The sequence below is a fragment of the Phocoena sinus genome, chromosome 6, assembly GCF_008692025.1.
Source record: "Phocoena sinus isolate mPhoSin1 chromosome 6, mPhoSin1.pri, whole genome shotgun sequence".
Lineage (NCBI taxonomy): Eukaryota > Metazoa > Chordata > Mammalia > Artiodactyla > Phocoenidae > Phocoena > Phocoena sinus.
The window spans coordinates 58,310,108-58,382,196 of NC_045768.1; the positions used below are offsets into that span (position 1 = coordinate 58,310,108).

General features: G+C 38.3%; 1 protein-coding gene across 1 annotated transcript; it reads right to left on the reverse strand.

Annotated features, from left to right (window-relative positions):
• Positions 1–24,817: 24,817 nt before the first annotated feature.
• Positions 24,818–26,768, reverse strand: DMAC1 (distal membrane arm assembly complex 1). Its single transcript, XM_032635473.1, has 2 exons — positions 26,472–26,768; positions 24,818–25,617 (listed from the first exon to the last, which is right to left on the reverse strand). The coding sequence occupies exons 1-2, from the start codon at positions 26,743–26,745 to the stop codon at positions 25,553–25,555; spliced, it is 339 nt and encodes a 112-aa protein (XP_032491364.1). The 5' UTR covers positions 26,746–26,768; the 3' UTR covers positions 24,818–25,552.
• Between the last annotated feature and the right edge of the window lie 45,321 nt (positions 26,769–72,089).

Below are 72,089 nucleotides of genomic sequence, written 5' to 3' on the forward strand. Positions count from 1 at the left end.
TCCTTATTGTTCAAGCAATCAATAAATCTCTATTGCCATTTGCCCTACTTAAAGGAGCCCATGTGAGAAGCAACTCCAATTGGAAACCAACCCCCGTGATTGCAGCATTTGTCCCTTAGATGTTCATTTTCAACTTGGGGTTCATATTCGAACCCGTTGTCCGTGACACGTCAACATTGAAGCTCTGTCTGTACCAAGGCAGTTCTTAGTTTGGAGGATAACTATTTATTTAACATGTCCCCCAGGGCTCTTCACATTGAATTTTATAGGAGCTACATAGCTTATATTTTAGTCTAGACAATCCTAAATTTACTTTTCCAACTTGGTGAAAGTTTATCCAATTATTTTAATAGGATATAGACACCATTGGAAACTTAATTATATGTATACATGAATATATGTATGTGTATATGAATAATCAATAGATGTGCTAACTACTATAATTTAAACCATGGTTATTTAGTTTTGTTGCATCATTTTTGTGTTCATATTTATACAAACTTATTTTTCTGACATCATAAGGAAATGAGGTATTTATTATTGCCAAATAATTAATGCTCCTCTTTGATAAGAAGTGACAAAATTTTATTAAAACATTCTCAAATTATTTCTACAGTATATGTGTCTCTCACGGAATACAATGATCATATTGTAGTAAGTTGGGATGAAAACAAGGGGAGATGGTGGGGGGAGACATACCACTGGAGAAATTTTTTTTTTTTTTTTTTTGCGGTTCGCGGGCCTTTCACCGTTGTGGCCTCTCCCGCTGCGGAGCACAGGCTCCGGATGCGCAGGCTCAGCGGCCATGGCTCACGGGCCCAGCCACTCCGCGGCATGTGGGATCTTCCCGGACCGGGGCACGAACCCGTGTCCCCTGCATCGGCAGGCGGACCCTCAACCACTGCACCACCAGGGAAGCCCACCACTGGAGGAATTTTATAGAGCAGCATTATTCAAAATTGCAGTTGGGGAGTCATTTTGGTGAGTCTCTAGCAATAATGAAATAGAATGGAATAGAGTGTAATCGACAAAAAAAGGAGTATATTACATATTATATGATTAAGTACTTTCCTGTGAAGTTTTGTTTGTTAGGTGTTTGTGTGTGTGTGTGTGTGTGTGTGTGTGCGTGCACGTGCACCCTTGGATGCAATGTAAAATGCATTTCTTACTGTGAGTCACAGTCAAAGATGTTTGAAAGTCATTAATATAGAGGCCAAGCTGCACTGGGGCAGCATATGAATGTGACCACCACAGTACAGAGTGTGGTCCTCACTCTTGCAAGTAGGAGATGGAATTTTCTTTGTACATTGATCCTTAACTTAATCCTGTTTCCTGAAAAAAAAAAAAAAGTGTAAGATCAGGCTCAAGTTGAGGGTTGTATGAATCAGACCTGGTATCTCTCTGTTGGGCCAGCCACAGTGGGCTTTGAAATTGGACCACCATGGTTCAAATCCTGGCTCCACCACTTAATAGTAGCGTGACCTTGGGCAAGATGCTTAACCTCTCCAACTCTTGAATTCCTCGCCTGTAAAGTAGAGATAACAGTTTTTCTTATTCCCAAGGGTTACTGTGAGGGATATATGAGATCATTTATTAAACTTTTAACATAAAGCCTTCACATAGTAAACTATGTTAACTATTACAATAATTATTCTACTTTCCACAAACAGTTATAGTAAATATGAACATTGGTCCTTACTCTGTGTGTGTGTGTGTGTGTGTGTGTGTGTGTGTGTGTGTGTGTAGGATTAAAGGGGTGGTGATCTTACTTATGATAGAAAAAGTCATAAAATTTACCAGCAAACCACTGCCTGTGGCACTTACCATATTTTGCCGTTGTCTTTCCAACATCTGTCTTCTCCCTTCAAGCACTGTGAGCTTTAGTGGGGGAGACAGACAGCAGATGAATAGTGGAAAAAAGAAGAAAAGACAGGTTAAAAGTAGGGATTTTAATCTCTTACATCAAATACTCTGTCCATGAAATGCATGAAATCAAAGGATCAATGAAAAGTCGCCTGCATATTCTTTCTGCTTGGAATAGACCGTTTGAAGAAATAAGTACATATGCATTTTGACAGCTGTCTTAAGAGGATAGGTACATTCTTTCCCATTGCGTATTGCCACTTTGGCATCCAATGCCGTCAGGGAGATCCCTGTTAAAACTAACCTAAGCAAATAAAGTGTACTTCCTCTCACGCTGACTAAAGTTAAGATTAAGTCCAGATAATCTTCATCTTTAAAAAATTCTCTCTATTAAAATAAGGACCATTATATGCTCACTTTAAATCATTTCTCTAATCTTATTAACTTTCCCCTACTGAGCTAATTTTCAACTTCATTAAATTATGACTCGCTCCTTAATTAATACCAAAAAAATGTTAATGCAGAAGTGATTTTAGGAATCTTAAACCACCATCGTTAATAGAGAAAAAAATAAGACTCAGAGAAATGAAAAAAAATATTGCCAAGATTATACAACTGGCTGTCAGCAGAGCTTATATCACAATCCATGCTTCTTGAAAACTCAATTTGGAGTTATTCCCCCTTATCTACTTTCATTTTAGGACTGTAGTAGTTAGAAGAACTAAGGAAACATTACTTTAAACCAGTATTTTCTATGAAATACGTGCTTTCTGAAGGCACCATATTGCCTTGCTCTCCGGGCAGAGCTAGGGTGCTTTGAGTCTCCCTGGAGTTTTCCTATATGAACAGTAGTGCTCCCAGTGCCTTTTTCTGTTTGTTGTCTGTCCTGCTGATTCATTTTGATTTCAGCTTCATGTTTTGTGTAGCTCGCATGGTTCTACTCTAGCCAGCAGGTTCTGCTTTCAACATTCTGGAAATAATAAAAATGCAAGAATAATCTTAAGGGGATTGTGCTGGGGGTTAGTAAAGGGAAGGGTGAGCTGTGATGGCAGAACTAAATGCAGATGTTGAAAATACAGCTGGATGGAGAGTGTCAGGTCACAGACAGTGCACAATGGCACACACATATACGCAGGCACATAGACACATTCTCATTGCCCCGCAGGGTAGTGGTTGTCCTGTGGCAGGCATTGTGCACGCAGAGGGCAACTGAGACATGTTTATGTGTGTGGCTGGAGTAGAGTAGCAAAAGGCAGAGACTAAGAGGATGGTAGCTGGGTACACAATTTTTTTGTAATACTTAAGGCAAAGGTTTGGGAAGTGCAATGACCAAGAGGGTAGCAGAGGATGGAGAGTAGACAAGGCAGCAGGTATGCTTGAGCATGACTGCCTCTGTTCTAAGTATACATACCTACATACATATTTTTTTCTCTCTCATCTATTTATGAGTCATTTTTCTTCCTCTCCTCTTTTTTAAAATCCATAATTATTTATAAATTTAACATATGGAATGTTTGTTAATTTAAACCTTATCGAGTATTATTATTATAGGAGACACGTTACCTCTACCCCAGAACGTTGTAAAAACTACAAAAGATGTCACAGCCTCCCTATGATGTCACAGGAAAAGGAGACATTTACTGAGGGTGTATTTTCTGTAAGGTTTTAACATATGAAATTGCCAATATTCAACTTTTTTTGAACTATAATAATGACAGTATCACGTTGTCTTCCTTTTACTTGTCCAGGGTTAGTGGGAAAGAGATAACACATGAAGTTGCTGTGTGCGGAGCCATTTAAGATTGACTTTTATTGTCTGCCTTCCAGAATATGTGTGCACAGTAGGTAATATAGGGCTTTGGAATCTGACAGGCTTTATTTTCAATCCAGGTGTTTTCACTATTTTCTTTGTGATCTTGAGCTCTTTTTATAGCTTCTCTAAGCGTTAATTTTTTTCACTTATAAGATGGGGATTGCAATAGAACTAAATGTATTTGTTCTCTCTTGATGGATAACAGATTCTCCCAGAACTTAGCGAGCTAAAAAACATGACCATTTATTATCTCATAGTTGCTGTGAATCAGGAATTCCGGAGCTGCATAGCTGGATGGCTCTGGTTCAGGATCTCTCCTGAGGTTGCAGTCAAGATGTCGGCTGCAGCTTCAACCATCTACAGGCTAGGCTGGGGCTAGAGGATCTATTCACTTGCGTGATGATGAGTTGGTGTGGCTGTTAGCAGGAGGTCTCAGTTCTCCGCCATGTGGACTCCTCTGTAGGGCTTAAGTGTCCTCACAACATGGCAGCTAGCTTCCTCCAGAGTGAGTAATACGAGAGAGAGCAACATATTTTATGACAGTCTCAAAAGTCACGCATCATCTATTCCACAATATCCTATTGGTTACATAGGTTAGCCCTGTTCAGTGTGAGGGCTACAGAAGAGTGTTATTACCAGGAGTCAAGGATCACTACAGGCCATCTTGATGGCTCACTACCACACCAACTAAGCTGATGTACATAAGTATTTAGCTTGGCATGTATCAAGTACATTTGGAGCCCTAATTAAGTGTTAACAATTATTATTGTTATTAATTTGTTGAAAGTAATTTAAAAGTTAAGGCGTAATTTCTGTTCAAAATTTGGAAATTGCAAAAAAATCACAGAGAAGAAATTTTAAATAAATAGAAACACCCACTTCTCCCTTGTTTCTACCTTTCTCACCCAGAATAGTACATATAAAATAAGACATGCAATGATGTTTGTCAAAATAAAATATCAGAATCCTTGTAGCTGCTATTTGAAAAAAATTTTACTAACTGCAAACTTTCAGTATGCTACAGTATAATCTCACATGTAGTCTACATGGTTCTTTTGATATTATAAATAAGTAAGAAAGAGATTAAGTAAATTCAGTTCAGTATGGTAAATGCTCTTCAGTGTTCTAAAAGTTCAAAAATTTCTCCTGTTCTTCTGAATACAATTACTGTTTGGTTTAAAAGACATCTTTTGATTTTCAAGTGACAGAAATCAACTAAGTCTATTTTAAGAGAACAGGGAATGTTAAAGCTCACACAAATTGTTAAGTCAGAGAGCAGTATATGAGCATAGCCAGATCCAGGGGTTCAAATGATATCATCAGGTCATTCCCTATCTTGCCTGTTTTCTCCCATGTGGGGAGCAAGGTGATACCATCATCCTCACACCAACACCTTTATAGCATAGCAGTAAAATGGAAAGAAGACCTTTCCTTCCCAGCACCCATTCATCAGTCCCAAGTCACATGCTCACTATTGAGCCAATCACTGTAGTTAGGGAGATGAGCATTCTGACTGGCCAGCCTGGTTGACACACCTACCTGAGATAACAATGATGATGGTGGTGGTGAGTGCTAGTCACTGGGGTGGAGTTAGGGGGCACTATAATTTTTATTTCCACCAGCTCAGCAAACGGACCAGAAGAAAGTGGTGGGAAAGTGTGTAGAGAAAGGAAAAATTATACCTACCATAGTCTACTATGAGTAGAATTTATGATAGACACAATCTATAAAATGAATTAGAAAGAAACGTGCAGAATAACTGTGTTTCCTAATCATATACAAGGAGACCTGAGAGGTGTTGTGGGTTTGGTTCCAGAGCACCGCAGCAAAGTGAGCCATACAAATTTTTTGGTTTCCCAGTGCATATAAAAGTTATGTTTACAGTATACTGCAGTCTATTAAGTGTGCGATAGCATCATGTCTAAAAAATGGACGTACCTTAAGTAAAAAATACTTTATTGCTTAAAAATACTAACCATCATCTAAGCCTTCCTTGAGTCAAAATCTTTTTGCAATAGTAGCATCAAAGATCGCTAATCACAGATCACCATAACAAATAATAATAATAAAGATGGAAATATTGGGAGAATTACCAAAATGTGACACAGAGCCATACAAAAGTTAGTTTTTCAATAACCCATGATACGAAAGTATAAGCTCTAGAAGTATAGAAAGTTGTACAAGAACCTTGTGAAGATTGTACAGACTAATAGTTTTAAATTAGGTTAAGAGAAATTGGTTCAGGGATTATTTATTGCTGATAGACTGTGGACATGCAAAGGAAGGGAATCTTCAGCCTCCAATCTCTCAACTTTGCATATGTCTGTCTTATCTGAAGGGATCCTCCATGAGTTTTTCTTTGAAGGGAAGGTTCTGTTACTAAAAAACTAGTTTGGAAAACTGATGTCATGTAAAAGAGGATTCTAGAGTCTTAGAATCTATATATATTCATACATCCATTAGTCATTCAACAAACATTTGTTTAGTGCCCACAGTGGTGGACAAACAATAAAAAAAAAAAAAATACATTGCTCTTACCTCTTAGAGCCAAGAATTTAGTATATATTTGTTGCTGTCTTAGGGTTATTTTAAGCTCAGACCAGAAACACCCCAAATCCACTAACATTTGACAGTTATTTAGTAAGTTTCTATTACATGCAAGGTAGTAGGTAGAGCAATGTCACAGGTGGGTGCTGAGAATGCAAAGACGAATAACAGTCTCTGCTCTCAGAAAATCACAAATCAGTACTTTGCTTCTAGGTCTCAAGGATGGTGGACTTTTGACCTCCTCTTATGTTTATGCTCTCAGTGAGGGAGGAAATATGAAGTGAGTGTTATCTTCCATATTTCTCATTTCTCCTCTTCAACAACAACAAAAAAATTCCTTCTGTAAGGTTTAAGGAATCTCTGTGAAGAAAAATGACAGCAATACAATAGCTCTTGGGTGGCTAAATCACAACTCATGGACTATTTGTAGATCCCAAGAGGACTGTTCAGTATCAACATCATTCCTAATGGTGGAACAATATTTCAAATGCAAAGCCTTCTTGGAGAGAAAACCACATGTTTTTATTTATAACATCTGTACTTTAATGCACAATTCTTAGAACAGTTTCTTAAAGTGTGGATCACCTATGTTAGAATCACATAGGAAACTTGTTGAAAACACAGATTTCTGCCCCCACCTCAGACCTTCATAATGAGAATCAACAGACTCTAGAATTCAACAATTTAAACAAGGACTCTAGGTGAGTCTTAGACACAGTGAAGTTTCAGAAACAATACTTTAAAAAACTTAAGTTATTGTATAACATATCGAATGAGTAGCCAATTGTACCCTGGAATATATTCATTCATTGTGTTATGATTATACAACTTTAATAAACTCCATTAAAACAACAACAACTCACCAGTATACCATTAATTAAAGCCGTTTTGGCCTGGTAGTTATTAAGGGTTTCTCTCCACACATCAGTTTTCCATTCTAACCCAAATCAAAGTGACTGTTGGTTTGGTAACTGAGAACCCTTGTTTTCCCTTGCCACAGTGATCTAGGTATGCAATAAAGTTAACAAAAGAATAGCCCTCTGGCTGTACACCCAGCAATCCCATCCTCAGATTCCTCCCGAGGCATCTAGGAAGTCCATATGTGCTCTCACATCGTCCCTAGATGGCCTCATCTCCTTTCTTGCTCTTCAGGTTTGCAATAATATTGCTCTGACACCATCACTGGCATGTCCAATACCTCATCCAGGATGCTGTTATTCTGCTCCCAACTTTCCAAATCCAGGAGCTCACTCTGGTCCTGCTTTTATACGTCCAGTTCCAACAGGCTACCCTGCCAGTGAGGAGTACTTGCTTCATAACCCTGTATCACCCTCTGCATCCAACGCTTAAAATGGGTCTACCTTTACTCTCAGTGTCTTGCCAGAGAGTGGAGTGATGTGATTCTTAACTGGTTACTTCTTCCTGTGCACAGAAGTTGATCAGAAGTCATTTATGGTAGGGTTTAGGAGGTTGGGTAGGGAGCTGATAACATTCAAATTAATCATTTTTTCTTACAAAGGTTCTTCAACCTCCTATCAATTTTGCTGACCTTAATATTCTCCCTTGTAGGCTGAGGTTCTTTTTTTCCGTAGGACGTTTCAGTAGGATGCTTTCATTGGGTTAACAGGCCATCAAGGACACAAGGTTTTCTGTCTTCTGTAGCTTGTTGGCTTGTCCTCACACTGGTTTACCCCCTGGTCACAGGATGGCCACAGTAGTGCCAGGCATCAACTATAGACTCAGTAATCAAAAGAAGAGGGTCCATCCCTTCCTGAGGAAACCTCTCTGACAAAATTCCCAGCAAGTTATCTCTTAATCTCATGGACTAGAACTGGGTTACATACTCACCCTTAAACTAATCACAAGGGGAAACAGGTTAAACTTGTGGATTTTTTTCCTTAGAATATTCAGTATTTCCTCCCTGAAAGCTAGACACATGAATAAAGTTGGGGTGTTATTAGTTGAGAAGAAAAGAGGCGGGTTTGGGATAGGCAACCAAGAGCCTCTACTGAAAGATGATGAAAAAGCTCTGGAAGAACAATGGAATTTTTAATAACCTAACCTCCAGCATGTTGGCAACCCCTAGATTTCCACTCTGGAACCCCAGAATAGGCAGAAGCACATCTTAGACCTTGGCTTGCCATAATGGGGAGGTTTTTGATTTTTCACTAGTTATCCATGATCTAGTGTCTTGATTTCTCAGTTCGTTTCTAGCTGCCTCCTGGTTTGTTTGGTTGTTTTCTGGGTTTTTTTAAGAACTTACAGTGCTTTTCAGGTAGATATAAATATAATGTAGGTTTAATAATGAGACAAGGGAATTCCCTGGCGGTCCAGTGGTTAGAACTCAATGCTCTCACTGCCAGGGGCTTGGATTCGATCCCTGGTAAGGGAACTAGGATCCTGCAAGCAGCGTGGCATGGCCAAAATAAATAAAATAAAATAAATAAAACAAAATAAATAAATTTTTTTAAAAAATAAATTAATTAATAATTATAAAGATAATGAAACAATTGAGATTAAATAAAACACTGAAGTTTGATATCTTCCAAGGTTTACCAATCATTTTAGTTCTGTTGATCAGAACTCTCTTACTTTTCACAAACAGCCAGTCACTTCAAAAGTGTAAGTAACATGAACCACCGAGCATAGCCTCACTTCAAATGAAAACTGCCAAGGGGACACCCTCTGCCTCAGTCCTGAAGGGGAGATGTGTCCAAAAAGTTAACGGAGGGAGAGAGGGAGGAAGGAGGGAACAAATCCTCCAAATCTCTCAAAGAGCAACTGCAACTAACCATTAAAGTTAATTAGAACAAAGTGTCAGAAACAGAACTCTGAAAATTTCATTGATGTTTACTCTAAAACCCACTTTCCCCAAAGCTTCCATGTGCTTCTTTATTTGGTTTTCTTTCTAGGACCTGTGCTCAGAGCAGCAGATGTGGGAGCAAAAATGAAATCAGAAGGACTTTGGTATTCTGGAGTAAATTGCTCTCCACTGCATCAGTGTGAGAGAACAGATTGTAGCTAGGATAAGAGCAGTGTAAACAATTTTAAGTGTGCAATAGCACACAGCATCGATTTAAACGACCTGGTAACTCAGCACCATCCCAGGCAGTTATTCCCTAAGCAGGATTTATGTCGTGTGTTGTCAAAAAGCAGTCCAAACCTTGGACACTGATACACGTTTAGATATATGTTTAGAAGTTGCTCTTCTCAATTGGAAAAGACCTTTGGATTGCTTTGTTATTAAAAGCAGAAAGGCCCTTTTCTCTTTCTTCTTCCTTAAATTTAATAACCCTCAGTGGTGTTAGGGAATAGTTCATCTTTTCCCTGTCTTTTAGGTATTTTGAAGATACACATACAGATTGATTTGAAAAATATCTGAAAGGATGACAGCATTTATCATAACTTTTATTTACATATGTGTAATATATGAATAAAAGTTTTAAAAGTCTTACACTTTTATTTCAGATGATAGCCTTCATATACATCTAAAACTATTCCTGGGCTTTTGGTGAAGCTGCAGAAGAAATTAAAATATTTTAGGTCCCCCCCCCCCACAACATTTCTTTCTGGGGAAGCAGCAGCAAAACTTGGATTCACATAAAGAACCGCATGTTAATGTCATAGCCTCAGGTTGGGTAAATGCCAAGGAGCACATCATAGTAATGAACCTTCCATTGACAACTCAGTCAGCCTTTTGACTTCACATTTTATGGTTCCCCACTTGCCTGACATTACAGTTGGAATGCTGAGCACAGTGGTTTGCACATGCTAATCTCAGGTGCTCAGATGCATTGGTATGCTTTCAGTTTGGAGCAATACGCCTCATGAACCTGAGGTTTAAACTTGGCTGTAATTTTGGCAGCAGAGCTGCCAATCAAGAGCTGATCTAACCCTTTCATTTGCTGTTCTTTTCTCTCACTTATAACTTGCCAAAGCAGAACCAGATCTCTGGGACTCAGGTGGGATTCTGAGCTAATGTACAGAACCTATACATGTAGTATATATCATAGTATAAGAAATAGAAAGCTGGATTGTAAAGCTTGCGTCTGTAGCTTCTGCAACTGTTGTTGTTCAGTGTTACTTAATACCCTTGGCTTGGGTTATCCGTCTCATGAGCAAGGCTCCTTCAAACGCATCTCCATCTTATTTTGCTAATTGTGATGAGATAAACTTATTTCTCTCTCTCATTCTTCCTTCTTCATGGGAATTAGACATATTAAAATCAGGAGAGCAAAAGAAGGAATTTGGTAGTGCAGATCAAATGAGGAAAGAAACAGAAACTCTAGCTGTGCAAAGAAGAGATTATTTTGCCAGTATAAAACTGTTCTACTGTCTTACCAATCCTCCACTTGAAGCTTTCCAAGTACTGATCCCTTTGTACAGCCCCCCACACAAATAATTGTTAACTTGGGCCAGAGACTTGAGAAAAAGAGGTAGCCCCCAGGGAGAAATGCAGTAGGGTCATAGACCTTCCTTGGCCATGGCGGAAGAGGTCTGCTTTCCTAGCGACCCTGAGGGTAAAAGTTGGAGGCAATGGACAAAAAACCATTTGTACATCTTCTGTATTTTATGTGAATGCTCGACTACAAGTAAGGGTGTTTAAAAATGAACTGTACTGCCCCTCTCATCCATCTAAAGAATAGTACTGGCGTTACTCTAAATTGACTCCAAGCTTCCTCATGCTGAATGGAAGCCAAAAAAGGTTTGCCAGCATGAACATTATGAAAGAGCTCTGTCTATCTCTGTACCTTAAACATACAGATCAATTTCTGCATGAAAGTATTTCATTATTTCAGTCCATGCATTCAATAGATGAAGCTCAGATAATGAATGATTTGTCAACATCCACAGGATGTGTTGGAACAGGTCATCAGAATCAGATTGCTCATTTGATTATAATACACTGTCTGGGAAGTACCTACTAATTAGGACCTCAAACAGAACAATCTGGGGATGTCCTTGCCTATATGGCTGCTTATGTAAAGCTCTCTGGAGATAGGAAGGCTGGCCCAAGCCTCTGGACCAAAATCAGATTAGCAAAATCTGATTTTAGCAAAATCAGATTCTTTGCACCTATTGCATTAGCTATACTCATTTATGTTCCATAGACAGATAAACTCTAGGGAATGAGAAGTTTCATCAGAAGAAAATTTGAGAGACAATCCTTAAAAGCTTTGGTAGAGATGCTATGAGGTCCAGCTCATTGCCTCCCACACTGCTGTTTTCTGCCACAGTTTTTCTGTGCATAACAAATCAAGATCATAACCAAAAAATAAAGCAAGGAATCATGGGCTTTTAAAGCTAGTGGAGATCTTATAGATCATCTTATTGAAACATTTTATAGAAAAGAAGCAGGCCCCTAGCCTGCATGCTTTCATTCATTGACAATTTTTCGTTTAGCCTTTACTGAATGGCTGGCACTGGTCTAGTTACTGGGAATGTAAAGTTGTAAACAGAACACTCTAAGTTTCTGTCCTTATCGCACTTATATGCAATTGAGGAGTGACGAAGTGTGGGTATGTGTTTGAGCAAAATGTCAGAGAGTGATGGGAGCTAGGAAGAGAAACGAAGCACAGTAAAGAAACTGAGCGATAGGATTAAAAGTGGGAGCTCTTTTGGATCTGATGCAAAGCACTCTGAGGGAGTTTGAGCAGACACCTGATTGATGCAAGGGACAAGATATTTGACTATCTTAGGGGAGGATTTCCAGGCAGAGAGAACAGTAAGTACAGAGACTCTGAGCTAAGAGGATGTAATATGTATTTGAGAGACAGCAGGAAGTATGTTTGGAAGAGCAAGAGGGAGAGTTTGTGAAGTGAGATCACACAAATATCCAGGGTTAATCATGTAAGGCCTTGAAGGCCAAGCTAAGAAGCTTAGAATCTTTTCTGTGTGCGATAGCACAAGATTGGCGATGGCTGGCTTTCAGGAAAGAGGGTGACATGATCCAGTTTACATTCGAACTGGTCATGCTGGGCGCTATGTGGAGTGAAACTGTAGTGTGTACAAGACAGGAAGCAGAAAAACCAGTCAGGAGAGGATTATAGTAGTCCAGGCAACAGTGGGGGATGACTGAGGCAGAGTGCCACGTGGTCAGGTTTTAGGAATATTCTGAAGATAGAGCTAACAAGATTTGCTGAGGGGTTGGGTGCGTTAAAAAATAAACTGAGGCATATTAAAAATTTTATGAGTTTATCTGAGCAAAACTCAATTTGAACTTGGCAACACCAAACCAAAAGTGGTTAGGAGGGCTCCTGGACAGAAGCTAGGGGGAAGATTTAATGTGGAGAAAGTCCAGGAGCAAAGAAAGGAAGTTATTGGATTGGCTATAGCTTAAAGCCTAGTTGGCTGCTTGTGATTGGCTGTCCTTAGTGTTTTGATTTCATAACCTTGAGGCATTTACAGGCTTATGTTTTGGTTTGCCTACTAGGCTGCCAAGACCTTAGAGCCACCTCAGTCTAATGGCCTCCTTGTTTTATTAATTTAACAAGTATGAAGCGTAGGAGAAAGAAAAATGTCAAAGGTGATTTCTAGGTTTTTGACATGAGCCCCTGGGAGAATGGAGATGCCACTTTTAAAATGGAACAAAGAGATGAAGCAGATTTGGAACATGAGAGGAGAAATCAAGAGTTTCTTGATTTTGGTTTTGGTTGGGTTAAATTCAAGACACCCATTAGTCATCCCAACAGCAATGTCAAGAGGCAATTGAATATATGAGTCTGGAGGTCAGGAAGTTTTGGGGTCTAGAGATGTAAATTTGAAAATCATTATCATTGGCTTATTTAAGATTCCCCTTGGCAGATCTGAGACTTCAGCCTAAATTTCTGCCTCCTTCTTTGTTCCATATCTGACCGTATCTAGATGACTTATTAAAACAAAACAGACTTGGCAAAAATCAGCATGCTTTTCAAGTACTGTTTTAATTTTAAAAATGTATCTTACATGAAATATATATGTATATAACATACATTCAAGGAAATAAGACTAAATTCAGTAGGAGAAAATCCTGAATATAAAAGAGACCTTATAGTAAATTTTATTTATTTATTTATTTTTTCATCAAAACACTATTTTATTAGAGGTCATGAATCCAGAAAGAAAAATAAGCTTATAAAATTATTTGTATTGTTATCTCTTCAATGGAATAGAAATTTTCTGTAAGTTTTCAGAAAGCACCACTCTAATTTTTTTTACATCTTTATTGGAGTATAAGTGCTTTACAGTGTTGTGCTAGTTTCTGCTGTACAACAAAGTGTATCAGCTACATGTATACATATATCCCCATATCCCCTCCCTCTTGAGCCTCCTTCCCACCCTCCCTATCCCAGCCCTCTAGGTTGTCACAAAGCATTGAGTTGATCTCCCTGTGCTATGCAGCAGCTTCCCACGAACCATCCATTTTACATTTGGTAGTGTGTATATGTCATTGCTACTCTCTCACTTCGTCCTAGCTTCCCCTTCCCCTCTGTGTCCTCAAGTCTGTTCTCTACATCTGCATCTTTATTCCTGCCCTGCAACTAGGTTCATCAGTACCTTTTTTCTTAGATTCCATATATGTGTGCTAGCATACGGTATTTGTTTTTCTCTCTCTGACTTACTTCACTCTGTATGACAGACTCTAGGTCCATCCAACTCACTACAAATAACTCAATTTAGTTTCTTTTTATGGCTGAGTAATATTCCATTGTATATATGTGCTGCATCTTCTTTATCCATTCGTCTGTTGATGGACATTTAGGTTGTTTCCATCTCCTGGCTCTTGTAAATAGGGCTGCAATGAACATTGTCGTACGTGACTCTTTTTGAATTATGGTTTTCTCAGGGTATATGCCCAGTAGTGGGATTGCTGGGTCATATGGTAGTTCTATTTTTAGTTTTTTAAGGAACCTCCATACTGTTCTCCAGAATCCTTCGAATCAGAAGATAAACCAACAGAGTGTGCTCCTTCCTTTTCTCAATAGCTCACATGCTGTTCTATGATTCCTCTAACCTGTGACTTGAAATATGGCAGCTGTTTTGGGGAGGATTCTGTTCGGCATCCAGGCTGTTTAGGAGCATAGGCTCTCCTCTTCTTAACAGTTGGAGTCAAATGGAATCCCACCTGGGCTCATGGGCCACTATATATTCCAGGTGTCCCTTAGTGGCATTTTACTTACTCTACAAAGCCATATGTGAACTTGAGACCAGTTAACACTGTTATCATTTCTCAGGAACTCAACTATATCGCAGGGTTCAAGTTGGCTAAGGCACTCCAGCTGACATTCTCCTTCTCTATTTGGATGTATGTCCCTTATAGTAATTTTTAAAAATCAGCTCTCAAGAAATGTTATCAATGTTAACTGGTCTCAAGTTCACATATGGCTTTGTAGAGTAAGTAAAATGCCACTAAGGGACACCTGGAATATATAGTGGCCCATGAGCCCAGGTGGGATTCCATTTGACTCCAATTGTTAAGACGAGGAGAGCCTATGCTCCTAAACAGCCCTCCCAGAAAGAGCTGCCCTATCTCAAGTCGCAGGTCAGAGGAAAGGGGAGAGGAATCATAGAACAGCGCGTGAGCTGTTGGGAGAAGGAAGGAGCTCACCCTGATGGTTTGTCTTCTGATTCGAAGGATTCAAAGCTGAAAGTCCTATTTAACAAGATTATCTACAGGCTTACCTAGTTTTAATGCACTTCAGATACTGTGTTTTTACAAATTGCATGTTTGTGGCAACCCGGCATGGAGCAAATCTATGGGCGTTGTTTTTCCAACAGTATTTGCTCACTTCATCTCTCTGTCACATTTTGGTAATTCTGCAATATTTCAAACTTTTTCATTATTATTATATTTGTTATGGTGATCTGTGTTTAGTGATCCTTGAAGTTACTATTGCAAAAAGATGATTATTTGCAGAAGGCTCAGATAATGGTTAGAAATTTTTAGCAATAAAGTATTATTTAATCATGGTATGTACTTTTTAGACACAATGCTATTGTACATCTAATAGACTACAGTATAGTATAAACATAACTTTTATATGCAGTGGGAAACCAAAAAATTTGTGTGACTCACTTTGTTGCAGTGGTATAGAACCAAACCCGCCGTATCTCCTAGGTATGCCTGTATTAGAAAGCAAGTTCCAAGAAATCATGATATTTATTCAGGAATCAGTATCACAGTGGTGTTTTTGAAGAGCTAAACTGGTGACAGAGGAGAATGTCTAATATTGCACAGAAATGGGATAACTTGGGAGATCTTGGATTCAGGATGTGTAGCAGCACCACTAGAGGGGTAACTCCCTTTTCTGAGTTGCACTGCCTATTTTTGAAAAATTAGAAGTGGGAGGAGAGCCGTGGGTAACACTGGGAGAGTATTATGTGCAGTTTCAAAGACTTATACGTATCCACTAATTTTATTTGATCTGCATGAAAAAGTCGCAAGATGGGCGAGACAGGCGAGAACATCCCTGTTTTCCAGATGAGGAAGCGAGGCAGTCACTAAGTGGTAGAGAAAGGGTTCAGTGCGGGAGAATCATTTAGCACTCATGTCAAGGAAAAGCATGTCAGTCCTACAACTGACTTGGTAAAATAAGCGTCAAGCATGGCAGAAAGCCGAAACTGCTGTCAATTGCCCTCCTCCCCCTCAGCCATGGATATTTTTAAACCAAGTAATAAAACAAACCAGCAGCTGGCACTTTCGGAGAGCCAACCCTGGGGCCCCCTCAGAAGAAAACGTTTTCCAAATAGACTTTGTGATTTGTATTCTTTTATTTTTCATTTGCTATTTACTTTAAAGTTACATTTACTAACTAAGGGAAACATTTTTAAATAAAAAATTGGAAACGGGGCTTCCCTGGTGGCGCAGTGGTTGAGAGTCTGCCTGCCTGTGCAGGGGACACGGGTTCGTGCCCCGGTCCGGAGCGGCTGGGCCCGTGAGCCATGGCCGCTGAGCCTGTGCGTCCGGAGCCTGTGCTCCACAACGGGAGAGGCCACAACAGTGAGAGGCCCGCGTACAGCAAAAAAAAAAAAAAAAAAAGAAAAAAAATTGGAACGAACTGAGCCAAATTGCAAACACAAACCTGCCTGGAACAGTGTGCATGTTAAAAAAAAAATTTTTTTTGAAGTCTGCCTTCTTGGCATCTGCACGATGTGACCCCAAACACCCAGTCCCTCAGACACTAGTGTAGCAGCCACTTCCCCATATCCAGACCCTGAGTCCTCAGTCAGCTGACGAGAGGAGTGGTGACTCATTATTTATACTATTAAATATTTATACACTTATACTATTTAAAAACAAAATATACTAATAAAAACAATATTGGTGATCATTTCTTGACGTCCTAGTACATCACAGTCATTAACACGCGGTCAGTCCCCACAAAAGCTGGGGAGTATGACTATTCATATTTTAAAATCAGGAAGCCGAGGCTCAGAGAATGTAGATTGTCTAGGGACAAACAGCTTCCAACTGGCTGATTCTAAAGCAAACGTTTCGTCTGCATTGCCCCTGTCCCTCGGGCTTCTAAAGGCAGGGTCCCTGCACTTACATCCGAGGGAGACAAATTGAATTTCCATTGCTTTAGAAGGCACAACCTAAGTTGCTCCCTACCAGAAAGACACCTGGGTTAATATAGACATATCTCCTTGAATTCTTAGAGAACCAGTGTGGAAGGAGCATCCTGAAAAAGTTCCAAAGACCTGAGCTCACATGACCCATCTGCTTCTTACTGGTGATTTCACAACCTCTCGACTCCCCAAACCACCTCCATTACTTCCATCTGTAAAATGTGAACTCTGGGAGATGCCCTGCCCATTCTCTTTCCTTGCTGTAGACCCAAGTGTGTAAATTAATGAAAGTGCCTGTCAATTGGAAAACTCCCTACCTGTGAGGTTAGTGTGATTTTTTTTTCTCATTTAAAAAAGAATGTTGCCAAAATTTTAAGTATCCCTATATTCAGCCATGGTAAAACCTACTCGAGGAGTTTACTTACCTCCCCCCTCACTCCTAATAACTGTACAGCAAAGGAAACTGTAATGAGATTGTGTAGCAGAAGCCACAGAGAGGGGATCACGTGTTCACTAACTCATGGAGAGGGGCTGATTCTGCTGCTGCCGCCAACATGTGCCAGTGTGTCTCTCAGCTTGCTCTCTTGGTAACAAGTGTTCACAGGGTGGTGAGGGTGGAAAGCAGGCTTCCCCCCAACGTTGCCTGTCTTTTAATTGTCAAGGGTTTTGACAGGCGTTTTGCAGTTCTCTGGGTAGCCCTTCTTCTTGACATGTGTCTGCTTTATTCATCCTCCTGGTGGGTGGCACACAGGTCAAAAGTTTGTCCCATTGGTGATTGGGCTTTGCTCTGGGTAACATATCAGACTTGATTTCTGTGCCAGTTTAAGAAGATCTAAAATATCCCTTTTCCTTGCTCTCATGCATCCAGTGTGTAAACTTTCCTTATATCACAGTCACTTTTTAAAGTGTCTGTCTCTCCCAGTCGACTCTCAACTTTTTTGATCAGGGACCCTGCAATATTCCTAACACACCTAGCAGTGCCTGACATACAACAAAGGCTAATAAATACATATTGGACTGAACTTCAATACAATGCATCCAGGGTACCTGAAAATGGTAATTCCCCTGAAGGAAATGAGGCCAGATCTCTTCTAGCTATCGAAACCATTTTGGTGATAACATGACCAGAATCTAGGGCTTTCACCAATGCTGGCTCCTAGTCCCAGGCTTAATGGCTATTTCTGTAGTTGGCTATTATAGTGATGAAGTTACCTATTGGGTTTTATTGTGTCCACTCAGCTTCATATATAGGTAGACACCATTAAAAAATGCATATATATATATATATATATATATATATATAATTTTGTACCTCCAGGTACAGGACAGAATGTGCATTTTTTATTGGTCTGCTTTGCCTACTCACTGATGGCATCTTTTCCTTTGAAGTGCATCGTTATTCTAGACACAGCCTGCATAACACAACATGTTTAATTTAATTCACGTCACTAAATCAGTATTATGCAGGGTGAAACTGAAGGAGGGATTTTCCTATTTGGGTTCTTGGGACATAGAAAGGAACTACACATACACAGACATCACCACCACCACCACCACCAAGCCCAGTCCTTCCTTGACTTCCCATATTTCTTTTGACTGCCTAGGCAGTTCTGCCAGCTAGGAGAGGGCAATCACATTTCATGCTTCAGGGCATGATCTGATCACAAGAGGGTCAGGAAGGACCTCTCCCCTCCCTTGTAGAATTGTTCGGTTGGCCAGATGCACTAATTGGGGTGAGGGGTTGCTAAACTCCTGTGAAGCATCAGGCATTTGCAGCTGCGGGATTCTCGGGAGTGAGCTTGCAGGAGCAATGGTCTGATCTTCAGTGGCACCTTCACGGGATCACTGCAGGGAGTGCTATTTCACTTTTCTCTCGGTTCCCCACTACCATCTCTGTCCTTCGGAATCAGAGAATACATCTCCTTCTTTATGCAAAGAGAGAATCTTAGTGCTAAAAGGGAATTTAGAAATTACCTAGTCTGATCTCCTGAATTTATGGAGGGTAACATTTATGTTCTAAAAGGTTAAGTGACTTTCTCAAGAGCATAGTAGGAGCTGATGGCAGAACTGAGTTTAGAACCTGAGTCTTATGACCCAGATATTCTTTCCACTACTTTACAGCTGAGATCTGTTCTACACACGTCAGTCAGGTTCAGTTACACCAGTGGTTCTCAAATGTAAGCATTCATTTGAATCACCCAGAGAGCTTGTTAAAATGCAGACTGGTGGGCTCCAACTCCAGGGCTCCTGATTCAGTAGTAGGTCTGGCATGGGGTTAAGGATTTGCATTTCTAATGAGTTCTCAGGTAATGCTGATGCTGCTGGGCCAGGGATCATACCTGAGATAAGAATCACTGAAATACACTAAAGTTGTCAAATGAAACAAATATTTTTCTTTCTTTACTAATTTGTTCAGCCCTTTATTCACTTACTCATCAAATATTTATTGAACACCAACCAAGTGCCTGGCATGTTTGCTGCTGTGGCTGGGGACAGGAAACATGAAGACGAATAAAGCATGACTGTGAACTCCTGAGGAGTTCACAATTGGTGGGAAGGGAGAGATGCATAAATAATTACTAAGCAATCTTTTAAATGCAGTGATGGAGGTCTATAGAAAGTGTAATTGTTGCATAGCCCTGAAAGTAATGACATGGGGACTTCTCAGGGAAGGCTTTACCAGAGAGGTGACATTTGGGCTGGGCTCTGAAGGATAAGCAGGATTTCTCCAGGCAAAAGGAATATTATAGGCTGACCGAAGAGCACATGCAAAGGCATGGAGAATGGCATTTTTAGGAAGAGCTGGCTAAGAGTGGCAGGAACATGGAGGGGGGTGGCGTGGAACAGCAGTCAGGGAGTGGAAAAAGATACAGATGGAAAGTTATGGTGGGTGAAATAATGAAAGGCATTCCATACCCTGCCAAGTAGTCTGGAGTTCGTTTTGTGTGCTGCAGAGATACTGAAGGGTTTTAAGCTGAGACATGTTGTAAGATTACTCATGCTATAGTGTGGAGGACATAGGAGAGGGATTTCTTGGAAGCAGGGAGAAATTAAGAATCTATTATGGTAATCTACATGAGAAATGATGATAGCTGATCCAAAACAATAGCAATGGGAATGGATAGGAAAGAGCAGTAAAGGATTAAAATAACCAGGACTTGTGAACAGATCAGAAGTAAAGAATGACAATAAAGAGAGTCATAGATAATTCCACATTTTCTAGCTTTCCAGCTGACTAGATGGAAATGCTATGATTGGAGATAGGAAATAGAGGAGGTGGTGGGAGATAAGTTCATTTGGGACAAGTTGGGGTTCTGGTGTCTGTACAAAGACAGGATGCTCTGCTGTTCCTGGGAAATAGAGTCTGAGGTTCAGGAGAATGGTCCAAGATCAGTAGAGAAATTGGGGCAAAGTCAGGGAAGGGTATGAGCCTGTTTAAAGAGATGAGAAGAATTTCTTGTCCTGGATTATCATATAAATTGCTTGTCAGAGTGATAAGCGATATATCCTCAATTATAAAGAAGAGGAAACCAAGTGATTAATGATACACGTTAAACTAAGGAATAACAAGGAAAAAATGGAAAATCAGAATTTAAAATTTCTAATTTTGATAACTGAACATTTTGAGAATGGATGATAAGAAAACGACTGCAACAAAATGAATTCCCAATTCCCAGTTTTTGCTCTTAGCCAAGCTACTACTGGTTCATCACTTGAGGCTTTGGGGAAATTCTTACCTGCTCCAGGCCTCAATCTTCTCATCTGTAAAACAGGGTTGCTGAGAGGAGTAAACAATTCCTGCAAAGCATTTAGTTAGCATAATGCTTGGCACATAAAAAGGGTGCTGTAATTTTTGTTATATTTTAACAGTGGAACAGTTATACTAGAAAACGGAAAATACGAACTCTCCAAGAAAACCACTAGTAAAAGGACAAGTGAAGACCATTACTAACAATACAAAGAGAAATGCTATTCAGATGGTCCCTTCTTGCTACTTCCTGAGTACCCAGAATGGAGGTGTGTATTTGGTCTGGCGTGCCGCCTACTCTTGTTACCGAACTCAGGTTCAGCTGCTCGCTGCTCAAAAGCCAGTAACTGAGGGGCAAGTGGCAGTAGAAAGGAAAGGTGCTTTATTCAGAAGAGCTGGCAATTTGGGGAGGAGGTGGACTCATGTCTGGAGACCAACTCCAAAGATTCTGTTCAGCCATGACAATTTTCAAAGGGAAAAAGGGGAAACAACTTCAGTTAATCATCAGGGTAGGAGATCAGATTCTTCATTTTTCCATTGTGCGCAGACCTGCTGACTTCTGATCTTCCTTTGGATGCTCTCTTGCCTGCTTGGTTGGCCTGCAAATTTGCTAAGGGGGAAGCCAGGGGTAGAGAGTCAGTCATTCTTTAACTACTTAACCTTTCGTTCTTACTCCTTTTAATCCAGGAAAGGAATCAATAGGTCAAGCAGGGCATTGTGTACATTCAGTAGAGGAGAAGTCAAGAGTTAGGTTAAATGTTACCTAGTGATCTTTTTATAATTAAGGTTTATGGGGAATAGAAATAGACTACAGGAAAGGGACAAAAGAGCTGCTTACAAATCCCCACTTGTCAGACATCATTCCATTTCTATGAGGTTAGGGGTGAAGGTCCATCTTCTGTAACTTCTTCATGCTCACATAGGGTGTTGTTATTTTCAGAGTTGAAGATCTTGACATGGGTCTGCAGCATCTCTTTGCTGACAATTTTAGTTGCTTGCTTACATATATGGGCAGACCAAGCTACAATTCTTCTAATGCCCACAAAGATATATATTATTATGAGCAATAGTGTTAATCCCATTCTTTCATCAGACACTAAGTCTATGACTCTATTGTCCTAATCATTAACTGCTTGAGTGTGCTCTTTTGTGACTCTGGGAGGCCTGGGAGACTTCAGCTTTCCTACAAACAAGAGGCAGGGGACATAGAGGGGCCTTTGTACTTGGGGGGAGGGGGCCACAGGGTTCTGCTCTGTTCCGCTATGACACCTCAAAACACTTCTGATTCCTTGTATTCATTGCCTGTGCTGTGTAACGAATTACCACAAACTTGACAACTTAAAACAACTCAAATTTATTATCTCCAGTTTCACAGCACAGATACTTTGCTTAGGGTCTCACTGGGCTGAAACCAAGGTGTTGGTCGGGGCTGTGGTTCTTGGTTCTCACAGGCCCTCTTCTAAGCTCACAGGTGGTTGGCAGAATTCATTTCCTTCCAGTTGCAGAACGTTTCCCTTTGAGTTGTTGGCTGGTGATCACTCAGCACTCCAGGCTGCCTGCCATTCCTTGTCATGTGGCCCCCACAGGAAATTCTCAGTGTAGATGTTTGCTTTCTTCCAGCCTCCAAAGCACTTCCCATGCACTGACTCCCCCTCCTGCTTTGGAGGAATCTTTGGCTTCTCAAGTCTCTGGTGTCTGGACTGAGATTTAATGGGCTCATGTGATTAGCCCATGTAGATAATATCCTTATCTTAAGATCAACTGACCTGGGACCTTAATTACATCTGCAAATTTCCTTCACAGCAGCACCTAGAATGGTGTTTGAATAACTGGGAGAAGGTACATATTCACCCAGGGGTTGGGAACCTTGGGGGACCATTTTAAGAATCCTGTCTACCACACTCCTGAAGCATATGTAAGTTTAGTCACAGGACTGAGCAGTGGTTTTTAGTGGCACTGCTGCATTTAACATTTGCCCTTTTGGCTATTTCTCTACATTCCATTTACCTTTGAATGACAAGTTGCTGAATTATCTCAAAGGCTAAGAGACATGCATTTAGAAGAGTGACATATTTTTTTCTCCATGCTCTCAGGATACCTCTGAATGATGTATAATTATAGGTCTTTCACCTCTGACTCTTTGCTCGAAACACCTAAATAATCTTTGGGTCAAGGCAAGGATTTATCTGTCACACACACACACACACACAAAAAGCTTTTCAACTCGAAATTGCTTACTATTCCTCACTTCAAGATTTGAGAGATTTGAGAAGTGTCAGTTTGATCAATGTAGTCCTGGCAACAAATCAGTTGAGGTCAAGCCTGGTTTGCGGGGGTACTTGAACATGTGCTTGCCCTGAACATATATTTAATTCAGGAGCAATATATTTCACATTGTCAAATCAAGTGGCATCGTTCAAGAGGCCCCTAATTCAGACACAGCTAGGCTGAGAAACCAGTAATAAAAAGGAGCAAGGGGCAAATGCTAAGCTAAGGGTGGCGGTGAAGTACAAATCGGGGCTGAAATGCTTAACCTCTAGGGCTGCCAGCGACAGCTGTCTGCAATTGGTCCTGGTCAGGTGAAACTCCACAACTTTTTAGATTGATCTGCATTTGGCCTACACCAGTGCTGCAAGCAACAGCTGCCTAGCGATTGGCCTAGGAAAAAAAGAGACCCCTTACCTCTCCCCCAACACACAGCAAGATCCTGAAGATCAACCTATATTCAGGTCTTTTAATATGTTCAGACATATTCTTAGTTGGTCACCGGATTCCAGGTTACTCAATGTAATACACAAAGGCAACAAGAGATGGTGTAATGATTTCTTGATCATCTGGAGATATCAAAGTTTTTACTGTGTAAAGGCTGTGCTAATAGGTATCTTGGACATCATGAAAAATGTCAATATTTGAATGTATACTCACGTTTTGATCTGTGTCCCAGGGAAAACTCTAAGTTCATTTCAAATTACCTATTTTTGTACTTTTTTCTCCTTTCTTTGCTAAAGGTAATTATAAACTCTCATTTCCATGCTGTAAAGAGACTGTAAAGCCCATAAATCATAATTAAGCTGGTGTTCTTAAATTACTGAGTAATAGTCCCTTGGTTCTTGAGCCTGTTTGTCCTGCTCACCCCACTTCATCCCAAAAAAAGGGAAGATAATAGGGGCACTAAATGCACTTCCTGCATTGCAGGACTAAGGCAATGTCTCTTCTCTCTCTGAAGTCATCCCTAAAACAAACCAGGACCTCTGACTTACCACCAGCAGAAATCAAAGCAAATTTTGGAATACACCTCAAAAGAAAAACAAAGTGAAACAATTTTTAACTACAAGTTCTATTTTTTGGGGGGAGGGGAGCATTATTCCCAACTGCCTATAGACATGGTAGAACAATACTTTGCTCACACCTAGTTAAGTGACTCCAAGTTGGGAAGAACCAAACATACTTTGGCAATATATCTGATGAGTGGGCAAGTTTATTTGTTAAAAGCTCTTACTTGGTTAAAGAGTCATACTAGCATAAATTCTGGGAAAGATGTTACAATTATACTACAATATATAAGTTTTAAGAGTTATTCTATGTATCCAGTAAGTCAAGCCAAGACCAGCAAGTGATGTAATTTGGGTTTAAACTAAGAAAATGTTAGGACTACAGCTGTCCATCAATAGAATGGCTTGCCTTTTAAAGCAGGTAGTAACTTGTCTACATTAGCATTTTAGTGTCATGGGCCCTCAAGGAAGTACCCTGCTTTGGGTCCTCTCTGGTCCCTTCTAATTTAAAACTTGTATATTCACTAACATCACATGACTGAATTGTACATTTCACTTAAATACTTTGTTGTCTGCCTTACGTTGCAGTGTCTTCTCAATTGCACAGATATATAACCATCCATGCCATGAATTCTGCTGTAGACAATGCAAGAGACTTATTGTCATTTGTGAGGCTTAAAAGACTTGGACCCTTCTATACAATATTAGAAAAATAGCCCTAAAGGTACTCTACTTACTCAACCTATCATTCAAAATTTACACGTTGTGATTGGCAGTTAAATTTAAGAGTACCTTTCTGTTCTGAAAAATAGCTACATGTAACTTTATAGAGAAGCCACAGTATTTCAGAAATTAAAAAACTGGTTGGAAGCAGACTTCTCTTAAAAAGGAAGTGTCTAATATTAAGTTCTCTCAAAAGCAACTAAATTTCATCATAGAAACCTTTCCTGTGCTTGTGGAAAAAGAACCAACTCCCGCCACACTGCCCTCTCACCCCACACACAAAACACAAAAGACTTTGAATTTCTCTCAAATATTTTGGTACTTGAGGTTTTTATTTTATGCTGATTTTTATGATGATTTTTATGATTATCTAATTGTTTCATAAAGGTAATTCTTGCCTCTCTGGAACAATCCTAGTTCTGAAAGACAAGAACAACTGGACAAGAACAAGTCCTAAGTCTATCACTAAGTCTATCACTGACTTGCTGAATGACCCTGGGCAAATCACTAGGACTCTGTTTTTTAAGGTTCACTTACCACCAATGAAATAACCTCCTCAGAGTAGCTGGGAAACTCTCACAAGGTCATGGATCTGACAATGCCTTGGGAAGTATGAGTAGTACACAGATAAATGTTTTATGTACTTCTGCCTATTGCATGATGCCTATCCAGGATGAGGTGGATAGTAGGTGTTGACCCAACCATAGGAGAAGTAGATAGAACTATTTAAAATAACTTTAGCTCACTTTCTCATTTGGTTTATCATTTCCTCTGTATTTTTTAAAAATTATACCCTCCTTTCTCAAATAACACAAAGAACCTCTTCTCTGAGGGATTTATTGGTCCCTGTGGAACCTGCGAAGGCCAGAAACACTCACGGCCGATGAATGACAACCTATGTTTGTCTCTTCAGTCTTATAGTATCTGCAGGACTGAAGTCTGCCAATGTCCACGCGTCTGTCCAGAACATCCATACGCCCCATGCTTGTTCTGTGTGTCACGGGGACGCCGACAGATGACACATTCAATGGTGGTACTTCAACCAGTGCGGAAGGCCTTCCCTTTGGGGTCTGACAGGATGACTACACCCCAGCAAGCAACGCCTAGGGAAAAAACAACAGTACTTTATTCTTTATGTTGTACTTCAATTTACCAGGTGCTTTCATATATATCAACTTACTTAACCCTCACAATACTCCTTGAAGATACAATTACCATTATTTCTATCTTACAGAAAAGTGAAGCTCAGGAAAGGAAAGTTGAGAGAAAAAAAAATTGTTACTTCCCCAAAGCAAGAAAGTTACTAAAAGGGAATTGATCTGGGTAATCTAATTAAGAAGGTAAGAGATCTGAAAACTTAAAATTCTATTCACTCAGTTGGTCTGAAGAGCTAAAAAAGTCACTACATTTTACTGGACGACAGCTTGACAATCACGTAGTATTGTTACAAATAAGAACTGTGGGCCACAGTAGCCAATGGTAGACCTTAGTATGTGGGCTTTGAACCCATGTCTACAATCTACCTTCAAAGCCAAAGTTCTTAAACCAAGGTCAAGTGCTCTCACTCAGGCCTTCTCCACAATCTAGAGAAGAAGCATGGGTTTTGGTAACAGATAAGCCTGGGAATCAAAGGCTAGCTGTGTCATATCCTGGGTGTCTGACTTCGAACTCTCTGTGAAGGAAAATAGGACTACTATATTCATACCTATCTTTAATAGCTTTTGGTAGGATTAAAAAGATTGAGGCTAGTAAGAGTTCTCAAAAAAAATATTGTGATTTAAGAAAAAAGAAAGAAAGAAAAGCTTCCCAACAACTTTTTCTCCTCACCCCCATCTTAGGGGAGGGGGGTAAATGCCTGCTGCCACGTGGCCAACCCGGGCGCCCCGCCCCCGCCCACGTGGCTGCGCCCCTCTTCTCCCTCTTCCCCCAGCCCAAGGGTAGTGCCCCGAACTCTCACTGATGCCGAAGACCATCTGCGCAATCGTGCCTGGACCCGGGGGGTATCCCAGCTTCATGGGCTTCCGTGCCACCCAGTACACGTACCCGCCCGCCCCTATCAGCCCGGACCCGGAGAGCACGCGACAGCTCCAGCAGTTATTAAACAGAGGGGCTTCCGCTGGAGGGGCCGGCCCTCCGGGTGCAATGACGGGCACGGGGTTGGCGGAGGAGGCGACCTCAGGAGGCGCAACGTCCTTGACTGGCTCAAGTGGCTGGGAAACGAAAGAACCCATGATTAGGAGCTCGGTCTCAATCGTAGGAACCTTCCCACGAACTGACGTAAAAGATGTGCCCGGAAACTGAGCGCTGGCGCGCTGCACCGGAAGCAGCCCGAGGGCCGTTGGGAAATGTAGTTCTTGCTTGCCTCGGAGGAGGGAAAAGACGGAGGTGGACTACTATACGGGTGTTCTGTGGAGAAAACCTTGGCCCTGACGGAGGCCAGTTTTTTTTTTTCCCTCCCAGTCCTTTTAAGAATTTAGCCAACTCCCTAAATGTCTCAACTCGCAGTCTCCTTAGAGGAAAAGTCTGGGTTTCTAAGTGTCCTAACAGGAAAGGTGAGACCTCGGGCATGTCACTTCACCTGTTCGTGTGTTCGACTTAAAAAGGTTGGAGGTGTTTGACTTAAAAAGAGTTAAGTAGTTTGTGCCTGACTGTATGCTAGACACTTTGCTAAGCGATTATCTGCATTATGCCATTTGCTATTCCCGACCCAACACGGTATCAGTTTCCCAATACGTGACAAAACTGGTTAGGTGACATAGCCATAGTAGACCCAACGTGTGAAGATAGAATCAAATTTCTTAAACGCTACCTGTACATAATGTGAAGGGACTACACAAATATAAGACGGGTATTAAAAGTGGGTTTGAATTACCTGCATAAACACTTTTAATTTCGCTGTAGCATTTTTCATCCCACCTTTCCTTTCTTTCGGGTAGGGTTGGGTATATGTTTCTTGTTCTGGGTTGTTCTCAGAGGATTATTGGTAAGAACAAAGGCATTTAGAATTCAGAGGTGGTTTCTGTTAGAGAAGATGGGCGAAAGTAGGATTAATTTCAGGTTTGAACTTTTCTCCTTTAGAATGGCTTAAAAAATTAACAAGATAAGAAATTCACTCTTCACCTTTCTAAAACGGTGATGTGATTTTGGGTAGACTAAAAAGACAAAAATAAAGATATGGTTAAATAGGAGAAAATAAAGTAGTGAGAATACTAGATTGCCTGCTGCTTAATTACTAAGACCATCCCCTTTACTCTAAAATAAATAAATAAATCTATATCTCCGTGTGTTGTGTAGTAGAAAGACAAACTTTTGGGAAGTTTGTGATCTGTACCTAGCTCTGTCACTACGAGTCAGCCATATGACACTGGGAACGTTATTTATTCTTTCCGGCCTGTAGTTACCTCATGTTTGAAATGAGATTTGAAATAGGTGATATCTAACTTCAAAATTCTATTATGTATTAGTAATCTCTTTAGATAACATTATGCTAAGTGCTGTACCAAATGAATTCAACAGTATTTCGCTTAGAAATTCATAGTTTATGGCTGCTGCTTCTTGCTGTGCTCAGATAAAATATTCTATAGTACATTTGATTTCTTCTTATATATGTGAGAAAGAAATAATCATTTGGCAGTGGTTACCAAACATTTTGATTACACTCTATGGATAAAAAAGACTGAGCCAAAAAAAAAAAAAAAGACTGAGCCTGCAATAGAATTTATGCATGCCTATTTATTATTTATAAATTATATATTAATATACTACTTTATACAGTATTATAAGGATAAGATTAAATAATAGAAATGGAAATTTTAATATTTTCTCATATCCCAATAGATGGGATTGTGCATTATAAGGATAAGATTAAATAATAGAAATGGAAATTTTAATATTTTCTCATATCTCATAGAAAGATTAAAAAATAGAAATTATAAGGATAAGATTAAATAATAGAAATGGAAATTTTAATATTTTCTCATATCCCAATAGATGGGTATGTGAGTTTACTAATTTATATTTTATCTAAAAGCTTACCTTCTTTAGTGTGCTTGTAACAGTTAAGAATGTCAGGAGATGAGATCTTTAATTCTCCAAACAAATATTATTAGAATGGGCTACAATACTTTTGGCCAATAACAGGCAAGATTTTATTTTAACTACTGTTTTTTTAAAGTACCTTCCAAAAGATGTGTTTATTCTCTTATGATTGCCTCAAATGAATGATTTTAACCTTTTTGTGCTATTGTGATATGCCTCCAAAACTCTCAGTGGCTTCTATGGAGTCCATGTTCTAGAACTGCACATAGTGCAAATTGAAATGTACTTATATAATTTTGATTGGAAAATTATTGGAAACACTGATACCTCTTAAGATAAATGAAACAGTAGGGTCTGAGGATAAGGGTAGAGGACAGTGAAAGCAAGCAAAATTGTAATTAGAGGAAGAAGTGTGCATTTTGGGGGAAGGACATAGGAGGAAAAGGTTGAAAGCTAACTTTACCTCATTATCTCTATTATATTTATTTCTTTTACTACTTATTATCTCTACAGTTCATTTTGCACGTATGACTCACAAGGCCTATGTCGTCTCCCATAGATTTTAAAAATGCAAAAGGCGTGAAAAGGTACTTAATAAAAAGTATCCTTCACACTCTGTTCCCCAGCCGTCCAGTTCCCCTTCACCAACACAGCCAGCCATACCAGTTTCCTGTGTATCTTTTCAGAGTTATCTCTGTGCACCTGTGTGCACCTTTCCTCCAGTGATCTGGGAGATGATTTTCTAACAGTCAGTGAGTAAAGATCTTCTTCATTCTTTCGTATGGCTCCATAGGCTTCCATTGTATGGATGTACTATACTCCTATATTGATGGACATTAATAGACATTTAGAGACTGCTTCCATTCTTTTGTTATTATATATAGTGCCACAATAAATAACCTTGTGCATACATCATATCACAAACATATACATCTTAGAATATATTTCTAAAAGGGTATAGTATTTATATGCTTGATGAACAGAATCAAATTGCCCTTTATAGAAGTGGTACCAGTTTACACTCTCACCAACAAGTAAGAGAAGACCTGTTTCCCTACCCAATTCCCTAAAAGAGTGAATTATTGAACTTCAGTCTCTGCCAATCTGATAGGTGAAAATGGTTTATTTTCTTATTATAAGTGAGCTTCTTTATGTGTATTGAAGGACAATTTGTATTTCCTTTTCTGTGAACTGTCAATATTTTTGCCCATTTTTCTCATTGGATTGTCTTTTTCTCATTGATTTCTAGGAACTCTTTATAATTAGTGAGATTAACCTTTTGTTTGTGATATCAATTCACATTTTTTTCTCCCAATTTGATATTTGCCTTTTGAATTTGCATGTTGTACTTTTTACCATGCACATTTTTAAAACCTGTAATTGAGTTTATCAGTTTTTACTTTTATAGCTTTTGAGATTCATGTCATAAATAGAAAGGCCTTCCATTTTCTATGGTTTCCCCTGGGATTTTTTTTTTTAAACAGTTAAAATTTTAATATGTTTAGAATTTATCCTATTACTAGCTGTCAGGAATGGAATCAGATTTTCTTTTTCTTTTCCTTTTCTTTTCCCTGATCCATTTTTCTCAACACTGTTTATTAAATAGTCCACCTTTTCCCCACCTATTTGAAATACCACATTTTCTAAAATGCCATATATTAATGTATGTCTATTCCTGGACTTCATATTCTGTTCCATGATTTCTCTGTTTATCCATGTGCCAGTGTCACACTATTGTAATTACTGAAGTTCTGTAATGGGTTAATACTTGGAGACTGATCCCTCTCTATTACTCTTCTGTTGCAGACTTCTCTTGGCTATTTTTGCTTGTTTATTTTCCCACATGAACTTTTGACTCAACTTGATTATTCTGACAAAGTGATGCTGACATCTTTATTAGACTAGTGTGAAAATTGTAGGTTAATTTAGGAAGAATTGACACTTTTATGATGTTGAGTCATCCTGTCCAAGGACATGGAATGCTTTTTCTTTGGTTCATATCTTATTGTGTGTTCCTCTGTATCATTTTAGTCTTTTTCATAATGAGCTCACACATTTTCTCTCAGGACATTTTAAAAAATATCTTTATTGGGGTATAATTGCTTTACAATATTGTGTTAGTTTTCTGCTGTATAGCAAAGTGAATCAGCTATATGTATACATATATCCCCATATACCCTCCCTCTTGCGTCTTGCTCCCACACTCCATATCCGAAACATCTAGGTGGTCACAAAGCAAGGAGCTGATCTCCCTGTGCTATGCGGCTGCTTCCCACTAGCTATCTGTTTTACATTTGGTAGTGTATATATGTCAGTGCCACTCTCTCACTTCTTCCCATCTTACCTTTCCCCCTCCCCGTGTCCTCAAGTCCATTTTCTACATCTGCATCTGTATTCCTGTCCTGCCCCTAGGTTCTTCAGAACCATTTTTTTTTAGATTCCATATATATGTGTTAGCATACAATATTTGTTTGCTTATTCTGACTTACTTCACTCTGTATGACAGACCTCTAGGTCCATCCACCTCACTACAAATAACTCAATTTCATTTCTTTTTATGGCTGAGTAATATACCATTGTATATATGTGGCGCATCTTCTTTATCCATTCAATCTGTTGATGGACACTTAGGTTGCTTCCATGTCCTGGCTATTGTAAATAGTGCTGCAGTGAACATTGTGGTACATGACTGTTTTAAATTATGGTGTTCTCAGGGTATATGCCCAATTGTGGATTCCTGGGTTGTATGGTAGTTCTATTTTTAGTTTTTTAAGGAACCTCCATACTGTTCTCCATAGTGGCTGTATCAGTTTACATTCCCACCGACAGTGCAAGTGGTTCCCTTTTCTCCACACCCTCTCCAGCATTTACTGTTTGTAGATTTTTTGATGATGGCCATTCTGACTGGTGTGAGGTGATACCTCATTGTAGTTTTGATTTGCATTTCTCTAATGATTAGTGATGTTGAGCATCCTTTCATGTGTTTGTTGGCAACCTGTATATCTTCTTTGGAGAAATGTCTATTTAGATCTTCTGCCCATTTTTGGATTGGATTGTTTTTTTTTGATATTGAGCTGCATAAGCTGCTTGTATATTTTGCAGATTAATCCTTTGTCAGTTGCTTCATTTGCAGATATTATCTCCCATTCTTTTCGTCTTGTTTATGGTTTCTTTTGCTGTGCAAAAGCTTTTACGTTTCATTAGATCCCCTTTGTTTCTTTTTGTTTTTATTTCCATTTGTCTAGGAGGTGGGTCAAAAAGGACCTTGCTGTGATTTATGCCATAGAGTGTTCTGCCTATGTTTCCTCTAAGAGTTTTATAGTGTCTGGCCCTTGCATTTAGGTCTTTAATCCATTTTGCATTTATTTTTTGTGTAATGGTGTTAGGGAATGTTTTCCCAGCACCACTTATTGAAGTGGCTGTCTTTCCTCCATTGTATATTCTTGCCTCCTTTAGCAAAAATAAGGTGACCATAGGTGCGTGGGTTTATCTTTGGATGTTCTATCCTGTTCCATTGATCTATATTTCTGTTTTTGTGCCAGTACCATACTGTCTTGATTACTGTAGCTTTGTAGGATAGTCTGCAGTCTGGGAGCCTGATTCCTCCAGCTCCGTTTTTCTTTCTCAAGATTGCTTTGGCTATTCGGGGTCTTTTGTGTCTCCATACAAATTGTGAAATTTTTTGTTCTAGTTCTGTGAAAAATGCTGTTGGTAGTTTGATAGGGATTGCATTGAATCTGTAGATTGCTCTGGGTAGTATAGTCATTTTCACAATGTGGATTCTTCCAATCCAGGAACATGGTATATCTCTCCATCTGTTTTTATCATCATTAATTTCTTTCACCAGTATCTTATAGTTTTCTGCATACAGGTCTTTTGTGTCCTTAGATAGGTTTATTCCTAGGTATTTTATTCTTTTTGTTGCAGTGGTTAATGGGAGTGTTTCCTTAATTTCTCTTTCAGATTTTTCATCATTAGTTAGTGTATAGGCATGCAAGAGATTTCTGTGCATTAATTTTGTATCCTGCTAGTTTGCCAAATTCATTGATTAGCTCTAGTAGCTTTCTGGTATTATCTTTAGGATTCTCTATGTATAGTATCATCTCATCTCCAAACAGTGACAGTTTTACTTATTCTTTTCCACTTTGGATTCCTTTTATTTCTTTTCCTTCTCTGATTGCTGTGGCTAAAACTTCCAAAACTATGTTGAATAATAGTGGTGAGAGTCGGCAACCTTGTCTTGTTCCTGATCTTAGTGGAAGTGGTTTCAGTTTTTCATCATTGAGAACGATGTTGGCTGTGCGTATGTCATATACGGCCTTTATTATGTGGAGATAAGTTCAGTCTATGCCTACTTTCTGGAGGATTTTATCATAAATGGGTGTTAACTTTTGTTGAAAGCTTTTTCTGCATCTATTGACATGATCATATGGTTTTTCTCCTTCAATTTGTTTATGTGGTGTATCACATTGATTGATTTGCATGTATTGAAGAATCTTGGCATTCCTGGGATGAACCCCACTTGATCATGCTGTGTGATCCTTTTAATGTGCTGTTGGATTCTATTTGCTGGTGTTTTGTTGAGGATTTTTGCATCTATGTTCATCAGTGGTATTGGCCTCTAGTTTTCTTTTTTTGTGACCTCTTTGTCTGGTTTTGGTATCAGGGTGATGGTGGCCTTGTAGAATGAGTTTGGGAGTGTTCCTCCCTCTGCTATATTATGGAAGAGTTTGAGAAGGCTAGGTGTTAGCTCTTCTCTAAATGTTTGATAGAATTCACCTGTGTAGCCATCTGGTCCTGGACTTTTGTTTGTTGGAAGATTTTTAATCACAGTTTCAACTTCAGTGCTTGTGATTGGTCTCTTTATATTTTCTATTTCTTCCTGGTTGTGTCTCAGAAGGTTGTGCTTTTCTAAGAATTTGTCCATTTCTTCCAGGGTGTCCATTTTATTGGCATATACTTGCTTGTAGTCATCTCTCATGATCCTCTGTATTTCTGCAGTGTCAGTTGTTACTTTTCCTTTTTCATTTCTAATTCTGTTGATTTCAGTCTTTTCCCTTTTTTCTTGATGCGTCTGGCTAATGGTTTATGTTTTGTTTATCTTCTCAAAGAACAAGCTTTTAGTTTTATTGATCTTTGCTATCGTTTCCTTCATTTCTTTTTCATTTATTTCTGATCTGATCGTTATGATTTCTTTCCTTCTGCTAACTTTGGGGATTTTTTGTTCTTCTTTCTGTAATTGCTTTAGGTGTAAGGTTAGCTTGTTTATTGGAGATGATTCCTGTTTCCTGAGGTAGGATTGTGTTGCTATAAAATTCCCTCTTAGAACGGCTTTTGCTGCTTCCCATAGGTTTTGGGTCGTCTTGTTTTAATTGTCATTTGTTTCGAAGTATTTTTTGATTTCCTCTTTGTTGTCTTCAGTGATCTCTTGGTTATTTAGTAGTGTAATGTTTAGCCTCCATGTGTTTGTATTTTTTACATTTTTTCCCCTGTAATTGATATCTAGTCTCATAGCGTTGTGGTCAGAAAAGATACTTGATATGATTTCAATTTTCTTAAATTTACCAAGGCTTGATTTGTGACCCAAGATATGGTCTATCCTGGAAAATGTTCCCTGACCACTTGAGAACAAAGTGTATTCTGTTGTTTTGGGGTGGGTTGTCCTGTAAATATAATTAAGTCCATCTTGTTTAATGTGTCATTTAAAGCCTGTGTTTCCTTATTTATTTTCATTTTTGCTGATCTGTCCATTTGTGAAAGTGGGGTGTTAACGTCCCCTACTATTATTGTGTTACTGTCGATTTCCCCTTTTATGGCCGTTAGCCTTTGCCTTATGTATTGAGGTGCTCCTGTGTTAGGTCCATAAATATTTACAATTGTTATATCTTCTTTGTGGTTTGATCCATTGATCATTATGTTTTGTCCTCTTTGTGTCTTCTAATAGTCTTTATTTTAAAGTCTATTTTGTCTGATATGAGAATTGCTACTCCAGCTTTCTTTTGATTTCCATTTGCATGGAATATCTTTTTCCATCTCCTTACTTTCAGTCTGTACGTGTCCCTAGGTCTGAAGTGGGTCTCTTGTAGACATCATATATATGGGTCTTGATTTTGTGTCCATTCAGCCAGTCTATGTCTTTTGGTTGGAGCATGTAATCCATTTACATTTAAGGTAATTGTCAGTATGTATGTTCCTATTACCATTTTCTTAATTGTTTTGGGTTTGTTATTGTACATCTTTCCTTCTCTTGTGTTTCCTGCCTAGAGAAGTTCCCTTAGCATTTGTTTTAAAGCTGGATTGTTGGTGCTGAATTCTCTTAGCTTTTGCTTGTCTCTAAAGGTTTTAATTTCTCCATCGAATCTGAATGAGATCCTTGCAGAGTAGAGTAATCTTGGTTGTAGGTTTTCCCTTTCATCACTTTAAGTATGTCCTTCCTCTCCCTTCTGGCTTGCACAGTTTCTGCTGAAAGATCAGCTGTTAACCTTATACATTGTACCTTATACATTGTAACTTTGTACATTATTTGTTGCTTTTCCCTTGCTGCTCTCAATATTTTTTCTTTGTATTTAATTTTTGAAAGTTTGATTAATATGTGTCTTCGCGTTTTTCTCCTTGGATTTATCCTGTATGGGACTGTCTGTGCTTCCTGGACTTGATTGACTATTTTCTTTCCCATATTAGGGAAGTTTTCAACTATAATCTCTTCAAATTTTTGTCAGTCCTTGTCTTTTTCTGTTTTTCTCTTGGGACCCCTATAATTTGAACGTTGGTGTGTTTAATGTTGTCCCAGAAGTCTCTGAGACTGTCCTCAAGTCTTTTCATTCTTTTTTCTTTATTCTACTCTGTGGTACTTATTTCCACTATTTTATCTTCCAGGTCACTTATCCATCTGCTGCCTCCATTATTCTGCTATTGATTCCTTCTAGAGAATTTTTAATTTCATTTATTGTGTTGTTAATCATTGTTTGTTTGCTCTTTACTTCTTCTAGTTCCTTGTTAAATGTTTCTTATATTTTCTCCCTTCTGTATCCAAGCTTTTGGATAATTTACTATCATTACTCTGAATTCTTTTTCAGGTAAAATGCCTATTTCCTCTTCATTTGTTTGGTCTGGTGAGTGTTTACTTTGCTCCTTCATCTGCTGTATATTTCTCTGTCTTCCCATTTTGCTTAACTTGCTGTGTTTGAGGTCTCCTTTTCTCAGGTTGCAGGTTCAAATTTCCTGTTTTCTTTCGTGTCTGCCCCCAATGGGTAAGGTTGGTTAAGTGGGTTATGTAGGCTTCCTGGTGGAGGGGATTGGTGCTTGTGTTCTGGTAGATGAGGCTGGATCTTCTCTTTCTGGTGGGCAGGACCGCATCTGGTGGTGTTTCTTGGGTTGTCTGTGAACTTATTATGATTTTAGGCAGGCTCTCTGTTACTGGGTGGGGTCGTGTTCCTGTCTTGCTTGTTGATTGGCATGGTGTTTCCTGCACTGGAGCTTGCTGGTCGTTGAGTGGAGCTGGGTCTTACTGTTGAGATGGAGATCTCTGGGAGAGTTCTCACTGATTGATATTATGTGGGGCTGGGAGGTCTCTGGTGGTCCAATCTCCTGAACTCAGTTCTCCCAACTCAGAGGCTCAGGCCTTACACCTGGCTGGACCACAAAGACACTGTCAGCTACATGGCTCAGAAGAAAAGGGACAAAAAAAAGAAAGAAAAATAAAATAAAATTTTAAAAAATTATTAAAAAGTAATAAAAGAAAAGAGCTCAACCAAACCAATAAATAAATCCACCAGTGATAACAAGTGCTAAAAACTATACTAAGATAAACATAAAATTCAGAAACTAGTCAGTCATATGCAGCAAACCCCAAGTCTACAGTTGTTCCCAAAGTCCGCGGCCTTAATTTTGGGATGATTTGTTGTCTATTCAGGTATTCCACAGGTGCAGGGTACATCAAGTTGATTGTGGAGGTTTAATCCGCTGCTCCTGTGGGTGCATGGAGAAGTTTCTCTTTCTCTTCTTTGTTCGCAGCATTCAGCTTTGGATTTGGCCCCGCTTCTGTAAGTAGGTCACTCTCTGGCATCTGTTCTTCGTCCAGAGAGGAGGGTGTTAAAGGAGCGGATGATTAGGAGGCTCTGGCTCACTCAGGCCGGGGGGAGAGAGGGGTATGGAATGCCGGGCAAGCCTGCGGTGACAGAGTCCAGCATGACGTTGCACCAGCCTGAGGCGCACCATATGTTCTCCTGGGGAAGTTGTCCCTGGACCACAGGACCCTGGCAGTGGTGGGCTTCACAGGCTCCTGGGAGGGGAGTTGTGCATAGTGACCTGTGCTTGCACTCAGGATTCTTGGTGCCTGCAGCAGCAGCCTTAACGTTTCATGCCCGTCTCTGGTGTCTGCACTTATAGCTGTGGCTCACGCCCATCTCTGAAGCTCGTTTAGGTGGTGCTCTGAATCTCGTCTCCTCACGCACCCTGAAACAATGGTCTCTTGCCTCTTAGGCAGTTTCAGACTTCTTCCTGGACTCCCTCTCAGTTAGCTGTGGCACATTAGCCCCCTTCAGGCTGTGTTCATGCAGCCAACGCAGGGGAGTGTCCTATTCCTGGGACTGACCTCCAAAGCCTGAGCCTCAGCTCCCAGCCCCACCCACCCCAGTGGGTGAGCAGACAAGCCTCTCGGGCTGGTGAGTGCTGGTCTACACTGATCCTCTGTGTGGGAATCTCTCCTCTTTGCCCTCTGCACCCCTGTTGCTGTGCTCTCCTCCGTGGCTCTGAAGCTTCTTCCCCCCTCCATCTCTACCAGTGAAGGGGCTCCCTATAGTGTGGAAACTTTTTCTCCTTCACAGCTCCCTCCCAGATGGGCAGGTCCTGTCCCTATTCTTTTGTCTCTGTTTTTTCTTTTTTCTTTTGCCCTACCCAGGTACATGGGGATTTTCTTGCCTTTTGGGAAGTCTGAGGTCTCTGCCAGTGTTCAGTAGGTGTTCTGTAGGATTTGTTACAGATGTAGTTATATTTTTGATGTATTTGTGGGGAGGAAGGTGATGTCCACGTCTTACTCCTCCACCATCTTGAAGGTCCTCCTCTCAGACATTTTAATCTTTCATGTTTTTATTGAAAATAAGGGATTTTTACTTCTGTTGTGTCTTCTAACTGGCTGTTGTTTGACTCTTAGAAGGTTATTGATTTCCATGTATCCTAATCTTAACTTAGCAGTGCCTTCTGTTGAACTTTTGAAATGTGGTCGATAGTTTGTGTGTGTGTGTGTGTAATCCTTCTTGATTTTAGAGATCACTTTTATACCCACTTCATAAGAAGAATTTGGAAACATTCCTTCTTTTTATGTGCTCTCAAGAGTTAAAATACCATTGGAATTACCTGCTTTTTAAAAGTTTTGTTAGAATTTCCCTGTGAAATTGTCTAATCCAGGCACCTTATTATTTTGGTGGGGGGAAGGGAAATGGAGAGGAGGTTCTTTGACATTTTCTCTATTTGAATTTTGGAAATCTTTAAATTTTCTGCTGTAAATAATTATGTTAAATTATATATTTCTGGAGTATTAGCTACTTCATCCCAGTTTTCACATTTATTTGCATTAAGTTGAGAAGAGTAGTCCCTTACAATTCCTTTATTTATAATCTGTGTGGAGCCTATAAATGCTAACTTTTATATAAAAACAAACAAAAGAAAACTTTGCAGATGTGATTAATTAAGGTTCTTGAAATGGAGTGATTATGCTTGGATTATCTGCGCAGGTCCTAAATGCAATCACAAGTGTCCTTATAAGTAACATGCAGAAAGAAGATTACACAATAGAAGAAAAGCCCATATGACTACAGAAGTAGAGATAGGAGTGATGTGGCCACAAGTCAAGGAATGCTGGCAGCCTCTAGAAACTAACTGGAAGAGGCAAGGGCCATTTTCTCCCCTAGAGCCTCTAGAGGGAGTACAAGCCTGCTAATACCTTGTTTACAGTTCAGTGATACTGATTTCAGGCTCTTGCCTTGACATTGTGAGAGAATAAATTTCTGTTTTCTTAAGCCACTAAGTCTGTTATAGCAGCCACTGGAAACTAATAAATGCACTCAATTAAACTTTTGTTCCAGAGTCTGCACTCTGAAGAACCTAGGTTAAGGCAGCAAAGTATAACCACTTGGGATAGTACTTTCTTTTCTTAAGGATTTTTTATTACTCCACTATCTTCTGACATTGGATATTGTTGTGGAGAATTCTGAGGCCAGGCCAGTTTATTTTCTGATGTAAGTGACTAGATCTTTTGCCTAGATGCCCAAATGATTTTCTTTTTTTTCTTCCTTTCCACCTTCCTTCCTTCCTTCCTTCTTAAAGTTGTTGAAGTCCAATAACATCTTTACTAGAATATATATCTTTGTGGACTATTCTAGCTCAGTTTTCCAGGCACAAACAACTATATATATATTCTGTTGTCTTTATCCCAAGAATATTTATCTGAATTATATCTTTTTTAAAGCACACTTATTGTTTTCTCATAACCAAATACAGCCAAATAGTATTACTTCCACTCACTCATCGTTAAAGACAAGAGGATAATTCATTGGATATTTTAAAATAGTGCACTGTATAACAAAAAAAATTAAATTTACAAAAGTAGCTCAATTAATTATGTAAAATGGTAATTAAGAAAAGAACAAAACTAATTTGTTTCTTTCCTCATAAATAGACATTTAAAGCATTCTGTTAGTCTTAATGTTATCTTTATGTTAAAGTAGCTCAGAGTGTGGTACACATAGTTTCATCTAGAAATGTATGCAATTTACACACCTCATATGAATGAATAAAATTTGCATAACAAAATGAATACAGAGAACCCTAGGCTTTCATGTTAAAATTTGGTGTTGAACTATCTTTTATGACCTTATAGATTATTACATAAGACATATTTTCATACATTTATAATCTTAAGAAGAGAAAAATAATTGTTTCTTGGAAAAGATCTCCCAGTAACCATTTGGTTTATGATAGGATAAACTGAACCTCTAAGAGTTTAGTGTCTACCAAATCTGAAATCCTTAGCTTGAGTCAAAACATCAGATATGCCACATATTTCACAGTTTCCTAAGTCATGGCTCTGCCTTTTCTCCTGAAGTACTGACAGATTATGCACTTTTAGGGGGTATCCCTGGCATGGTGGTTTTCTGTGTGTTGTTATTTTTATTATTATTATTGTCTATGAACTATATTATTTCTCCTCCTTTCCTCCTCTGACATGCTCTTCTATTTTACTTAATTGTAACTCCATTCAGAGCATTCTGGAGAATATTCCTCTAAGAAAATAAATTTTAGAGATGAAAAATTAGAGAGAATAAGACTGGGTATTGGTATGTGCCTGGCTTTCCCTGTATTTGCTGCAAACTTCTGCCAGATTGATGATGTTGAAGTTTTAAATGTGATGGCAAGCTCCATACCTCTGATTTTTTTTTTTTTTTTTTTTTTAGAGAATCAGCAGCATCTACCTATGGCTCCTTTTTTTAATAGAACTTTGTGAAGATCTTTTCAGCCTTTCATTGTTTATTTTCTTTTCTTATTTTTTCATTCTTAGGCTCAAAGCATTCCACATGACTCTTTATTTCTAATTTTTTCTCCATATGCCTTTTTAGATATACAGTTTTGGTTATATGCCCATTTATAGGCATTTGATCATTTTTTGGAGCTTTGCTTCTAATGCATGGTTCTGCCGGCTTATTCTGTTGCTGAATTAAAAAGTAGATCTCATAAAAGACCTCCCACCCAAAACTTCTGTAGGTCTGTCTCTGTGACGGGCCTCCATTTCTAGAAAAGAAAAGGATCTGCATTTTTAACTTCCACAGCATAGGGTTGGAGATGCCTGAAGATGAAGAGCAACATTCTAGTCCATAATCTTCTGGACTTTCATACCTTCAAATACTTTTCTTTTTCCACGTCTTCAGAATGAGCAGTAGCTGCTTTGTGCAGTGATCCGTTTGCAATTCCAGTGATAAATGGGCCTGTTCAGACCATGTCAGCTCATAGATTGAGAAAGATATATGTCTGCCTTTCTGTGACAAGAACTAGCCTCTACTTATTTCCCTGCAGCTAACAATCTGTTATTTTATTTTGTTGGTGAGTATGTTTGAGGGAATCTTCATTGCTTTCATAGACCTTGGGATGGGCAATGGCCAGAGAGCCATGGCTGCAGCATCAGCATGTGGAGGAGAACACCAGTGCAGTGTGACATGCTGTAATCCCTCACTTGTGCCCCGGGGGCCTGGTGTGGGCTCAGCACGCCATCTTCACGCTGTACTGTTGCCAAAATGGATCTTCCCTTTAAATATTTGTTGTATTTTTTCTTTTTTCTTAAAAAAAAAATCCCAATTATGAACGCTGTTGTATCTCTTTTCATTTTCTTACAAATCCTTTTCATTTCTTTTTCTTACAAATCCTTTTCATTTGTTTTCTTATTTAGTTTAGCTTTTCTCCTTAATGTGTTTATAACAGTGTCTGTTCTCCCTCATATTCCTCTACTTTGTCCTTAAAAATTTGATGATTTTATTTTTTCTGCCACTGCTTTTCTTGAGCTCTGACAACTTACATATTTTATCTTCTCCTGCTGTCTAGTCATCTTGTCTGTGAGTTCTTTTATTTGTGCTTTGAGATCTTCCTTCATCGAGTCAGTTACTTCTTAAGTTTTTAAAATTCAGGGAGAAATATTTGGTCATAATTTTTACATGCTCCATTACAATATTTTTTCTGGATGTTATGAATCTACCATGTATTTTTTTCTCATTTCTTACATTATTGTCCATTTTCCTTGAATATCCTGATTTTGCTCCCTTGTTTAACTATTGCTGAAAAGGTGAGCTTTCTCAGCCATTAGGAGCAGGTTTACATCAGGACAGAGCCAGAACTGAATTCCAGGCCAGTTGGAATTATCCCCATGTTTCAGGGAGTCTTATGCGAGTTTCCATAGCCTGCTTTTCTCCTCAGTGAATGGAATAGGCAGTGTTGTTTTTTGTTGTTGTTTTCTTTTTTTTTTTTTAAATCACATCTTTTTCCTTCTACACTGCCACAGAGACAGTGTGCTTCCTGCATACATGGCTTCTTGGTGGGATTCCTTATTTAACTCTACCTTCTTTTCTTCAAGGAATAAAACTAGTTCTAGGGAACCTAGGGATTAAGTTTAGCAACTCAAGGTGTGCCCTTCACCTTAAAAAATTATGCTTTGCTGACTCATTCTGATATCTGCAGCTATAATGCCCTCACTCTGCTGTCTCTTCTTTCAAACACACCCCTTGTGTGATCACCACTGCTACAGTGATTGCGTGTGTACATGTTGCAGCGGAGCCTCATCAGCCTTGGTCCCTTGGTCATTATAATGAACAGAATACGCCTCTTGACCTGTTCTGTATAAGAGAAAAAGTTTATTCTTCTGTTATATTATGTCCCTGAGGTTTGAGGTTGTTTGTTACTATAGCATAACTTAGCCTATTTTGACTCATACACTTGGTTCACAACTGTGGGGTGTTACCCTAGAGGGCATTTGGAAACAGTAAGAGGCACTTTTGGTTGTCATAATGACAGTGTCCAGGGGCCAGGGATATTGAATCTCTAGTAATGCTTTTAACAGCCCTATGCAATAAAGATTGCTTTGCTGAATTGTCAATCTTTTCCCCATTGAAAAACTCAGTAAATGTCTTGACAAGTACAGACAAGGTGCCTTCCTAAAATGAGTGCCCATTACTGAAACCTTGCCCAAACTGGATATTCTTGGCATTTTGGAAGGTCTTCTATTTTAAGTAATTCAGATAATTTCAAATTTACCAATGTATACCTGTATACTTAGTATTTCCTAAATATAATACCCATGAGTGGACTGTTAGGGTTTATTAATTTTTGTTTCATTCTCATATTGTTATTAATATCTGGTAAATATCTGTGGATTTCATTAGAGTGAAATATCTTCTCAGGCCAGTGTTTGATAAAGTGCTTTCCATGTTATGAGTGCCCATTAGTAAAATGTGGGTTCCCCTTTTGTTTTCTGTAGTTTGAACTGACAAGAGGCTTGGAAAATAAACAATTGAAAAAGACATTCCCAAAAGGTAGCCATCAAGTGTAATAATACTCAAGTCAAATGGCCCGGCTGTCATAGTAAAATACAGCCTATTGACGTCCTTCTCACTAGGGTAAAGCACTGCTTGCCACTTACAACAGACAGCATGGAGAGAAAGTATCACCCTTAGAACTGCAGGAGGGAATATCCCATGTAGCTAAGAAAAAGGCACAAAACAAATCTGGTTGCATGTGTCCCTAGTAGATAACCACACATTTTTGTAAGGGGGAGGGTGGGCTACATAATTGTCTTACTTTAACCGTCAGAATAAATAGCTCCATAGTTAAAATATAACTGAGAATGACTAGCAACATTTTAAAAAAATCATTAAAAAAAATCATTAAAGACCAGCTAGGTACCAACTTCTCATGGAGACAGGTGGAGGGGACAGCTTACACAAAGATGAGCAGGATAGAGCCTACCTTCTTGGCTTTTGGAATCTTATCTGGAAGCTAAGCATATGCATAAATAAATCTAATACCTGTAGGTTGTGACAAATGTTATAACAGAGGTAGTAAGAAGATTTAGTGAGAATGTAGGAAAAAAAGATTTCTAATTGAATGGAGGCACATGAGTTAAATCTAGGAGGAAGAATATTTTAAGTTGAACCTTAAAAGAAGACTACTGTGTGGACTGCTGAATAGCATGTAAATATAACTGACTTCATTGTCTCAAGGCAGGGTTAAGAGGTGTAATAACTAACATCAGTAACATGTTTTGCAGTTAAATAATGCTATTACATACATTATTCTTATGACTGTATTAATATTAATAGATGATTTATATAATTAGAACCTGAAAAATAGAGGCTTTCAAATGATTTAAAATAGGGTATTCTAAAAATGATACAATAATTTACCACTGAGTCTGAAGCTTATGATTTTGTGTGTGTGTGTGTGTGTGTATGTGTGTATAAGATGTTCATGACTTGCAAAATGGCAGCTAATTTACACAGTAGATGCCCACATTTCTTCTGTCTACCAACATTGGGTCCTTGCAGTACCTCATTCAACCAGAACCAAAAATGAAAACATCATTCAAAATGATGTTTAAGTAAATTCTGTTCTTATAAGAGCAACCATTCTTACAGCCTAGTACTAATGTTCTTTTCTTTTGAATTTTTAAATTTTATTTATTTTTTATACAGCAGGTTCTTATTAGTTATCCATTTTATACATATTAGTGTATATATGTCAATCCCAATCTCCCAATTCATTGCACCACCACCACCACCCCCGCCCATTTCCCGCTTTGGTGTCCATAAGTTTGTTCTCTACATCTGTGTCTCTATTTCTGCTCTGCAAGCCAGTTAATCTGTACCATTTTTCTAGGTTCCACATATATGCATTAATATACAATATTTGTTTTTCTCTTTCTGACTTACTTCACTCTGTATGACAATCTCTAGATCCATCCACATCTCTACAAATGACCCAATTTCGTTCCTTTTTATGGCTGCGTAATATTCCATTGTATATACGTACCACATCTTCTTTATCCATTCATCTGTCGATGGGCATTTAGGTTGCTTCCATGACCTGGCTATTATAAATAGTGCTGCAATGAACATTGGGGTGCATGTGTCTTTTTGAATTATGGCTTTCTCTGGGTATATGCCCAGTAGTGGGATTGCTGGATCATATGGTAATTCTATTTTTAGTTTTTTAAGGAACTTCTATGCTGTTCAACATAGTGGCTCTATCAATTTACATTTCTACCAACAGTGCAAGAGGGTTCCCTTTTCTCCACACCCTGTCCAGCATTTGTTGTTTGTAGATTTTCTGATGATGACCATTCTAACTGGTGTGAGGTGATACCTCGTCGTAGTTTTGATTTGCATTTCTCTAATAATTAGTGATGTTGAGCACTTTTCATGTGCTTCTTGGCGATCTGTATGTCTTCTTTGGAGAAATGTCTATTTAGGTCTTCTGCCCATTTCTGAATTGGGTTGTTTGTTTTTTTAATATTGAGCTACATGGGCTGTTTATATATTTTGGAGATAAATCCTTTGTACGTTGATTCGTTTGCGAATATTTTCTCCCATTCTGAGGGTTGTCTTTTCGTCTTGTTTCTAGTTTCCTTTGCTTTGCAAAAGATTTTAAGCTTAATTAGGTCCCATTTGTTTATTTTTGTTTTTATTTCCATTACTGTAGGAGGAGTATCAAAAAAGATATTGCTGTGATTTATGTCAAAGAGTGTTCTTCCTATGTTTTCCTCTAAGAGTTTTATAGTGTCTGGCCTTACATTTAGGTGTCTAATCCATTTTGAGTTTATTTTTGTGTATGGTGTTAGGGAGTTTCTAATTTCATTCTTTTACATATAGCTGTCCAGTTTTCCCAGCATCATTTATTGAAAAGACTGTCTTTTCTCCATTGTATATCCTTGCCTTCTGTGTCATAGATTAGTTAACCATATGTGTGTGGATTTATCTCTGGGCTTTCTATCCTGTTTCATTGATCTATATTTCTGTTTTTGTGCCAGTACCATATTGTCTTGATTACTGTACCTTTGTAGTATAGTCTGAAGTCAGGGAGTCTATTCCTCCAGCTCTGTTTTTTTCCCTCAAGACTGCTTTGGCTATTCGGGGTCTTTTGTGTCTCCATACAAATTTTAAGATTTTTTGTTCTAGTTCTGTAAAAAATGCTATTGGTAATTTGATAGGGATTGCATTGAATCTGTAGATTGCTTTGGATAGTATAGTCATTTTCACAATGTTGATTCTTCCAGTCCAGAACGTGGTATATCTCTCCATCTGTTTGTATCATCTTTAATTTCTTTCATCAGTGTCTTATAATTTTCTGCATACAGGTCTTTTGTCTCCCAGGTAGGTTGATTCCTGGGTATTTTATTCTTTTTGTTGCAATGGTAAATGAGAGTGTTTCCTTAATGTCTCTTTCAGATTTTCCATCATTAGTATATGCAAGAGATTTCTGTGCATTAATTTTGTATCCTGCTACTTTACCAAATTCACTGACTAGCTCTAGTACTTTTCTGCTGGCATCTTTAGGATTATCTATGTATAGTATCATGTCATCTGCAAACAGTGACCGTTTTACTTCGTCTTTTCCAATTTGTATTCCTTTTATTTCTTTTCCTTTTCTGATTGCCATGGCTAGGATTTCCAAAACTATGTTGAATAGTAGTGGCGAGAGTGGACATCCTTGTCTTGTTCCTTATCTTAGAGGAAATGCTTTCAGTTTTTCACCACTGAGAATGATGTTCGCTGTGGGTTTGTCATATATGGCCTTTATTATGTTGAGCTAGGTTCCCTCTATACCCACGTTCTGGAGAGTTTTTATCATAAATGGGTATGGAATTTTGTCAGAAGCTTTTCCTGCATCTATTGAGATGATCATAGGATTTTTATTCTTCAGTTTGTTAATATGGTGTATCGCATTGATTGATTTGCGTATATTGAAGAATCCTTGCATCCCTGGGATAAATCCCACTTGACCATGGTGTATAATCCTTTTAATGAGTTGTTGGAATCTGTTTGCTAGTATTTTGTTGAGGATTTTTGTGTCTGTATTTATCTGTGATATTGGTCTGTAATTTTCTTTTTTTGTACTATCTCTGTCTGGTTTTGGTATCAGGGTGATGGTGGCCTTGTACAATGAGTTTGGGAGTGTTCCTTCCTCTGCAATTTTTTGGAAGAGTTTGAGAAGGGTGAGTGTTAGCTCTTCTCTAAATGTTTGGTAGAATTCACCTGTGAAGCCATCTGGTCCTGGACTTTTGTTTGTTGGAAGATATTTAATCACAGTTTCAATTTCACTACTTGTGATTGGTCTGTTTGTATTTTCTGTTTCTTCCTGGTTCAGTCTTGGAAGGTTATACCTTTCTAAGAATTTGTCCATATCTTCCAGGGTGTCCATTTTATTGGCATGGAGTTCCTTATAGTAGTGTCTTAGGATGCTTTGTACTTCTGTGGTTTCTGTTGTAACTTCTCCTTTTTCATTTCTAATTTTATTGATTTGAGTCCTCTCCCTCTTTTTCTTGATGAGTCTGGCTAATGGTTTATCAATTTTATTTATCTTCTCAGAGAACCAGCTTTTAGTTTTATTGATCTTTCCTATTGTTTTCTTTGTTTCTACTTCATTTATTTCTGCTCTGATCTTTATGATTTCTTTCGTTCTACTAACTTAGGGTTTTGTGTGTTCTTCTTTCTCTAGTTCCTTTATGTGTAAGGTTAGATTGTTTATTTGAGATTTTTCTTGTTTCTCGAGGTAGGCTTGTATTGCTATAAACTTCCCTCTTGAGCTGCTTTTGCTGCATCCCATAGGTTTTGGATCGTCCTGTTTTCGTTGTCATTTGTCTCTCGATATTTTTTGATTTCCTCTTTGATTTCTTCAGTGATGTCTTGGTTATTTAGTAACATATTGTTTAACCTCCATGTGTTTGTGTTTTCTACTTGTTTTACCCTGTAATTGATTTCTAATCTCATAGGTTGTGGTCAGAAAAGATGCTTGATATGATTTCAGTTTTCTTAAATTTACTGAGGCCTGATTTGTGACCCATGACGTAATCTATCCTGGAGAATGATCCATGAGCACTTGAGAAGAAAGTGTAATCTGCTGTTTTTGATTGCAGTGTCATATATATATATATCAATTAAATCTATCTGGTCCATTGTGTCATTTGAAGCTTGTGCTTCCTTATTTATTTTCATTTTGGATGATCTGTCCATTGGTGTAAGTGGGGTGTTAAAGTCCCCCAGTATTATTTTGTTACTGTCGATTTCCTCTTTTAAAACTGTTAGCAGTTGCCTTATGTATTGAGGTGCTCCTATGTTGTGTGCATATATATTTATAATTGTTATATCTTCTTCTTGGATTGATCCCTTGATCATTATGTGGTGTCCTTCCTCGTCTCTTGTAACATTATTTTAAAGTCTATTTTATCTGATATGAGTAGTGCTACTCCAGCTTTCTTTTGATTTCCATTTGCATGGAATATCTTTTTCTATCCCCTCACTTTCTGTCTGTATGCGTCCCTAGGTCTGAAGTGGGTCTCTTGTAGACAGCATATATATGGCTGTTGTTTTTGTATCCATTCAGCAAGCCTGTCTTTTGGTTGGAGCATTTAATCCATTCACATTTAAAATAATTATTGATATGTATGTTCCTATTACCATTTTCTTAATTGTTATGGGTTTGTTTTTCTATGTCCTTTTCTTCTGTTGTGTTTCCCACTTAGAGAAGTTCCTTTAGCATTTGTTGTAGAGCTGGTTTGTTGGTGCTGAATTCTCTTAGCTTTTGCTTGTCTGTAAAGCTTTTGATTTCTCCATCAAATCTGAATGAGATCCTTGCTGGGTAGAGTAATCTTGACTGTAGGTTCTTCTCTTTCATCACTTTAAATATATCATGCCACTCCCTTCTGGCTTATAGAGTTTCTGCTGAGAAATCAGCTGTTAACCTTATTGGAGTTCCCTTGTATGTTATTTGTCATTTTTCCCTTGTTGCTTTCAATAATTTTTCTTTGTCTTTAATTTTTGTCAGTTTGAGTACTATATGTCTCAGCATGTTTCTCCTTGTATTTTTCCTCCCTGGGACTCTGCATTTCCTGGACTTCGGTGGCTATTTCCTTTCCCATGTTAGGGATGTTTTCGACTATAATCTCTTCAAATATTTTCTTGGGTCCTTTGTCTCTCTCTTCTCCTCTGGAACCCTATAATGCAAATGTTTTTTGTGTTTAATTGTGTCCCCGAGGTCTCTTAGGCTGTCTTCATTTCTTTTCATTCTTTTTTCTTTATTCTGTTCCTTGGCAGTGAATTCCAGCATTCTGTCTTCCAGGTCTTTTATCTGTTCTGCCTCAGTTATTCTGCTATTGGTTCCTTCTAGTGTATTTTTCATTTCAGTTATTATATTGTTCATCTCTGTTTGTTTTTTGTTTAATTCTTCTAGGCATTTGTTCTTTAATTCTTCTAGGTCTTTGTTAAACCTTTTTTGCATCTTCTTGATCTTTGCCTCCATTTTTTTTGAGGTCCTGGGTCATGTTCACTATCATTATTCTGAATTCTTTTTCTGGAAGGCTGCCTATCTCCACTTCATTTAGTTATTTTCCTGGAGTTTTATCTTTTTCCTTCATCTGGTACATAACCCTCTGCCTTTTCATCTTGTCTGTCTTTCTGTGAATGTGGTTTTTGTTCCACAGGCTGCAGGATTGTAGTTCTTCTTGCTTCTGCTGTCTGCCCTCTGGTGGAGGAAGCTATGTAAGAGGCTTGTGCAAGTTTCTTGATGGGAGGGACTGGTGGTGGGTAGAGCTGGTTGTTGCTCTGGTGGGCAGAGCTCAGTAAAGCTTTAATCCACTTGTCTGCTGATGGATGGGGCTGGATTCCCTCTCTCTTGGGTGTTTGGCCTGAGGCGACCCAACACTGGAGCCTACCGGCTCTTTGGTGGGGCTAATGGCAGACTCTGGGAGGGTTCACACCAAAGAGTACTTCCCAGACCTTCTGCTGCCAGTGTCATTGTTCCTGTGGTGAGCCACAGCTATCCCCTGCCTCTGCAGGAGACCCTCCAACAGTAGCAGGTAGGTCTCTTTCAGTCTCCTATGGGGTCACTGGTCCTTCCCCTGGGTCCCGATGTGCACACTACTTTGTGTGTGCCCTCCAAGGGTGGAGTCTCTGTTGCCCCCTCTTGTCAAAGTCCTGCAATCAAATCCTGCTCACCTTCGAAGTCTGACTCTCTAGGAATTCCTTCTCCCATTGCCGGACTCCCAGGTTGGGAAGCCTGACGTGTTGCCCAGAACCTTCACTCCAGTGGGTGGACTTTTGTGGTATAAGTGTTCTCCGGTTTGTGAGTCACCCACCTAGCGGTTATGGGATTTGGTTTTATTGTGATTGCGCCTCTCTTCCCGTCTCTTTGTGGCTTCTCCTTTGACTTTGGATGTGGGGTATCTTTTTTGGTGAGTTCCAGTGTCCTCTTGTCGATGAGTGTTCATCAGTTAGTTGTCATTCCAGTGCTCTCACAAGAGGGAGTGAGTGCACATCCTTCTACTCCGCCATCTTGCTCCTGCTTTCAGTCTAGTACTAATGTTTACATTCATCGAATTCAAGGAGTTGTACGTGAGCTATTCAGCACATACAACTCTGGTTGTATGTATATGTATTTCCTTTTGTCTGGTACTGGCATTTATTAGATGAGGAACAAATAGTGTGGCCTGTCTTCAAGAAATGACACTTCATAATGTCTTGAATCTTCTAAACTTGGAAGTGTCTGATGTTTATACACAGCTGAGCAGGAAGTGCTGTCAAAGTACAAGTCAGTGAGCCCAGACCTTTAGAGCTGTGAGCAAAAAATGATTTAATTATTTCAATTCTTCCCATAACACTTATTCACTTCAACAGGACGCCTCTCTACTCCCTTGTTCTTTATTATTGTCATGAGAAAGGAACTCATATTCATCCCCCCGTAATCTTTTTTAGGCCTGGTGGGTGGTGCATGGTTGAACATCTGAGAATGCTGTTCTTTGCTGTCCAGTGAATCAGCAGAAGAGGAGATGGGCCTCAGGTGTCCTGCAGCCAACTGTATCTCAAGGTTTGTTGACACTAATCCACATGGAATTGTACTGTCAAGTTAGATGGCTCTGGGGCTGCTGTTGATGTGAAACATACATAGCCCAAGGGAGATAACTATTCTTGGTGATAAAATGCAGTTTTCTTGGAATTTTAATTTATTCCAGAATTTCCTTCCAGAGAGCATATCCTGGTAGTTTACTGTGGTTATTATGAAGAACAAAGTGGGAGAAGAGAAAGAGGATGAGGTGATAATATGAATTAAAATATCTGTGTTATTTTCCAAATTATACATTATCTAATTTAATACAACAGTACGGTGACAAAGTTTTATTATTATCCACATTTTACAGATAAGGAAATTGAAGTCTGGTAGGGTTAAGTAGTTTGCTCAAGGTAATTTGCTATTAGGTGAAAGAGATGAGAAAAGTACTAACTGAGCCAGACACTCTGCATACGCTCTACTGAATTATTAGATTCAATCCTCATAATAACCTATGTGGCAGAGACTAACACTGGTGCCATTTTTTAAAAAATGGATGAGAAGCCTGGTACTAGAATCATTTAGTTTTAAGGGACTAGACTTGAGTCCAGGTCTTCAGACTCCATAACCCATTGTATACTGTGGTGCAGTCCAAGTGATGTGGCATCTTCTGACTGGAACTTGAGTTTTCTAGCCACATACCACGCTAAGAAAATGTCTTTAGAGCACTTTGCACACTGCCTCACACATAAAAATATTCTGTAATTGAAAGCTACTATAAATGTGTGACTAGCAAGGCCGTATTTGCCTATTACCTTTATTATAAAGATTTCTGAAGATTTTACAACTATTGTTAGGATCATCAAATCCTGGATCCCGCTAAGCTTTTATCTGTATAAGGCATCTTTTCAGGTTGCGTCTAGAAAGACTGAAATTCAATGACAAATTGTGACTTTTCTAAATTGATAAGGTGTCAATGGCAAGTCAGGCTGACAACCCATAGCAGCAAGGGAAGTTCTCATTGTGCTTGACTACATGCTACTCTTTACTAGCCATAAGCAGTCTGGGAGCTCACAGTATCATTTCAAAAATGTTTTGCAGTTTTCCAAGTGCTTCCAAATGCGTTCTTTCACTTGTGCCTTATGACAACATTGTCCGGTGGCAATTGTTATTCCTATATTACAAATAAGAAACTGAGAGCTAGAGTCAGAGGTCAAGATGCAAGTCATACAACTAGGAAATGGAGGAACGAAAGTCCAGAGTGGATTCCCTGACTCAAAGCTCAATGCTCTTCTTACTACACACAGTTTCCTCACATTTTTATTAATATTTCTGTCTCCTTTTAATACTTAAGAGCCACCAGAATCTGAAAATACAAATGTAATAAAGTATCACAGTGGGTAGCTTTATGAAATGCATGAACAAAAAGGTAAATTTGATGGGCCTAACAGTAAAATCTTAAAAAGTACTCTCAACAAATATTCATCCAGCACCTATTTATTTAGTCTCTACTTTGTCCATGCCATCGTGTTAAATTATGTGAGGTATATAAAGAAGCAGGGGCCAGGAATGCTGGGAAAAGCCTTCAACTCAACGCATTTTTAGATGTACAAAAATTCATAGGAATCATGTTGTGGTAATTGTGTACATGTCTTATTTCACCAGTTGAACTAAAATCAAATTGATGATGGTACCTGTGTCTTATTTATCTTTAAATTTCACATAATGCCTGGCTCAATGTCTTTCCTGTTGAATGAATGAATGAATGAATGAATAGGGGTGTAGAGTTAGGGCCTCTGCTGTATAGGAGCTTATGGACTAAATGGAAAGATAAGATATGAAACTAAATTAAATACAGTAGAAGATTGGAAATTCCCTGGTGGTCCAATGGTTAGGACTCTGTGCTCTCACTACTGGGGGCCCAGTTTTGATCCTTGGTCGGGGAACTAAGATCCCACAAGCAGCGAGGCGCAGCCAAAAAATTAATTAATTTAAAAAAAATACAGTACAAGATTGATATATGACATATGGTAGAGAGATGAGAGGCATAATTTCTAGCTGAGATGATCAGGGAAAGCTTTATGGAAGAGACACTTGTTGAATGAGAGGTAAGTAATAAGGACTTCTGCTGTCCTTTTTTAGAGCAACAATGGATAAACTAGCTTAGTGAAAATAAGAAGTAGGAGTTTTAAATCTTCCAGCACCCTATAGGTGGGCATAGTGGACATTCAAAACATTTTTGTTGAATGAGTAAATGAATAATGATTAAATCTTTCCAACAAAATTTTTAACGTATTAGCTTTTTAAAATGAAATGCTATTGAGACATGTTGGTGTTACGTGGAATCAGTTAGTTAAGAAATGTCAAAACACTGTGATCAAGGATCTTGCTATACTCATTTAACTCTTCTAGAAATCACAGAAGTACCTTAGAGAGTGCCTTACTCTGTTGCAGAGATTTAATAAATCTATACAATTCAGAGAAGTATTTTGGATATATAATCAAAGAGTAAAACACATATCTTTGAGAGGTTGCATAATTTCCTTGAGAGGGAGAATACCAAGCCAAAACTCTTCAGTTATATCCTCATTCCTACTTACCCTATATAATTTTAACAGCTTTTGGCAGCCTGGCAATAAAAACTAGGATATGAGAATTCCTGCTTAACTCTGAGTCTCGTTACACTCTAGTTTCCACATTGATCATTTAGTTTTATTTCTTTTCACAGAAAATCACTTGCAATGCCTCCTGGTTACCCTCAGAGCTGGGACTTTTACACCAGCAATAAAAGGAAACATTATTTACCATAAGGCATTTTTCCATTTGATGGCAGTGACTCATGGTGCTTTCCTTTACTCAAAAGTAAAATAATAATGCTTCTACCTGAAATTGAAGGGTTTTTTATGTTTTTAAAATTTTGTCTGGGTGGTAATCATCAAAAGAATAAATAAGACCTTAAAGCATTAGTAATGGAGGTGGGACTTCAGTTTGCTTTTATTACAACAGCAAGTAATAAACACATTCAGTGGACTTTCCAAATACTGTACTTTTATTTGATTCCCTTTAAGAACATTTTGAAGAATAGTGTAAAGAAAAATGTCAACAATGTTAATATTACTAGTATAAATTATTTAATGTTTTTGGTAATAGCATTTCATGCCCCATATATATTCCCATTGAGGAGAAGCTCCGTTTGAACTAGATGACTGCATGTGTTCAGTGAAGTCCAAATAATATGAAATTTTGACTTACAAAACCATGATGAACACTTTTCAAAAAATAACTTTCTAAATTAGTTATCTAGCACTGTGAGGTGAATCATGTTCTCCTGAAAATGTATGTGGTACATTTTGGAAACTTTGTATATAGTAATGTTTGAAAATTTCTGTGTGATAAAATTTAAGCCTTTTATAAAATTACTCCAAACTTTGTAAAGTTCAGAGATTTGTATTATCCTCCATCTTCTCTTAGAACTATACGTCACAGTTCTATATATTTACAATGATTAGACTACCTTGACTTGGAATTCTAAAAAAATAAAAGAAGAGAATGATGGGAATAGTTGAACGTATATCATAAACAACAGGAAAAAAGACTTTTAAAAACATTTAGAGGAAAAAAAGATATGCTTTCATGGATGGAAGCCCAAAATTGAATATGTTTCAAAGAGGATGTAAAGTTCTTTCCCCAAGGCAGGGTTTTTCAAACCTTGGTATATAGGAGATCTCTTGGGGAGCCAGTTAAAAGTAGGGTTTCTAGTCCCCAGTCCCAAAGGATGGCCACATCTTATAAATATCTGAAACAGCAGAGGGGTACATGAGAAAGCGGTAAGATAGAGGGATTAAAAGGGCTGGAAAAAACTTTTAATGATGATGGTTATGTTCCTTATCATAAATGTGCTGATGACTCTTCAGGTGTGTATATAAGTCAAAACATCAAATTGTACATTTTAATTAGGTACTGCTTATTTTGTTAGTTATATGTCAATAAAGCTTCAAAATTAAATAAAGTAGGCCATGGGAAAAGGGAAAGAGGATTTCTCTGCTCTCTGAGGCACTTAGTTTTAGAGGTTCTTGTGTCTGATATTGAAGCCCCTTCTGACTCAACCACATTGTGTGGGGTGTGTGTGTGTGTGTGTGTGTGTGTGTGTGTGTAGTGCAAAAGAGTTTGTTAACAGGGAACAGTACAGAAGGGCTCAGGCAGTTTTCATTTGTGTGTACTTGCAAGACCCAGAGAGAAGAGTAGTCTTCCCTGCCCCTTGAGGGGCCATTCACTGTGGGTCTGCAGTTATGAGGACTATAGATTCTTGCCTTTGACTTCTAGGCTACTCTGGTGGCCGGCATCACATGGAAGTTATAGCCTCTTTCACACTGCCCAAGTTGTTTGGGTTTTAATGACAAAGGTGTGCAATAATGGTGGGGATCAAAGTCCACAATCCTATAGAACTTCTTGCAAAAGATTGTGAAATTTGCATATATGAGTGAGGAAAATGACTGATTCTTAGGCTTTATGAGAATTCTATAGGTTGTCTAGCAATAACATGGGCTGAAAAACCTCAGGGTAGGAGAAAATTGACTTTACCAAAGAAGATGGTGGTGTGGAGCCACTTGAATATTAAAAGATTTGTAGCTCAACTGGATAGTGGGAAGTACACTTACTGAGGACAAACATGGAGGAAGGTTCCAGTAGTTGCCCGTTCTTGCTTCTTTATACAGATGAGGAAATGGGGTCAGTATTGATTGTGAGCTTTGGCTGAAGTCACAGACACAGTGTGATTGAACTAAGGAAGACATCTCACTTTTTCAGTTCTCAATTGAATACTGTTTGAACCACTCTTTTTACCAACTGCAGATATTTTTTCCTTTTTGACTCTGAAGAAATGAACTTCAAACTGGAGATAGCAGAACAAGCATGGTTAAGGAGTATTTGAAATTTAAGCAAGATCAGACGTGGGAGAGCACTTAGGTGCTATAAACTAGCATATATTTCTTCAGAGTCATAAAGTTATACATCAGGATCCTGAAAGGTCTTGCAGATGTAAATGCAGAATCATAGTTTGGGGTAAGTCGTCATGAACAACAGTTATCTTAAAAAGGGAAATTGGAAAAAATAAGATTCTGGAAAGGTTAACGAATCTTCTTTAACTATTATGCTATGCTATCTCCTATTTATAAACTGACAGGGTTTAGTTAGGTGGCTATTTCAGTTCTCAAATAAATCTAATCATAATCCAAATTTCCTGGGATAAGTAAGTGTTGTAGGATGAGGCTAAAGAAGATCCTGGTAGGTTCTTTTAAGAACATGAGTGATAACTGGAGAAGTGAGTTGGAGCCTGGAGTAAAAACATTGGCTGTAAGTAATTTCATAAGCACTTTCATATGTAGAGACTATGAAAGAGCTGTACTTATTCTTCCTAAGGCTGTACTTTAGGAAATAGGTTAAACTCTGAATGAGATTGGCAGGGGAATGAGTATTGCTAGCCATTGGAATATGTAACTATGTCTTTAAAAAGATAACTTCTTGTTTATGTAAGATTCTAGCTCAAGTTCTACATCTTCCAGGAAGATATTTTCTCTGACTTGTATTGGCCATATTTATTTGATCTTTCTCTGAACTTCAGTTGTCCTGAGAGTCAATAGGTCAACAGCATGCAGGTTATCTCATAATTAATTAAGTTGTACTTGTGTCAACCAAATGCAAAGACCAGGTTAGATATTACAAGAGATGCATATATGAAAAGATAATTGGATTATCATCTTATTGAGGTCATCTGGAGAAGGCTTCACTCTTCTGGAAGTTTATTTAGAGTTTATGAGGGAGAGAAGAAATTTCAGTTAGAATTTAGGGACTCTAAATAGAAGGCCAGGAAATAAGCCACTGTTAGGCTTAAAGAGTTTATCATGGTAAGAGGCAGGAGATGTAGCTGGCACTGTAGGTTAGGGTCAGATTTTGGACAATCCGCAGAAGGGGAGAAAATATTTGCAAATTATACATTTGATAAGGGACTTATATCTAAAATATACAAAGAACTCTTACAACTCAGTTAAAAATGACATATAACCCAATTTTTTTAAATGGTCAAAAGATCTGAATAGAATTTTATCCAGATAAGATATATGAATTGCCAGTAAGGTGCATGAAAAGATGCTCAACCTCATTAGCCATCAAATGCAAACCCAAATGATGATGAGAGACCACTTCACACTCATCAGGATGGCTATAACAAAAAATTCAGATAAAAACAAATGTTGTCAAAGATGTGGAAAAATCAGAACCTCATACACTGCTGGTAGGAATGTTGTTTGATGTAGTCACTTGGAAAACTATCTGATAGTGCTTCAAAAAGTTAAACATACTTTTACCATTTGATCCAGCAATTGTACTTCTAGAGAAATAAAAATATGTTTATATAAAAACTTGTATATTAATATTCATAGCAGCTATTCATGATATCCAAGCAGTGGAAACAACCCAAATATTCATCAACTGATGAATGAATAAACAAAATGTGGTATATCCATACAATGGAATATTATTCAGCCATTAAAAGGAATGAAGTACTGATACTTGCTGCAACATGGATGAACTTTAAAAACCTAATACTAAGTAACAGAACTCAGCCACACAAAAAAACACATATTATTGATATATGACTCCATTTATATGAAACACCACAGTAGACAAGTCTGTAGAGACAGAAAGTAGGTTAGTGCTTGTTTTTAGGGTTAGTGGGGGGAAGGAGAATGTGGATACTTGGGGGATAATAGCTAAAGGATACAGGGTTTCTTTTGGTGGTGATGGAAATGTTCTAAAACTGATGTGGTGATGGTTGTACAACTCTGAATATACTAAAAAACATTGAATTGTATACTTTAAAAGGGTGAATTTTATATGTGAATTAGATCTCAATAATAGTGTTATCCAAAACAAACAAGCAGACAAAAAACTCACACGCATATTTTATTTTTAAAAACTTTTTCCTACTTCTGTACACTGAGAGTGTCTAAAAGCAATGACCAACCCAATAGCAAAGACTACCTTTTTGGTATCCAGATCGTGGTCTTTACCACTTACATTAAAAGGAACTTTTGTTTTGTTTTGATTTTTGAGAAATGGCTGATTCTAGTTATGGAACAAAAAGAAATGTACAAAGTGAGCCTGAAATATCCTCTAGTATTGGAAAATAAGGTAACTATCAAAGACTTTGGGTGATATCCAAAGAGCTCAGGAGGCAACCTGAATAAGCTTCTACTGGTCTAAGATGAAATTATTTGAGCATCAGTTAAGACAAAAACTACAGTGGATACATCAGATATGCTTCATGTCATGGGTTTATGATGGTATTAAAAATAACTCATTGATGGCTCCTGGTGATTCTTTTTATTTATTTATTTTTTGAAAATGTCTAAAGAGAAAGAATCAAGTGTTTGTCCTCCGTTCTTATATAACCTTACCTCAGTAACCAAATAATTAATGAGGGAATATTTCTCTGTTTGGAAGGATTCTAGCTAATAAATGGAGAAGAAGTGACAAATATCATTATTTTGTCACCCTGATAATGTATTAATGGGTCTAAGAAATAATCATCAGTAGTCGATAACATCAAAAAAGAGAGACAGCGTATACATCTTGGTAGAAGTATGCAATATTACCCATGAAGGAAATCTGCCCAGAAATGAAAAAAATATTCTGAATCTGATCAAACATCTAGATTTACCTGCCAATTTATAGGAAGTGTAAGTGACAAAGGAACTCTATAAATGACATCACTGCTCTGTAATTAGCATAATATATTTTAGAAAACTTTGCAGGATAAACGACTTAGTATCTTAGTCCTGGTATCAACAACAACAAGTGCAAGATATAAAAACAAGGAGAAGGCTTTAAAAGACATACCAGCTATCTCAATGTATGGACATTTTGAATCTTGATTTAACGATTTGTCTGTCTTAAAAATTTATAAGGCAGTCAGTATATGTGAACAGTGTCTGGATATTTGATGATATTAAGTAACTATTGTTAATTTTTAGGGATGATTATATTTTTTATGCCTTCTAAAAAGAACCTCCAGTTTTAGAGATACATGCTGAAATATCTCTGTGATATGAAATGATATGATACGTAGGATTTGCTTAAAAATAATTGAGGGAAGAGTGGGTAAAAGTATAGTAGAACAAGCTTGTCATGTTAATATGTTGAAACTAGGTGATGAAATGGGCACATTGAGTTTATAGTATTATTACCACAACTAGTGTTCATGTTTGAAACTTCAATAATAAAATTTTAAAATAAAATTTACAAACATAAATAGTAAATGTTTTTAGATCCCATGCTCAGTAAGATATAATTTGAGGAAAAGGAAATAAAGAAACAATCTTTGGCAGCACTTATGCTTACCTTACGGAACCATCATTACATTTCTGTTCTGCTGCGCAACAGGTTTAAGTTGCTGAGCTCAACTCAGCCTAACCAAGGATATAGTCAAGCTAATGAATTACTAATTCAAAGTCAGAATGTGTCACAAGTTAAATTGTTTATGTTTATTTGCTTGAAATATTCATTCGTTTACAATAGGTGGTAAGGATTTTGCCTGTAGGTAACAGCAGGCAATGGGTGTTCTAGCATCAGTGAAATTCTATTCAAAAAATTAACTGGGGGCTTCCCTGGTGGCGCAGTGGTTGAGAGTCCGCCTGCCGATGCAGGGGACACGGGTTCGTGCCCCAGTCCAGTAAGATCCCACATGCCGCGGAGCGGCTAGGCCCGTGAGCCATGGCCGCTGAGCCTGCGCGCCCGGAACCTGTGCTCTGCAACGGGAGAGGCCACAACAGTGAGAGGCCCACGTACCACAAAGAAAAAAAAAAAAAATTAACAGGAAAGGGGAAGGAGTGACTGACGTCATTAAAAACCAAAGAAAGGAGAATGAGAATAGAGTTGTGTTTTCTTAATCATAGTTTATTTATTTTTTCTAACATCTTTATTGGAGTATAATTGCTTTACAATGTTGTGTTAGTTTCTGCTGTATAACAAAGTGAATCAGCTATATATATATATATACATATATTCCCATTTCTCCTCACTCTTGCATCTCCCTCCCATCCTCACTATCCCACCGCTCTAGGTGGACACAAAGCACCGAGCTGATCTTCCTGTGCTATGCGGCTACTTCCCACTAGCTATCTGTTTTACATATGGTAGGGTATATATGTCAATGCTACTCTTTCACTTCGCCCTAGATTACCCTTCCCACTCCCCATGTCCTCAAGTCCATTCTCTACATCTGCGTCTTTATTCCTGTCCTGCCACTAGGTTCTTCAGAAGTTTTGTTTTTTAGAGTCTATATATATGTGTTAGCATACGGGATTTTTTTTTTTTTTCTGACTTACTTCACTCTGAATGACAGTCTCTAGGTCCATCCACCACACTACAAATAACTCAATTTCGTTTCTTTTTATGGCTAAGTAATATTCCATTGTATATATGTGTCACATCTTCTTTATCCATTCATCTGTCTGTGGACACTTAGGTTGCTTCCATGTCCTGGTTATTGTAAATAGTGCTTCAGTGAACATTGTGGTGCATGAATCTTTGCGAATTATGTATTACTCGGGGTAGATGCCCAGTAGTGGGATTGCTGGGTCATATGGTAGTTCTATTTTTAGTTTTTTAAGGAACTTCCATACTGTTCTCCAAAGTGGCTGTATCAGTTTACATCCCCAACAACAGTGCAAGAGGGTTCACTTTTCTCCACACCCTCTCCAGCATTTATTATTTGTAGATTTTTTGATAATGGCCATTCTGACAGGTGTGAGGTGATACCTCATTGTAGTTTTGATTTGCATTTCTCTAATGATTAGTGATGCTGAGCATCCTTTCCTGTGTTTGTTGGCAATCTGTGTATCTTCTTTGCAGAAATGTCTATTTAGGTCTTCTCCCCATTTTTGGATTGGGTTGTTTGTTTTTTTGATATTGAGCTGCATGAGCTGCTTGTATATTTTGGAGATTAATCCTTTGTCAGTTGCTTCATTTGCAAATATTTTCTCCCATTCTGAGTGTTGTCTTTTCGTCTTCTTTATGGTTTCCTTTGCTGTGCAAAAGCTTTTAGGTTTCATTAGGTCCCATTTGTTTATTTTTCTTTTATTTCCATTTCTCTAGGAGGTGGGTCAAAAAGGATCTTCCTGTGATTTATGTCATAGAGTGTTCTGCCTATGTTTTCCTCTAAGAGTTTTATAGTGTCCAGCCTTACGTTTAGGTCTTTAATCCATTTTGAGTTTATTTTTGTGTATGGTGTTAGGGAGTGTTCTAATTTCATTCTTTCACATGTAGCTGTCCAGTTTTCCCAGCACCACTTACTGAAGAGGCTGTCTTTTCTCCATTGTATATTCTTGCCTGCTTTATCAAAGATAAGGTGACCATATGTGCATGGGTTTATTTCTGGGCTCTCTATCCTGTTTCATTGATCTGTATTTCTGTTTTTGTGCCAGTACCATACTGTCTTGATTACTGTAGCCTTGTAGTATAGTCTGAAGTCAGGGAGTCTGATTCCTCCGGCTCCGTTTTTCTTTCTCCAGATTGCTTTGGCTATTCGGGGTCTTTTGTGTTTCCATACAAATTGTGAAATTTTTTGTTCTAGTTCTGTGAAAAATGCCATTGCTAGTGTGACAGGGATTGCATAGAATCTATAGATTGCTTTGGGTAGTATTGTCACTTTTACAATGTTGATTCTTCCAATTGAATATAGTATAGCTCTCCATCCGTTTGTAGCATCTTTATTTTTTTCATCAGTGTCTTATAGTTTTCTGCATACAGGTCTTTTGTCTCCTTAGGTAGGTTTATTCCTAGGTATTTTATTCTTTTTGTTGCAATGGTTAATGGGAGCATTTCCTTAATTTCTCTTTCAGATTTTTTCATCATTAGCCTATAGAAATGCAAGAGATTTCTGTGCATTAATTTTGTATCCTGCTACTTTACCAAATTCATTAATTAGCTCTAGTAGTTTTCTGGGGCATCTTTATGATTCTCTATGCATAGTATCATGTCATCTGTAAACAGTGACAGTTTTATTTCTTTTTTTCCATTTTGGATTCCTTTTATTTCTTTTTCTTCTCGGCTTGCTGTGGCTAAAACCTCCATAACTATGTTGAATAAGAGTGGTGAGAGTGGGCAACCTTATCTTGTTCCTGATTTAGTGGAAATGGTTTCAGTTTTTCACCATTGAGAACGATGCTGGCTGTGGGTTTTTCATCTATGGCCTTTATTTTGTTGAGGAAAGTTCCTTCTGTGCCTCCTTTCTGGATGGTTTTTTTCATAAATGGGTGTTGAATTTTGCTGAAAGCTTTCTCTCCATCTATTGAGATGATCATATGGTTTTTCTCTTTCAGTTTGTTAATGTGGTGTATCACATTGATTGATTTGCGTATATTGAACAATCCTTGCATTCCTGGGATAAACCCCACTTGTTCATGGTGTATGATCCCTTTAATGTGCTGTTGGATTCTGTTTGCTAGTATTTTGTTGAGGATTTTTGCATCTATGTTCATCAGTGGTATTGGCCTGTAGTTTTCTTTTTTTGTGACATCTTTGTCTGGTTTTGGTATCAGGGTGATGGTGGCCTTGTAGAATGAGTTTGTGACTTTTCCTTCTTCTGCTATATTTTGGAACAGTTTAAAAAGGATTGTTGTTACCTGTTCTCTAAATGTTTGATAAAATTTGCCTGTGAAGCCATCTGGTCCTGGGCTTTTGTTTGTTGGAAAATTTTTAATCACAGTTTCAATTTCAGTGCTTGTGATTGGTCTGTTTATTTTTCTATTTCTTCCTGGTTCAGTCTTGGAAGGTTATGCTTTTCTAAGAATTTGTCCATTTCTTCCAGGTTGTCCATTTTATTGGCATAGAGTTCCTTGTAGTAGTCTCTTAGGATGCTTTGTATTTCTGTGGTGTCTGTTGCAACTTCTCCTTTTTCATTTCTAATTCTATTGATTTGAGTCTTCTCCCTTTTTTTCTTGATGAGTCTGACTAATGCTTTATCAATTTTGTTTATCTTCTTAAAGAACCAGCTTTTAGTTTTATTGATCTTTGCTATTGTTTCCTTCATTTCTTTTTCATTTATTTCTGATCTGATGTTTATGATTTCTTTCCCTCTGTTAAGTTTGGGTTTTTTCTTCTTTCTCTAATTGCTTTAGGTGTAAGGTTAGGTTGTTTATTTGAGATGTTTCTTGTTTCTTGAGGTAGGATTGTATTGCTATAAAGTTCCCTCTTAGAACTGCTTTTGCTGTATCCCGTAGGTTTTGGGTTGTCATGTTTTCATTGACGTTTGTTTCTAGGTATTTTTTGATTTCCTCTTTGACTTCTTCAGTGATATCTTGGTTATTTAGTAGTGTATTGTTTAACCCCCATGTGTTTTTATTTTTTACAGTTTTTTTCCTGTAGTTGATATCTAGTCTCATAACATTGTTGTCGGAAAAGGTTCTTGGTACGATTTCACTTTTCTTAAATTAACTAAGGTTTGATTTGTGACCCAAGATGTGATCTATCCTGGAGAATGTTCCATTAGCAGTTGCAAAGAAATTGTATTCTGTTGTTTATGGATGGAATGTCCTATAAATATCAATTAAGTCCATCTTGTTTAATGTATCATTTAAAGCTTGTGTTTCCTTATTTATTTTCATTTTGGATGATCTGTCCATTGGTGAAAGTGGGGTGTTAAAGTACCCTACTATAATTGTGTTAATGTCAATTTCCCCTTTTATGGCTTTTAGCATTTGCCTTTTGTATTGAGGTACTCCTCTGTTGGATGCATAAATGTTTACAATTCTTTTATCTTCTTCTTGGATTGATATCTTGATCATTTTATAATGTCCTTTGTTTCTTGTAATACTCTTTATTTTGAAGTCTATTTTGTCTGATATGAGAATTGCTACTCCAGCTTTCTGTTGATTTCCATTTGCATGGAATAGCTTTTTCCATCCCCTCACTTTCAGTCTGTATGTCCCTAGGTCTGAAGTGGGTCTCTTTCAGACAGCATATTTATGGGTCTTGATTTTGTATCCATTCAGTCAGTCTATGTCTTTTTGTTGGAGCATTTAATCCATTTACATTTAAGGTAGTTATTGATATGTATGTTCTTATTACCATTTTCTTAATTGTTTTGGGTTTGTTTTTGTAGGTCTTTTCCTTCTCTTGTGTTTCCTGCCTAGAGAAGTTCCTTTAGCATTTGTTGTAAAGCTGGATTGTTGGTGCTGAATTCTCTTAGCTTTTGCTTGTCTGTAAAGGTTTCAGTTTCTCTGTCAAATCTGAATGAGATCCTTGCTGGGTAGAGTAATCTTGGTTTTAGGCTTTTCCATTCCATCGCTTTAAATATGTCCTGCCGCTCCCTCTGGCTTGCACAGTTTCTGCTGAAGGATCAGCTGTTAACCTTATGGGGATGCTGTTGTATGTTATTTGTTTCTTTTTCCTTGCTGCTTTTAATATTTTTTCTTGTATTTAATTTCTGATAGTTTAATATGTGTCTTGTCTTGTGTCTCCTTGGGTTTTTCCTGCAGGGGACAGTCTGCGTTTCCTGGACTTGACTATTTCCTTTCCCATATTAGTGAAGTTTTTGACTATAATCTCTTCAAATATTTTCTCAGTCCCTTTCTTTTTCTCTTCTTCTTCTGGGACCCCTATAATTTGAATATTGGTGCTTTTAATGTTGTCCCAGAGGTCTCTGATACTGTCCTCAATTGTTTTCATTCCTTTTTCTTTATTCTGCTCTATGGTAGTTACTTCCAGTATTTTATCTTTCAGGTCTCTTATCCGTTCTTCTGCCTCCATTATTCTCCTATTGATTCCTTCTAGAGAATTTTTAATTTCATTTATTGTATTGTTTCTCATTGTTTGTTTGTTCTTTAGTTCTAGGTCCTTGTTAAACGTTTCTTATATTTTCTCCATTCTGTTTCCAAGATTTTGGATTATCTTTACTATCATTACTCTGAATTATTTTTCAGGTAGACTGCCTATTTCCTTTTCATTTGTTTGGTCTAGTGGGTTTTTATCTTGGTCCTTCATCTCTGTATATTTCTCTTTCTTCTCATTTTCTTACGTTACTGTGTTTGGGGTCTCCTTTTCACAGGCTGCAAGTTTGTAGTTGCCGTTGTTTTTGGTGTCTCCCCACAATGGGTAAGGTTGGTTCAGTGGGTTGTGTAGTCTTCCTGATGGAGAGGACTAGTGCCTGTGTTCTGGTGGATGAGGTTGGATCTTCTCTTTCTCGTGGGCAGGACTGCATCCAGTGTTGTGTTTTGGGGTGTCTGTGAACTTATGATTTTAGGCAGCCTCTCTGCTAATTGGTGGGGTTGTGTTCCTGTCTTGCTACTTGTTTGGCATAGAGTGTCCAGGGCTGTAGCTTGCTGGTCATTGAGTGGAGCTTGGTGTTAGCATTGAGATGGAGATCTCTGGGAGAGCTTTTGCCATTTGATATTACGTGGGGCTGGGAGGTCTCTGGTGAACCAATGTCCTGAACTCGACTCTCCCACCTCAGAGGCTCAGACCTGACACCTGGCCAGAGCACCAAGACCGTGTCAGCCAGCCAACTCAGAAGAAAAGGGAGAAAAACATACTTAAATAAAATAAAGTTATTAAAATAAAAAATTAAAAAATATTATTAAAAATAAGAAAATAAAAGAGTAATTAAAAAAAAAAGAAGAGAGCAACCAGACCAAAAAACAAATGATAACAAGTGCTAAAATCTATACTCAGAAAAACCCCCAAAAAGCAGACACACAAAAACCCAGGACAAATGGTAAAAGCAAAACTATGCAGACAAAATCACACAAAGAGGCATACACATACCCACTCACAAAAAGAGAAAATGGAAAAAACATATATATATATATATATATATATATATATATATATATATATATATATATAAAAGGAGAGCAACCAAATCAATAAACAAATCTACCATTGATAAAAAGCTCTAAATACTAAACTAAAATAAACATAAAACCACAAACAAATTAGATGGAGAATGCAAACCCCAAGTCTACAGTTGGACCCAAAGTTCATGGCCTCAATTTTGAGATGATTTGTTGTCTATTTCGGTATTCCACAGATGCTGGGTACATCAAGTTGACTGTGGAGATTTAATCCACTGCTCCTGAGGCTGCTGGGAGAAACTTCCCTTTCCCTTCTTTGTTTGCACAGCTCGCAGGGTTCAGCTTTGGATTTGGCCCCGCCTCGGTATGTAGTTCGCCTGAGAGCATCTGTTCCCTTCCCAGATGGGATGGGGTTAAAGTAGCAGCTGATTAGGGGGCTCTTGCTCGCTCAGGCTGGGGGGAGGGAGGGTACGGAATGCAGGGCGAGCCTGTGGTGGCCGAGTCCAGCATGACGTTGCACCAGCCTGAGGCGCACCATGTGTTCTCCCGGGGAGGTTGTCCCTGGATCATGGGACCCTGGCAGTGGCGGGCTGCACATGCTCCAGGGAGGGGAGTTGTGGACAGTGACCTGTGCTTGCACACAGGATTCTTGGTGGCTGCAGCAGCAGCCATAGTGTTTCATGCCCGTCTCTGGTGTCTGTGCTAATTGCAGTGGCTCACTTCTGTCTCTGGAGCTTGTTTAGGCGGTGCTCTGAATCCCCTCTCCTCGCGCACTCCGATACAATGGTCTCTTGCCTCTTAGTTCCAGACTTTTTCCCGGACTCCCTCCTGGCTAGCCGTGGTGCACCAACCCCCTTCAGGCTGTGTTCATGCAGCCAGCCCCAGTCCTCTCCCTGGGATCTGACCTCCAAAGCCCGAGCCTCAGCTCCCCCTGCCCCCACCTGCCCTGGTGGGTGAGCAGAGAAGCCTCTCAGGCTGCCCCTCCACGCCCCCCCCCCCCCCGTCTCCGCCATAGAAAGGGCTTCCTAGTGTGTGGAATGTTTTCCTCCTTCACAGCTCCCTCCCCAATGTGCAGGTCCCGTCTGTATTATTTTGTCTCTGTTTTTTCCTTCTTCCTTTGTCCTACCCAGGTATGTGGGGAGTTTCTTGCCTTTTGGGAAGTCTCAGGTCTTCTGCCAGTGTTCAGGAGGTGTTCTGTAGGAGTTGTTCCACATGTAGTTGTATTTTTGATGTATTTGTGGGGAGGAAGGTAATCTCCACATCTTACTCCTCTGCCATCTTGAAAGTTCCTCCGAGAATACAGTTTTAATGAAATATGGAAGAGTACAAAAAAAGAAGTGCTCCATTATCAGTTGTAAAAGAATGTAAGTTGACTAAGAAATAGGACAGAGTTTTCATGGATGTGAAAAAAGCCTATGTATTTAGAAAAATGAATAAGCTTACTTAATGTTTAGGTAGCAATTTTTATAGGAGGATAAGTTAAAAGATTGATATTGATTTATTTCCCCAAGTCCAGGAGACATCTTGTGATCATAATATTGGTTTTTAGTATTTTGATATATTGAATTTTTTAAGTAACTAAATACTGATATTTTGTTAAATAACTAAATACCATTATTTGATGTTTTGAAAACTTTGAAATCTCAACTACTTACGTCTTAAGATATATCACAGATGATCATTTTCAAACCAACAAAATACGTTTAAACTTTTCAGACCATATTCTTTCCTTGTTTAAAACCTTTCCAAGTTGTAGTCTTATTGTTGTTACTCCCATTTCCTAGGCTGTTAATGGGGCTGAGCATCTTTTGTCACACCTACTAGTCATGAGTAGTTCACCAAAATCACTTTGGGCTTCTATCTGCTATATTTGTGTGGCAAGCAGAATTCTAAGACAATCCCCAAGATTCCCACACCCTGGAGTTCATGCTTTATATAATCCCCTCTTTTTGAGTGTAGGTGGGAATTGTGAATATGATGGGGCAGTTACTCTCTTGGTTAAGGTACATGATATGACAAAGGTGATGGTCACTCTCATGATTACCTTAATGTCACATATATTACCGTCAAAGCAGACTAGAGAGAGATGCTCCTGTTGGCTTTGAAGAAGTGAGCTGCCATACTGTGACGTGGCCATATGATGTATTACCATATGGCCATGTGACATATTGCTACATAACTATAACCTGAGGGCAGCCTCTAGGATCTAGGAGTCAACAACTAGCAAGAAAATGTAGACCTGTGTCCTACAAACAAGGAACTGAATTCTGCCCACAGTGTGAATGAACTTGGATGAAAACTCCAAGATCAAGATGAGAACAAAGCCTTGGCCACCACCTTGATTTCAGCCTTGTGAGACCCTAAGCAAGGAGCCCAGGCCCAGCTATGCCATGCCTGGATTTCTGACCTAAATCGCTATGAGGTAATAAATGGGTATTGTTTTGAATCACTAAGTTTGTGGTAATTTTACAGGAATATAAATGAGTACAATTAATTGATGTTCTCTTACAATGAGAGGAGTGGTGTGGGTGATGGAACATTATGGGACATGGAGGATGGTGTGGTTATTAGGTTACATGGGTGCAGGAAGAAAAGAGGAAGGAGATTCTCAGGCCCAATTCCCAGCTGTTCCCTAGAGCTCAGCTACCTGCGTTTGCTCATAGCTAGATTCCTTCCACTGTATTACTCTGATTTTCCTTCAGGAAAAATTTGAGTCTAACCATTTCTTACTTTAAATAATTTAACCAGATCCTTCTATTCCAATTACTCTCCCTATGGTGCTGGACCCTAGTTCTCATTCTGAGAGCTTTGCTTTTAAGTACAAAGTAACACTTTATGTGATTGATAATTACCTACTTGGTTGAATAATCTTGTCTGTTGAACATTTTATACGTATCTGTCTTTTTCCATATTACCACAAATATGATTTGGATATCACATTACAGGAAATAAATAAAAACCTAGTATTGTCTTTTTGGTTTCAATATCGCAATCACGAGGGACATCTGCTGATACATCTCCTTACCATGAGGGAACGAAAGAGCTTGTTTTATTTCAATTCATTTATTTAATAAAAAATTATTTAGTACTTAGTACAGCATGTCAGACACAAATGGAGGGACATAAAAATGAATAGGAATTTGGTATCTGTCTAGGACAGTAACTAGCAAGAAGGTAACTTCATTGACCCTCCTCAGTTTCAATTTCACTGTATATCAGCTTGAACTGTGGCGTGTGTCTGACCACTTTCGGTGTCAGTTTCTTGTATAAAGTGATGGGGATGGTAGATGATCAAAGCGTCTGTCTTAAGTGTGGTAGTGATGGATCAAGTTGTCAGGGACATCAGCAGGAGACCTAGACTGGAATTAAGATGCAGCACTAATAGAGCTTCATGGGGGGGTAGAACTGAAACTATAATATTGAATTTCATTAATAGTTGATTAGTTATAAATTAAAATAAAATTTTTATGCCTATCAGATTGTCAAAAAAGAAAAAAGTTGATTATATTCAATGTTGGAGAATATTTTGGGAAATAAGCACTCTCAAATACAATGGGTAAGAGGGTGATTTGACAATGTCTATCAAAATTTTAACTGTGTATACCCTTTGACTCAACAATTCCACTTCTAGGAATCCATCCTATAAAAATACTCTAACAAGTACTTAAATACTTATTTACAAGGATATTTATTGCAGTATTTGTTATAATAGCTTCCAAACTGGAAACAACCTGAATGTCCATCAGTAGGAAATCAGTTAAATATAGTACACTAATATAGTAGAGTGTCATACTGTTATCAAAAAGAACTAGGTATATCTGTATGTATCGCCATGGAAAGGTATCTATGATATATTGTTTATTGAAAAAAGCAAATTGCAGAATCTGTGATTCCACTTATCTAAAGAAATTATATAAGTATAAAATATATATAGTATGTATATGTTTGCTATGTATACATATACAATGTACTATATATATTTATACTATACAATATACCATGTACATATTTATATGCAATTGGGTAGACGTTTATATACAGAAGAGTCTAGAATGATACACACTAAATTATTAGTAGTGTTCACCTTCAAGAAGTAGAATAGGATTAGGAGGGCTGACTTCCACTTTGGTATCTATGCTGTTTGAAAAATTTCCAAGAAATATAAACGATTTTTACTACCAAAAAATCCTTTAGGCATTTTTTTAATATACACACAAATACATAAATATGAAACTATGAACTTGATTATAGGGGATATCAGGCTAGAGTTTAGACCCTTGAAACAAACATCAGTGAAAATATAGAGCCCAGAGTAAGGGTATAGGATGGCATCTGTACCAGCCATAAGTCCACTATGAAAAGAGCCACCTATACTTAAGAAGCATGAACTATGTTTGGAGGAATGTGACTGGAAAGGGGAAAAGATTCAACATGCAAAGGTTGGGACTGGGAGAAATAAGTCCACAGTGGGCTATTCCTAAGATTCCAATGCAGGCAGCTGAGGAGAGAGTCAAACAAACCCCTTGTGGGGTTTGATGCTTTACTGAACTCAGATCTAAGGATAGTTATTATCTCCCATTACAATAGGTGCCCTTGATCTCAGCTTCTGCCCCAGGAAGCAAAGGTGACTGCAGAGACCAGTACATCTCAGCCTCTGAATCAGAAATGATCCCAAGTCAAACTTATTCATGAAATTTGTAAAGATGTGACCCTTTGGGGTATGTTTGTGGGAAAGCAAGCGGCAGTTTGTTTGGCTAGACTGAAGCATGAAATGGAACCAGTTCATATCTAGTCCCAGTTGTTTATATTTATTGGAAAGAGTCCTGGACCCAAAGTCAGCAAATGTGGCTGCACTTCTATCCTTGTGCTGTTAATGACTAATTCTATGGCCTCAGGTAAATTATGTAATTTCTCTGATGCCAATATCCTCATTAGTAAAATAGGACTTTTAATAATACATATTTTATTAAATAAGCTACTAAATAGTAAAGTGTTTAGCATTGTGCCTGGCATGTCATAAGTCTCACAAAATGGTAACTAGTATTGACCTTTGAACACTCACCATGTAGCAAGCACTGTGGAAACACTTTTATATTATTTTATTTAACCCTCACAAAACCCTTAATATTGATACTATATATTTGACACTTTACAGATGAGGAAACTGAGGCTAATTAAACTTAAGTAACTTGCTCCAAATTAGTAAGTGGCTGAGTTGAAAGTCAAGCACAGGCCTTTAGGTTATTAGAATATTCTGTTTGTTCCTTTTTTCTTTCATATTAGAAAGCAGTGTCCCAAATCATTTTAAATTACAGAGTGCTATCAGTGAGGGGTAAGAAACAGAAGAAGCAATAAAGGTGAATTATTCATTCTTAAAATATGGTAATCTGGGTAAAGCTGTTTAATTAAAATATAATCTCTCTTCGAAGGTGGAAATAATGACACTGTCTTTCATCAGTACTTAACAATATCTTTTATAGACTTTGAGGAGACTGATTTCATTTAGTAACATTTATACATCTCTAGAAATCTGTTTTACACATGTGTCCAGTTTCTTTTAACTCAAGGGTATTGTAGAATCTGAAAAATTTTATACCCTTTGGTTTTTCTTGAGAGTGAGAGTGAGAGGATTGAGGAAGCTGCTTCAAATATATTTCATCACTTTGGTGGAAGATGAGCTTTTGAATTGTGCCAAATACAATAGTTATGATCAAACTATGCTTGCATAGAGGGAATTTTTATTTCCCTTCAAATAAAAGATCTTGAGAAAAGAAAAGGTTCCTATTTCACTCTAACTATAAATCTCTTCCCACAGAGATTTGTTCTCAAGGTCCCCTTTTAGAAAATGACACCATATTTTATTGGTGGGAACAGTAGAAACCATCGTTGCTTCCTTGAACATCTGTCATTCAGATCTACCCATTAGTGGGGGGAGAGAGGAAGAGAAAGGTGCTGAAGAGAATCAAGAGTTATGGGAGGGTAAAGAAATAAGTTTATCCTTCTTGGGAAAACTATGGAGGAATCACAGTTAGTCTTGGAAACCATGGTACTGTTACCTTCTTTATGGTAGGAACATTGGAATCTCAGAAAAGACGCCATAGTCCTGCTAAGAACACTTTATTCCCAGATTGTGTTTGCCCTAGAATATAGGCAAAGACATTTGGAGAAATACTCAACTACAGCAGGACTTTTTGCTGGGGTTTTCCAACAAGCAGAATCACTGCAGTAGCCTCTTTGTGCCTCTCAGCTATAGATCATTCTTGTAGTATTGCCATCACCAGATGAAATTGTGGGTAATTGAGTGCTTGTGCTAACAGTTGTCATGATGGCTGAATCTATGATTGGACAAAAATATCTTACAACTTCATCCATAAGTAGGAACCAGATGGAGAGTTTACTATGCCAAGAAGACAACTAATATCTGAGGAACGCCAGTTGGCTGTTTCAAATACCCTAACTTGATTCATCTATTAAGCATCTATTTTATACTAGTAGTTGAAGCTACAAAAATGACTAAGGCATGGACCTTTGTCTTAAGAGCGGAAAGCATGGGAGGGAAAGACATTCATTTGAATATTGACTTTCAATAGTGTCATAAGAGGATTTGTATAAACAACAGTGGTACATAGATGAGGGAAAAATAAAGTCTTCTTGGGATTAAGTTGAGACTAAGTGTTAGATAAAACTACAGAGAGCTGCTTGTCCAGACTGCGAAGGATCTGCAGTTTTACCCTACTGGCAAACTAATAAGTCAGCCGCTATATAGTTTCATGGATGTAAGCAGAAAACACAAGACAAAGAACTTTCTTACTCATGGCACTGCAAACAACATGAGCTTCATATTGGTATCGGTTTCTCTTTTCACCCAAGTCTCACAGGGGTGATGCAGAAGCCAAAGAAATGCAGTACATGCAATGGGTTTGTGTCACAGTTGAGGAACCCCAAGATTAGGAAATCTAAATCCTTCACAACAGCCTGCAAATAGACCTACCCAACCTCTGTCCCAGGGGAGACATTATCTCTATTATACTGGACAGTAAACAAACCTGCCATCCCCTTCATAAGGAGAAACTCTCTCTATCTTCCAAGGCTCTTTGCTATGTAGATACTATTTA

Coding starts and splice junctions, on each gene's coding strand:
- DMAC1 (XM_032635473.1), bottom strand. CDS start 26,745: ATGGGTTCTTTCGTTTCCCAGCCACTTGAGCCAGTCAAGGACGTTGCG. Junction 25,618..26,471: donor GCAGATGGTCTTCGGCATCA/GTGAGAGTTCGG, acceptor TTTTTTCCCTAG/GCGTTGCTTGCTGGGGTGTA.